This window comes from Maylandia zebra, linkage group LG9 (genome assembly GCF_041146795.1).
Source record: "Maylandia zebra isolate NMK-2024a linkage group LG9, Mzebra_GT3a, whole genome shotgun sequence".
Lineage (NCBI taxonomy): Eukaryota > Metazoa > Chordata > Actinopteri > Cichliformes > Cichlidae > Maylandia > Maylandia zebra.
In genome coordinates this window covers 14,866,264-14,937,678 of record NC_135175.1, presented here as the reverse complement: position 1 = coordinate 14,937,678, position 71,415 = coordinate 14,866,264, and the positions used below count along the sequence as shown (strand labels likewise).

The following is a 71,415-nucleotide window of genomic DNA, read 5'->3' as shown; positions in this document are numbered from 1 at the left end:
GAGACACAATGGATTTTTGGGACTTTCAGGTGTATGGACCAATGTTTTATTTTCTGATCAAACTAGAAATCTTTAATGAGCAGCTAGATTTGTCTTGCATTAACTGGCTGAGTTAATGCCAGTTAATGCAACATCGAAGCAGCTGGAATCCATAGCTGTGCGTGTTCATGGAGCTGCATTTTCACCTGCTGGACATCACTACCTGACAAGTTTGACTGTCTTCAGAACATTGCAGAGGCCTTATTGACAGGATTTGGCTCTGCATGTCTGTGTGAGCAGATTTTCCCTCACATGAGTCCTCAGGTAGCCGTCTGAATGCTGGACACTCGGAGACCTGTGTCTCTGAGTGGGAGACCAGAGATCATATTAACATGTGTGTCTCTGTATTAACAGACATGCCATATTGGCTTAGTTTATTTTTCATATCATTCTTGTGAGGAGACCATAAATAGCATTTGTATTTTCTGTTGTACAGTTCATTTGCTGTTATGGAGTTCTTGTTATGGATAAAAAGTGTCTTTTTTGTCACGGACCCGGTTCCGGGGACTTGGGGTCCGTGAGCAGTGTGGACCTTTAGTATTACTATTGCTGTTGTTGTTGTTATTATTATTAGTATTATTAGTATTATTGTTATTATTGTTATTATTGTATTGGATGTATATTTGCTGCACTGTGCTCTTGTGTTCCATGCTGGTGTGTGTACGTGTGGGTGTCTGCGGGTGTGGCTGAAGGATGAAGGACAGCCACCTGCAGGCCTTATGGGCGTGGCCCTGCCGGCTGCCAGTCACGCCTAGGTTCTCACACACCTGCTTCTGATCAGGCTCGTCGGAGGAGCTACTTAACAGTGCGATGGAGCTTCCTCTGGCGCAGGATCGTTGAGTTAGACTCCATGTCAGTGTTTAAAGTGCTGTTCAGTGTATGCCTGCTGGAGTTGGCGCCATAACGGCTGTGTCTGTTGTTTTTCCTCAGGAAGACAACGGAACACAGGGCTGCAAGACACACGGGGTGTGCGAAGGCACAGGGGCAGAGAGCACGAAATACCAGCACTTAGGAGAAGACACGTCACGGGAGTCGAGGGAGCACTTTGGAGATTTATTGTGTGGTGTACATTTACCTCACTGTAAATAAACCCACTGCTCATTCCATTAAGTCCAGCGTTTGGGTCCTTTCTCCAACATCCCCCACGGTCTGCCAGCCAGACCGTGACATGTTTTGTTTCAAAATAGCTGATAACTATTCGCTGATAGCTGCCAACATCTGCGAACAAATATAATTCTATAAAGTGGTTCTATATAGTGTGTAACTGTTAATATAGAGCGTTATTAAATTTATTGCTAATGCAATCATATGGCACACTGACTTCTGAGGAAATTTTAAAGGGCACTCGTCATCAGAAAGGTTGCCTACCCCTGAGTTAGACAGACACAGGCTTGCTGCCTGGCTTTTTCTACACCGCTGTTTGTGCTGATAGCTTTCCATGTACGTGCACTTGTACAAAGGCCATTCAGCCTCACTATTTACAACTTGCCAAGCATGAATATATGAAGAATAGATTATTAGAACCAGCACTGATCCCTGTTATATTTTTACAAAGTGTTAGAGCGATGGCTGCAACCTACAGCTTTTAAAATCAGAATTAAAAGAGCTATATGTAAACACATCAGTTCAGATGTTACCACATTGCCTTCTGATACTTAGAATGAAAAGAACTGATATAGCGTGGCTAAAATAATAGCGTTCAGTTCTCTCAGTCCTTATATTCCTGCCTCCAGGCAAAGCTGGAGATTCATGCCATATTCATGAAGGATGTTATGACTTTGTGGCATCAGACAGGCACAAAGGAAAACCAGCACCTGGACTTCCCTTAGTGATGACTGACTTTCCATCCTGTATTTTACATCCTATTCTCTATCTCCTTTAACATACAATTATTACAAAAAAAAGTTGTGTAAATTTATTAAGTACGCATTTGTACTTTTACTTGTTTTATGAGTTATGCAAATGTAAAACAGTGTTATTGTTTATTTTCTAGTCAGTTCAGGTTATTTTCACTCAAAATTTAAATTCATGCATTTCATATGTTTCTCAACACTGGAGGTAACGTAAATAACTAAATTCATTGCAACTTTCTTTGCACCTCATCTACCACCCCTTGGCTGCCAAAATGTATTTTATTCAATCCACAAGACATGTGCATGTGTTAGTGATTCTTTAATCTCACTGCTCCAGCGATACTTATTTGGCTCAATCAGAGTGTGTGTTGGAAGGTTATTTGTGCTTTCTGGTCAACAGTTTAAATTGTTCATCCATGTTTATGTCTTCTTCATAATCGACTTTAGGAGGCGCAAACAGGTCCACTCCCCTGTCATTATAAATGAAGAATGGGTGGAATCTGTCTCCACCTTTAGGTTTCTGGGCACCCACATTTGCACTGACCTCACCTGACCCACAACACGCCCTGGTAAGAGGCCCACCAGCAGCAGCTGCACTTCCTCCATGTCCTATATATATATATATATATATTAGGGGTGCAACGATACACAAAATTCACGGTTCGGTTTGATGATTTGGTGTCACGGTTCGATATTTTTTCGATACAAAAAAATGTTCATGCATTTTTAATTTGTCATTTATTAAAATTATAAATATATATTTTAACTCAAAAGTACAGTTTTTAAATTTAACCCTAACCCTTGTGCGTGTTTTTTATTTTGACAGCGAATGCGCACCTGCGGACCACTTATGTGCAGCCCTGGTTATTTAGCTCATCATATTGCAGCCACAGAAATTCTTTTGTTCATGAAACCATAAAGCTGCATTTTCTTTTTGCCTTATAGTCTGATTTGTCATAACTTCTCCGTTTTGTGGTAAGCTTTTCTTTGGCTGTCACTTCTTCACCCCGACCTGTCTTATTTGGCTCAGCAGAACTGAAATGCTTTTACACACGCACTCACATAAGCTCAGCGATTCTCTGCGCGATCAACCTCTCACATGTTTAAGCTTGCTGCGGGAGATTTCACTTGTCATGTTTGCATAGTAAGCTAACGATTAATAAGACGATGTCAGAGGAATTGGTGCACAAATTATCATCACTCACAGATCAGTGCTGTCGCTCTCTATACACAGTTCGCACGATTGCAAAGTGAAAGCAAAAAACAAGCGCAAATTCAAACGCGACTTCAATATGTCACATATTGACAGTGGCTCACCGATGCCAATGACATAATTACCCAGCTACATTTCTGAAAGAATGCAAAAGCATTGACATATATTTTTCCTACAATAGCCCGACGGGCAGGGCAGAGATAGATTTTGGTAGCCCGACTGAAAAAAATCGCTAGCTCCGGGACGTCGGGCTAGCGATATTGCAAGCCCTGTATCTGATTGAGGAATCACTCATCTTTGGAAAAGAGAGTTTATTACAGAGAAATGGCTCTTTCCAAAATAAAAGCTATACTATCCGCTTCTTCTGGGCTATATTCTCAGCAGCATAAGGAGAATCATGTGCTAACAGCTGTCTAAATGACTCGGCTAAAGTTAGTAGCATGCTTGCTTTTTTTTGTCTGCTTCCACTTGTCTTTGCACTAGGATGATGTCGGCGTAAATGTGCAGTCATATTCGTTGTGTTCCCACTAGTGCTTTCAGGTTAATCTCGTTGAAACGACCTTAACGCCACAACACGGCAAATCTCCGTTAACGAGCTACCGCCGATCGCTCCATGCATGGGGCTAGACGGCCAACACGTTAACGAGCTAACTGCGCTAACACACTAGTTCACACCAATGTAATTGAGCATTGCATGGCACATCCAACATACTGTTTTACTTTAGTCCATGACTCGCTTACCTTCAGGGTCATATGTCACATGAAAACCAAAATAATTCCAAACGCCAGATCTGAATGAGGTTCAATTTGCCTGTTGCAAGGAGAGCTTAACTTCTGTCTCGCTAGCTTGCCCTGCGCTCTTCCTTCTGACTATGCTGTCTGTGTTGAGCGCTCAGTGGATCTGCGCTGGACAGTGCAGCCTAGGCGGAGTAGTCGAACACAGATTCACTGAGCGCTCAACACAGACAGCATCGTCAGAAGGAAAATTGATAAAATAAATTACAAATGTTGTATTGTTCGATACATATGCGTACCGAACCGAAAGCACTGTATCGAACGGTTCAATATCGATACGAATATCGTTGCACCCCTAATATATATATATTGTGTCCCGCTCATGTATTGACCCATGTGCCTGTTCATCTTAGCCGATATGATGCCTGACAGGAGCTTCCATGTGGTACTGAGGCCGGTTATTGGTCGGTAGTTGGAGGGGACCGGTCCCTTCTTGGGGTCCTTGGGGATCAGGACCGTCCGACCTTCGGTTAGCCATTCCGGGTGTCTCTCGTTAACTAGCAGCTGGTTCATTTGTGCTGCCAGACGCTCGTGGAGTGCAGTCAGCTTCTTCAGCCAGTAGGCGTGAACCATGTCGGGCCCTGGTGCTGTCCAACTCTTCATACTGGAGACCCTTTCTTGGATATCTGCCACTGTGATGGTTACTGGACCCTGTTCAGGGAGGCCGCTATGGTCTGCCCTCTGATCCACTAGCCACTGAGCATTGCCGTTATGGGTTGCGTCCTTCTCCCATATGCTCTTCCAGTATTGCTCCGTCTCCAGCCTTGGTGGTGCTGTTCTTTTATTATTATTGTTCCCTTGCCACTGAGAGTACACCTTTGCTGGTTCTGTGGAGAACAGCTGGTTTATTCTCCTGCCTTCTATCTCTCTGGTGTACCTCCTCAAGCGGCTGGCCAAGGCTGTGAGTCTTTGCTTGGCAGTTTCCAAGTCCTCAGGTATGGACAGCTTGCTGTATTTCTTATGCACCTTCTTTGAGTACCAGAGTACCAGAGGCGCAAAACACCAGCTACTGGTAGACAGAACAGTCAGCCGAGACTGCAAGACCAGACTGACCAACCTGTGCACTGCCTGGATTGATTACAAGAAGGCCTATGACTCAATGCCCCACAGCTGGATACTGGAATGCCTAGAATTGTACAAGATCAATGGGACCCTAAGAGCCTTCATCAGGAACTCAATGATGCAGAACCTCACTGCTGTTCTGCATAGGCCTGAACCCCCTCAGTGAGATCATTAACAAGACTGGCTACGGATACCGACTACGGAACGGAGCAGTTGTCAGCCACCTCCTGTACATGGATGACATCAAGCTGTATGCCAAGAGTGAACGAGACATCGATTCACTGATCCACACTACCAGGCTATACAGCAATGACACTGGAATGTCGTTCGGACCGGAGAAGTGTAGTCGGATGGTAACAAAGAGAGGGAAGGTAGTCAGAACTGAGGGGATTGAACTACCAGAAGGCAACATTGCAGACATAGAGGACAGTTACAAGTACCTGGGGATCCCGCAGGCGAATGGGAACCATGAAGAAGCCGCTAGAAAAGCTGCAACCACCAAGTACCTGCAGAGGGTCAGGCAAGTCCTGAGGAGTCAGCTGAACGGTAAGAACAAGATCCTGGCCATCAACACCTACGCCCTGCCCGTGATCAGGTACCCTGCTGGGGTAATAGGCTGGCCAAAGGAGGAGATAGAAGCCACTGACATAAAGACAAGAAAGCTCCTTACCATGCATGGAGGGTTTCACCCCAAGTCCAGCACCCTGAGGCTGTACGCTAAGCGGAAGGAAGGGGGGCCGGGGACTGGTGAGTGTCAGCACCACAGTCCAGGATGAGACAAGGAACATCCAAGAATACATTTGGAAGACGGCCCCAACTGACCGAGTGCTCAGTGAATACCTCAGGCAGCAGAAACCCAAGAAAGAGGAGGGAGACGAGGAACCATCATGGAAGGACAGGCCCCTGCACGGTATGTACCACCGGCAGATAGAGGAGGTGGCTGATATCCAGAAATCCTACCAGTGGCTGGACAAAGCTGGACTGAAAGACAGCACAGAGGCACTAATCATGGCAGCACAAGAACAAGCTCTGAGCACAAGATCCATAGAGGCTGGGGTCTATCACACCAGCCCAGGTGCAGGCTGTGTAAAGATGCCCCAGAGACAATCCAGCACATAACAGCAGGGTGCAAGATGCTAGCAGGCAAGGCATACATGGAACGCCATAACCAAGTGGCCGGCATAGTGTACAGGAACATCTGTGCCGAGTATAACCTGGAAGTCCCGAGGTCAAAATGGGAGATGCCCCCAAGGGTAGTGGAGAATAACCGAGCTAAGACCCTGTGGGACTTCCAGATACAGACGGACAAAATGGTGGTGGCTAACCAACCATAGTGGTGGTAGACAAACAGAAGAAGACGGCCGTAGTGATCGATGTAGCGGTTCCGAATGACAGCAATATCAGGAAGAAGGAACACGAGAAGCTGGAGAAATACCAAGGGCTCAGAGAAGAGCTCGAGAGGATGTGGAGGGTGAAGGTAACGGTGGTCCCCGTGGTAATCGGAGCGCTAGGTGCGGTGACTCCCAAGCTAGGCGACGGGGTCCAGCAGATCCCGGGAATAACATCGGAGATCTCTGTCCAGAAGAGCGCAGTCCTGGGAACAGCTAAGATACTGCGCAGGACCCTCAAGCTCCCAGGCCTCTGGTAGAGGACCCGAGCTTGAAGGATAAACCGCCCGCAGGGGCGTGCTGGGTGTTATATATATATGTACCTTTTGTAGTACTTTCATACAAATATATATATATATATATATATATATATATATATATATATATATATATATATATATATGTGTGTGTGTGTGTGTGTGTGTGTGTGTGTGTGTGTGTAGTATATGTAGTATGACAGAAATGGCAAAATAAAACGGAGAAATCAAAACATTTCAGTACCAAACAAGCTGATTTGGTACTGATTTGTCACCTTTAGCACAGTTACAATAAACCATGCTGACTACTTGTTTTTATGATAGGTAGAGTGACCTTTACATATCAACTGACTATCACGCTGCATGAAGAGGTTAGTTTTGTCCTTTATTGTTATATGTGTTAAATGAGGAAGTCAGCGATTCTTGTTTCTTAAAAGTCTAAAATGATGTGCACAGCCTCAAAAAAAGAAAAAGAAGAAAGCCTCCAAGTTTAATCTTACAAAATAAGTTTAATTTCTCCCAGTCTGAATACCACATTGTACTGTAATAGCAGCTGTCATTGATGAGCTCTACTAACACATGATGAGAGAATTAATGATAAAAAATGCTTTTCTTAGACTTCCTCTTTTGCACGATATAAGCAGGAAAGAGAAAACTGACTTCATTATGCAGTGTGATAGTCAGTTGATGCATGTGACACTCTTTCTATCATGAAACTTGTTAGTATGGTTTATTGTAACTGTGTTAAAGAAATTCATTTTGCTCTGAAATCATAGAACTTAATATTCAGTTTCTTTGGTACTGAAATGTTTTGATTTCTCAGCTGTATTTTGTCATTTCTCTCATATTCCACTGACAGATATGTTCAGGAATTTCATTGACAGGCGTTTGAATTTTGCTCTCAAAAACTCGAACACTGTGTTATTATAGTTTTTATTTTTCAGCCACCTTGTACTCACAGAAGTGAATAATCACCTTTACTAGACATGATTAAACTCTGGTTGCAGAGGGGAAGTTTTTTATTGTGAATTAAAGACAATCAAAACTGTGTAGTAATCAACAAACAATGAAGTAGCTAGTATTTTGTATATTTGCCAATCCAGGGAGTCAGTTTCTGTCTGACAGTAGGCACATTACTGATCGTTCTCTTTGTTTGAGGTGAGCTGACCTGCTCCAGAGCTTGTTAAAATAGTCTGTATCTTTACAATCTCAATTTCTTTTAGAAACAAAGCTAAAAGAATCTGAGGACAGAGCCAACTCTTCATGTCCTGGTTGTAAATTAAAACGCTTAACAGATTAGTGAATGTGTACAGTTTTGCATATGTGTGTGCATATTTGCATGTACATTATATGCTATATACTTTTACATGTCTTACAATTCTTTTTTAAAATGTTTTCTTTCTATTTCAATTCTTTTATTATATTATCCCTCTGTTCAGCACTTTGGCCGACACTTGATGTCTTTTAAATGTGCTATATAAATAAAGATGACTTGACTATTGAATAACCTTTCAACAGCTTCTGCTGCCCCCTTTGTGGACTACACAAAAGAACATTTGTAATGCCCTGAAGTGTTCAGGCTGCGTTGGGGGAATAGCAGTGATTTACAAGTGCAACTTCAGTTATGATACATTTACTCTGAGCTCATTTCATTCCTTCAAAGTTAACCATGAAAGTCCAGTTTGCTGTAGTATTATCCACCTGTGATGACTTTCTGAATGAATTCTTTGATCTGTTTTAATACATTGTTGCAAAATTAAACCAAATCCCTTTGGTAGGTGATTTTAATTACACTGATGATCTAACTGTACAACCTCAGAATCTGTTAACAGTGCAAAGTCACTTGTATGTGAATGGTCTCCTTGTGATCCTGCAGTCGTCCCATGCTGACTTAACCATTTTCTCTTTATCTCTCCTGTCTGGACTTTTCTGTCAACACTTCAGAGTGAGTTACTGAGAGAGAGACTTCCTGTGGTCCTGTCTGAACTGGAGCCCTGGAATCATTAATTGGAAATCCTTCTGTTGTCACATTCTGTTGTTGCTTCACTGTGAATAAACACACTGAACTTAATCCTCTGAGTCTGCGTTCTTAGTCTAACCAGTCCATTACTTGTGACAGTGGCAGCAGCACCTCCTTTGGTCTGTTCAGCTAATCTATAAACTCCCTGCAAATGTCATACGTAGCTATAACACCAGTCATAGTCATTTCTTTTAAGTAATTGAATCTTTGTATCAACAAATATTTGTATTCCTGGTCTGGTCATGTCAAGGCCCGTCATCTAGTGGTTGAATGGCAGAAACACCGAGTAATGGCTGGAGTGGAGCTTTTACTCCAAGCAATGATTTTACAAGAATGAAAGTACTACAAAAGGTACATTAGTAAAAGCTCTGAAGACTGCAACAGTCCCCTGAGTGCTCAATGAAGCCATAAATGTTTAGCTTGATGCAAAGGATGAATAGTAGCCCAGAGCTGAGGGCAGAGAAGTCCAACAAGATCTGTGATCACTCATCTGCCCTCTTTCATGGGTGTTAGGCTGCTTTTCTCTTTACATCACTACCTGTTTCTTATACTGACACAGTTATACTCTAGTCCAAGCATATTCTTATTTGAGCCAATCAGCCACCACTTTGTGTGCTCTACATTTGTGCTCTCTGTCATTCTCCGTTTGTGCAACCCACCACCTCCCCATCTCCACTTCACAGACACCTCAGAGCTCCATCCAAGCTTCAGCCTTCAAGTTCATCACCGCCAGCTTCTAGCATTCAGGCAGGGCCGGCCCGTGGCATAGGCCGTATAGGCAAATGCTAAGGGCGCTGTCCATGAGGGGGCGCCACGCCAGTGCCACAAATGTTTAAAAAAAAGAAAAAAAAAGTTGGTACTATTATTTCTAAATACAAAAAATAATCCCACGTTAATTAAAATGCAAAGTAAAGCTTATTTAATAGAAATATTATTTGTTACAACATTACACTACACTGCTGATGTAGGGGGGCGCCACCTAAAATCTTGCCTAGGGCGCCAGATTGGTTAGGGCCGTTTCTGCATTCAGGGGGTCGTGTCCAGTGTTGGGGAGTAACGGAATACATGTACCGCCGTTACGTATTTAAAATACAAAATATGAGTAACTGTATTCCGTTACAGTTACCGTTTAAAAAGGTGGTATTAAGAATACAGTTACTTTGTTGAAATAAATGGATTACACTGCGGTACTTTCCTGTTTCATTTTGTCGCGGGTCAGGACTGTTTGGGTTTTGTTTGACAGCTACGTTCTGTTTGGAGCAAGATGGCGCCGGTGTGCATGGCTGACCGTCTCCGACCACGTCTTTGCCTCGGCGTTGTACTTCTCGTTGTTTTATCTTTGGTTTTATGTTCTCTAGGTGATTGTACACTAATAACTTATGACAGAGACACGCTCCTGAATCTTCGGTTTTCCTGCTCTCAACGACCTGACTGCCTTGGGACCGCCGGTGCCGCTATCCCCCTGATGCCTGTCTCCCCTACCTATGTGACCTATCCTCCTCTTCCCATGCTCCGTAGGAAACGCTTCAGGAAACGGGGTAGGAGGAGCGGCGTCCGTGTCCGCGTTAAGGCTTATATCAGAGCCATGGCTATGGACTTCCCTTCTACAAGCCGTGAGCTATCCTGTTTCTTCCACTATCTCAGCAGCCACTCTGCGGCTAGATTGCTAACCCACCGTTGGATTTGCTCCGTCGGCCTTCAAACCTACCCTGCTCGCCCAGTGGCTTACCACTCTGCCCGATTTTGGATAACACCGCCTGGCCGCGGTGTTCAACATAACAACCTTTGCTCCTTGCGACGGGCTACTACAAAGGTCCTGGCCCCCCGGATTCGGATGGCCTTATTTAATGTCAGGTCTCTTTCAAATAAGGCCTTCCTCCTAAATGACTTTTTTCTCACCTCGGGACTGGATGTCCTATTTCTAACGGAGACCTGGACTTCTCCGGGTGAGTTCATCCCCTTCTCTGAGCTTCTACCTCCTGACTGTGCCTTCTTTAGCTCACCTAGGCTAACTGGTAGAGGTGGTGGCTTAGCCTCGGTTTTCAATAATAAACATGATGCACGGCTGCTATCCTCTCCAACCTATTCCAGTTTTGAAGTTCAGCTATTGGAACTGATGGGCTCTCGGACCACTTTGTGTGTCGTGGTCTATCGTCCGCCTAAATATCATAAGATGTTTATCTCTGAATTTGCTGATTTTTTGGGATCCGTTCTTTTTAAATATGATTCTGTTATTGTTTCTGGAGATTTTAACATTCATGTCTGCTGTATGAATGACCAATTGGCTAAAGACTTTCTTGTGCTGACTGATTCTTTTAATCTTATTCAGTGGGTGAATGAGCCTACCCATGTTCAAGGCCACACCCTTGATTTGGTTTTTTCATTCAATGTGGACATTTGCATTAAGGAAATCAGGAATACTGGTCTCTCTGATCATTCCCCGGTCATCTTCGATGTAGACCTGGGTGATACTGGACAATACCTAAACTCTCCTCTTTATCCTACGCGCACTATTAATGCTAATACTGTGGTCAACTTTATTACGTCTTTTGTTAACTCCCCATTTAGTATGCTGGATTGTTCTTCCCCACACACACTTGAGAACTCTACTAATACTCTTTTTACCACCTGTTCCTCGATTCTTAACATTGTTGCACCCATCAAAATGAAACGCCCTAGAACTTTCTCACAATGCTGGTTAAATGATTCTGTTCGTGCCCTACGACGTATATGTCGGCGTGATGAGAGGAAGTGGAGGAGTGATAGACTTCAGTCTTCTTATGATATTTTACGTATTAGCCGCTCGAAGTTCCAAACTGCTGCCAGAACGGCTAAAGCGGCTTTTCTCTCTAAAATTATTACCACTAATGGTGATAATCCACGAATTCTATTTAAAATTTTTAACTCTGTGGTGAACCCCCGTCCCTCTATGCCACTGCTGTCTTCCCCGGGTCTTTGTGAAAAATTCTCAAACTATTTTTTAGATAAAGTTTTATCCCTTAGATCTACTCTTCCTCTGGTGACTGATTGTATGTCTACTCCTGATTGTTCGGCCACCTTTTATCAATTTGAACCCGTTTCTCTCTCCACTCTGAAGCGTCTAATTGATAAATTGAACAATACTAACTGTGTACATGATGCTCTCCCATCCCGTATTGTTAAGGATTGTTTCAGTGTAATTGGACCTTGTTTATTGTCCATATTGAACTTCTCCTTGCTTTCTGGCTATGTACCTTCAGCTCTCAAGCATGCCATAATCCAACCTGTTCTAAAAAAAAGGAACCTTGAGCTTAGTGATTTTGCCAATTTTAGGCCAATTTCTAAGCTTCCCTTTCTGGCTAAAATACTTGAGAAGGTGGTTCTGCTCCAACTGCAGACCTACCTTGATGAGAATAATATAAATGATAAATTTCAATCAGCCTTCAAACAACATCACAGCACAGAATCAGCATTGCTTCGTGTTTTCAATGATCTCCTACTAATGGCTGACAACGGACGCCCCTCAGTCTTAGTGCCTTTGGATCTATCATCGGCATTTGACATGGTTGACCATAATATCTTATTAGCGAGACTTGAGCACACTGTAGGCATCAAGGGCGCTGCCCTGGATTGGTTTAAATCCTATCTCTCCAATCGGCTCTCTACGGTACATCTGGCTACATCCTCTTCCTCGGCTGTACCTGTTCGCTGTGGTGTCCCCCAGGGATCTGTGCTGGGCCCTACCCTTTTCTCATTATACTTGCTTCCTTTAAGTGCCATCTTTGAGAAATACCATATTGCTTATCACTATTATGCAGATGATATCCAGCTCTATTTTGAGCTAAACGACGATCTTGCTCTGTCTCTGAATAGCCTCCGAGAATGCATGTCTGAGGCCAAGAAGTGGTTGTTGTCGAATTCTCTTATCCTTAATGAGGAGAAAACCGAGATTATGATTTTTGGTAGTAATGCCCTTCGTGCCAAACTCCGGGATGCCTTTGGTTTTCTTAGTTGTTCTCTCTCTGATACTGTCAGGAATCTGGGTGTCTTATTTGACAGCTCCTTTTCATTTGACAAACAAGTGTCTGCTGTTGTCAGATCTAGTTTTTACCAGCTTCGTCTTATCTCTAAGGCTAGGCGCTATATCCCGCATAAAGATCTCGAAAAGCTCATCCACGCCTTTGTAACGTCGAGGCTAGACTATTGTAATTCACTTTATTGTGGTCTCCACTCTTCCCTTTTACAGAGATTACAGACAGTTCAGAATGCTGCAGCTCGCATTCTAACTAAAACCAGCAAGTTTGCCCACATTACTCCTGTCCTTGCCGATCTGCACTGGTTGCCTGTCAAATATCGTATTCAATTTAAAATTTTGTTGTTTACTTTTAAAATTACTAACAACACTGCACCCAGCTACCTTAAGGACCTTTTAAACCCTTATGCTCCTGCCAGGGCTTTAAGGTCATCGTCACAGTTACTGCTGGCTCAGCCCAGATCTCGACTTAAGACTAGAGGTGATCGATCGTTTGCTCTTGTTGCACCTGTGCTTTGGAACAATCTCCCGATTGGCATCCGGGCATCTGATTCTATTCATTCTTTTAAATCACAGCTTAAAACATATCTTTTTAAACTTGCCTTCTCCACCTTTTAATTGCTGGTTTGTTTGTTTGTTTGTTTGGTTGGTTGCTGTGACCTATTGACCTCTTGTATTAATTCCCTCCTATCTTTCTATTGGTGTTTTTTTATTATGGTGGTACAGCTTTTATCTTGCTATTACCCATGTGCTGTAGTCATTCTTATTGGTAGCTTTTATCTATGAACATAACTCCTTATTTTTATTTATCCGTTATCAATGTTTGAACCTTTTATTGTTTTATGTAAAGCACTTTGGTATGCCCAAGGCTTTTAAATGTGCTCTATAAATAAAGATTGTTGTTGTTGTTGTTCCAGGTGGCAGCGTTACGGTTGCCATGGTTACAGGGCGAAGCCCTCTCTCTCTCTGCGACTGCGTGTTTCCTGGGTGAGAGAGCGCCTTTTCGTTGTTGTTGTTGTGCTAAGCTAACAGGCAGAATGCTACAAGCATAGCTCTAAAGAATGTAGCATCATGGGCAGTGTAGTCCGTGTTGCAGGGAGAATGGACTGCCATACACGTTATGGGTCTGTGAGCGCGAGGAGGGAGAAAAAGGGGAGTGGAAAGGTACGAGTTGTCATCGAGGAAAAACGGGAGCTGGAAGCATGTAAATATAATAATAACCACTTCAGCCAAGAAGAGTGCCTGACGAGCCCAGTTGTAAGTAAGCTATTAAGACTCGACTGTACACCGTGTTCGTGTTTTCCTCCGGAAACAATAAGTTCCGTTGGAGCAGCCTTTCAACGCCTCTCTCTGTCAATAAAAGTTGACCCACACAACAAAGTAAAGCTATTTTTCGGCTACGAGCTGACAGGGACCCCGCCGTATTAGTCAGAGGTCCCTTTACTACAGTTCGGAGTCGCGGACCTTCAGTAATAGTAATAAATCACACAGCAATAGTACATTCACGTTGTTGTAAAAAGCATGATAATATATTAAGTAATCCAAAGTATTCAGAATACGTTACTGTCATTGAGTAACGTAACGGAATACGTTACAGAATACATTTTGGGGCATGTATTCTGTATTCTGTAATGGAATACATTTTAAAAGTAACCTTCCCAACACTGGTCGTGTCCAAAATCTCTGGGATTCCATTCTAACATGATGGGTCATCAGAGTCTAAATCCCAAATAAATTAATCATTTTATATAAATCATTTTCAATTCTTTTAACTAGTTTTTCTGTAGGGATGTTGCTGGCGACTAATGTCTTTGTCGACTAACTGACGAGTTTAAAACTAAGAAATACTCAAGTTATATTTTGGAACCTTTAATGTCAAAAACTAAATATGACAAATAAAAACACCTGAAAAATGATAGACTGAAATATGTCTTTCCCTAATGAAACATATTTTTTCGTACAAATGTCTTAAACTCTCCTATAACAGCTTTGCAACTAAAGCAAGATTGCATCTTCTTAAGTAGCACGTTCTGGGGTCCTTAGGGACTAGAAAAGCGCTATACAAATACAGGCAATTTACCGCATCGCTCCTGTGGTGATGCTGTGACTGTTCATAGCTTAACAATACCTGCATATTTGATGTCTACAGATATAATGTGACATTCATACTGAGAGTTATATGTATTCTGTAAGCTGCAATGCAGGTTTGGAATTAACTTAAGTTAGTAAAAAGGTTGTTTGACTGTGATAAGTAATTATCTAGTGTTGTCTATTACAGGATATTTGCAGAAAGGACAAAACTGTTGTTGCAGTGTTGTATTTGGTATCATCACGTCAGGCCTATAACAGCTTTGCAACTAAAGTAAGATTGCACCTTCTTAAGTAGCGGGTTCTCTGTCTGTACTTCCTTTTTTGTTTGCAACCGCAGGGAGCTAGTTTCTGTGTTTGACCACCTTACTGATATATGCCGACTGCCACACATTGTAGTGGTTATTCAGATGGTATCAACTCGTTGCATAATTATTAACTGATGAAGAAACAAACAAAATAAGGTGGAATACAGTTTTCCTCCAGCTCCTCATTGTCTATTGTGGTAATCACTGTCAGCCTGAACTCTGGCTGCAGCACAGGGCTTGTTTGATGTGTTTGGTCCGTTTGATTTCACAGATTTTGTCTTTTTTAAGAAGCAGTCAGAACAGCAGAAAATGAAGATGTTCATTATGATGAAACCAAAGCAGAGACCTTCTTTAGTCTCAGTGCAGGACAGCACACAGAAGCAGGATTTAGTGTATTCACAGATCAACATGTGCAACAGCGTAACGCCGAGACGTGAAGGCCCAGAGAGTATGAACTCTCATTGTATCTACTGTGTGTGCAAGTTGAACAAATGTTGTTACAGAGAAATGTTCCCTCTGAATATGTCCCAATTAAAAGGTCCATTGGAAAGGTTCAACAAGGAGCTGGAGACAGAGCGGCACGCGTAGGTTGGAGGAGTTCAGCATCAGCATGCTGTTACTGATCTCACCAACATTTCTTACCCTCCCTGATATAAATGACCTAAAACATACATTTTATGACATCAACGAGCCAGAAGTTGGAACATCAGGGAACCTCTGTGCTACACGATTGATGATTCACCACAAGGATCCTCTGTAGCAAAATACCTCACAGAACAATTACATTGAATTCAATTTTGAGTTTCCGTTGCTTGAAGGAGAAAATGTAATTCAAAACCTTTACCAAGCTTCTACTAATAAATGAATCACATAAACAGGTCCCACAGCTTTGCCACTTCTATCTTCCAGTATCACCACTCCAGCAGCACACGCATGGCCTCTCAGGGCCCAGCAGTCAAAGGCAAGCAACACTTGATACTGGACGTCCAGATAACGTGTGTGTGTAGAGCGAGAGAGATACAGTCTGTCATAGTCCATCATCATGATTTGTGTTAGCACAGGTTGTACATTCATACTAAGAATGATTCAATCACTTGTGTAAGGTTAAGGTCAGAGGCTTCGACAGACCAAAAGTTAAAAATGTCTTTAAGGGCAACATCTGACTTCTTTCACAGGAAATAAGCAGGCGGCACAAAACAGACTTCATTATGCAGCGCTACAGTCAGTGGGTGTCTCTACATGTACTTCCTCAGATGATCATTTGTATTTTACAGTTTATAGTAGTTCTGCTGAAGGCTGCTTTGTGTCACTCATAAGACAATCATCAGATGTAATGTGGGGTAAAGAAACATTTTACTGCTTTTATTTCTTAACGGGGGCGATTGTGGCTCAAGAGTTAGGAGTTCGCCTTGTAATCGGAAGGTTGCCGGTTCGAACCCCGGCTTGGACAGTCTCGGTCGTTGTGTCCTTGGGCAAGGCACTTCACCCGTTGCCTACTGGTGGTTGTCAGAGGGCCCGGTGGCGCCAGTGTCCGGCAGCCTCGCCTGTCAGTGCACCCCAGGGTGGCTGTGGCTATAATGTAGCTGCCATCACGTGTGTGTGAATGGGTGGGTGACTGGATATGTAAAGCGCTTTGGGGTCCTTAGAGACTAGTGAAGTGCTATATAAATACAGGCCATTTACCATTTAACTTTCTAAACTCAAACACATTTATTATTTTGAACTTGTCTTTCTTAAAGAGCATGTCGTCTTTATAAACTTCCTTACAAACTGCCTAATGCTGCAGTAAAACATTTTACTCATTGTATTCATTAACCTTTTTTCTTATTTTTCCTTCAGTCAACTGACTGACACATCATGTGATTTTACCTTGTTTTAATATTTCAGCTATTTTCAAAGCACACAGCACCACAGATATAAATAATAATAACTAAATGATTCTCATTCACTTTTTTGTTGATTTTATTGTTTGTTTGTATTTTGTGATTCCAGATGAAGATGGTAACAGTCAGCATTTTACTGACTGTTCTCTTTGTTTCAGGTGAGCTGATTGTTCAGTTATTCAAAGACATTATTGGATTCATTTGTAATTTAACTTTCACCCACTTTAAAACAACCTGAAAGACAGAGCCAGCGCTTTGTGTTGTGATTGAAAATGTAAACAGTTTACAGTTTACAGTTTACAAACAATGAACAGCAGAGGAAAGAACAGCAGCTTGTTAATAATGAAACTGTATTTACAGGTGCTTTGGCTGATTATCCTCACTGGATAGCACTCTACATGACTGCACCAAAGACGATGGAAGCACTGAGTGGATCTTGTTTGCAAATCCCATGTAACTTCAGCACCAAAGACGAACAGAAATTTATAAGCAAAAGAAAAATCTTTGGAGTGTGGATTAAAATTAATGGTGACAAAAAGCCAAACAATGTGATCTTCAGAAGTAATGGAGCAGTTAACATCTATCCAATGAGTATTACTGGGAACCTGAGTCAGAGAAACTGCACCACTCTGTTTTCTATTTTAACCACAAACTACACAAACACATACTTCTTCAGAGTAGAGAGTGAACCATTCAAGGCAACAGCTCAACATGATCCTCTTCAAATAACAGTCACAGGTAAAGACTGAAGTTTTTAATCCATTTATATCATAAAATAATACAAACCTTTGTTCTGATACTCGCTCTCTTTAATGAATGCAGACATTTACAAATCATTTATAAAAGAACATAATATGACATAAAGAAGAGAAAATTTATTGTAATTTTTTTTAAGAAGATGTTTTTTCAGATTTAATTCATTTCTACGTCAGTTTTAGTTTACTTCAGCAAACTGAGAATGCACAGCAGTTCAAACTACATGTATGTAATATACTGTTCTTTAGTGTTAATATGTTTGTGATATGAAACCACAGATTCTTCTTGGAGGCCCAATAATACATACCCAGATTTCCTCCAATTTAATGGATTTAGAACATACCTGTCACTCCATCCGTCCTTTTCCTCCTTTCCTTATCAGATATCCAAGGGGGCAGGGATTTATTTCAGCTGTCATCGGGCGAGAGGTGGAGCACATCCTGCACAGGTCACCAGTCTGTTGCAAGGAGACAGATAACCATTTCTACTCACACTCACACCTATGGGCAATTTAGAATCATTTACTTAAAGCCAACAAGGTTTGATACAGAATTTTCTTTACGTCTTTGTCCTCGACAGGTCTATGACAGGCCGCTCAGACTGGCTGCTCTGCCAGTTATTGAGCTTTAAGCCACAATATGGGTGGCTGTAGTTCAGGAGGTAGAGCAGGTCGTCTGCTGATTGGAAGGTTGCTGGTTTAACCTTTGGCTCCACCAGTTTGCATGCCAAAAATCCTTGGGCAAAATACTAAATTGCTGTCCGATGCATCCATCGTAGTAGGAATAGGTGTGAATGTTAGTTTGAAAGCACTTAAAAGCATTGAGAAAGTGCTTGTGTGGCATGTTGTATAAAGCGCTTTATGGTCTGGGAGAGTAGAAAAATGCTACACAAGAATCAGTCCATTTACCAATAGCAACAGCAGACATGTGGAGTGTGTACGCTTTTCTGCCTCTCATAACCCCAGTGATTTTCCTGTGGTTGGAAATCTCACGTGATATTGTAACATCACAAGTTCAGGCAACTAACCACTCCTATTCAATTGTATCATGTCATCTCAACAAGAATACAATTAACTAGTTTTAAGTTGTTGAATTTCATGCAGATCGTCGATGATTTAATTCAGTTCACCGTGGAAACATAAAAGTATTTTGTTCAAATTTCACTTTAGACTCTTGTAAATGTAACAACAACCCAAATTTCATTTTTTTGCAAACATGCCCAGAGAAAGCAGCTGTGTGTGTGGTTCCTCTTGTAGATATGTTTTTTCTTTTCATTATAGACGAACAATTTGAAATTCTTGGTGCAGAAATGGTCTTCAAAATGTGTCGATATTAAGAAAAAACATCAAATGTCTCACTTTTAACCAGTGATGTTTCAGGTTTAATCGATTTGACTGTCAGTTGTTGTTTATATTGACAAAACTGAGAATCCATAGTAGTTCAAACTGCATGTATGCTTTAGTGTTAATACGTTTGTGATGTGAAACCACAGATTCTCCTTGGAGGCCCAATATTACAATCTCAGGTGATCTGAAGGAGAAGGAGTCTGTCACTATAACCTGCTCAGCTCTCACTCCCTGTCCACACTCCCCTCCTCAACTCACCTGGAATCTCCAACAAGACTCTCACAACAAAACAGAGGAAAACACAGATGGAAGCTTTACAACTAAAATCCAGCAGAACATCACTCTGTCAGACACACATGATGGAAAGAAGATCAGCTGCTCTGCCAGATATCCTGTGAACCAAGGAAAAGACACCAAGACAGCAGAGACAGAAGAGACTCTCAGTGTTTCATGTAAGACAATCAGAGTGTTTTTATGGATCCTGTGAGTAAACTATGAGTAATGGAATATTAAATGTTTATAATGGATAATAGGAATCCGTATTAGAGCTATTTCCCCCCTCTTTTTTCCAGTGCTCCCCAAAGAAACCACAGCATTTATCAACCCATCAGGTTCAGTGCCAGCAGGCAGTCAGGTGAACCTAGCTTGTTATAGTAAAGCCAAACCTCCAGTCCGCAGCTTCACCTGGTTCAAGAAGAGCAGAGATGGAGCTGTGAAAGTATCTGAAGGAGTGATTTACAGCTTCAGTGTAACAGATGGAGGAGTTTATTACTGTGTGGCCACTAATGATCTGGGTAATCAGACATCAGCAGAGATTAACTTGACTGTTGGAGGTAAAGTTACTCAGCATTTAGCTGTTTTTTATTTTTTAAATCATTTTTTGAGGTATTTCTTAAAAGTGAGTTGAAAAAGAAGCAAATTTAGCTTCATGAAGTTCAAATCTTGTAATTTATCCTACAACGTGGCTGTTCATCTGTTAGACTTGAAAACTATTTTTTCACCTAAAACAATCTTATTTACTGTTTTCTGCATTACAGGTGGAAACCTGGTTGGTGTCTACACTATAGTGAAGACTGTTGGAATCATAATGCTCATGAGCACACTGATCTTATTTGAGTGGTGAGACAAATGTTTCTGTGACACACGCATTTGAAACCAACTAACTCATCGTAAAACAACATAATTCAGTCTTTCTGGTTTCTTTGATTTGATTCTGTTTTTTCCCTTCAGCTGGTTCAGATCAAGATTCTCCAACAAACCAGATACTGAAAGCTGTCAGATGAACAGAGTCACATCACAACACATCAACTAAAGTTTCCACAGGAGGAAAAACTCCACCTTCAATCATCACTTAATTCCCTTCAGTGACTTTCAACAGTTGTACATGACCATTTTACTTTGAATGTAGAGATGCTGTTGCAGAAATCGAAACATTTACTTTGTGGATAATTTCATATCATTCCTTCGCTGCCCTGAGTCTGTTAAACAGGGGCTGCTTCAGCCTGACCATCTTATTTTTTTATAGTGTATCCATGAATATTGATCTAACACCACACTTCTGTAAGACTGATCCAGCATAATGTGTGGAGATGCACGCAATTTTACACTTTATTACAGGTACAGCTGTGTTCTTGCTATTACTATAGAATCGATTTTAAGGTTTTACTATTTGTTTTTAAAGCTCTCCATGGTTTGGCTCCAGGTTACATTTCAGATCTTCTTAGCCTGCACTTACCCACTCGATCTCTGCTCTCCTCCAGTCAGATGGTTTTATCAGTTCCACGCTCCCAGCTCAAATCTAGAGGGGACAGGGCTTTCTCCATTGCCGCCCCGAGACTCTGGAATAGTCTTCCCCCCTTCATAAAATTCTCTTCATCCTTGGAAGTCTTTAAATCGATTCTCAAGACCTACTTATTTTCCAAGGCTTTCAGATCTCTTTGATATCTTTTTTTATTCTGTCTATTTGGTCTCTTATATTATGGATGGTGTTGTATGTGTATATACGTTATATTCACATATGTGTGCTTGTGTGTGAATGTGTACAGTTTTGTATATGTATGTGCATATTTGCATGTACATTATATGCTATATACTCTTACATGTCTTACAATTCTTTTTTAAAATGTTTTCTTTCTATTTCAATTCTTTTATTATATTATCCCTCTGTTCAGCACTTTGGCCGACACTTGATGTCTTTTAAATGTGCTATATAAATAAAGATGACTTGACTTGACTTGACTTGACTATTGAATAACAGCTTCTGCTGCCCCCTTTGTGGACTACACAAAAGAACATTTGTAATGCCCTGAAGTGTTCAGGCTGCATTGGGGGAATAGCAGTGATTTACAAGTACAACTTCAGTTATGATACATTTACTCTGAGCTCATTTCATTCCTTCAAAGTTAACCATGAAAGTCCAGTTTGCTGTAGTATTATCCACCTGTGATGACTTTCTGAATGAATTCTTTGATCTGTTTTAATACATTGTTGCAAAATTAAACCAAATCCCTTTGGTAGGTGATTTTAATTACACTGATGATCTAGCTCTACAACCTCAGAATCTGTTAACAGTGCAAAGTCACTTGTATGTGAATGGTCTCCTTGTGATCCTGCAGTCGTCCCATGCTGACTTAACCATTTTCTCTTTATCTCTCCTGTCTGGACTTTTCTGTCAACACTTCAGAGTGAGTTACTGAGAGAGAGACTTTCTGTGGTCCTGTCTGAACTGGAGCCCTGGAATCATTAATTGGAAATCCTTCTGTTGTCACATTCTGTTGTTGCTTCACTGTGAATAAACACACTGAACTTAATCCTCTGAGTCTGCGTTCTTAGTCTAACCAGTCCATTACTTGTGACAGTGGCAGCAGCACCCCCTTTGGTCTGTTCAGCTAATCTATAAACTCCCTGCAAATGCCATACGTAGCTATAACACCAGTCATAGTCATTTCTTTTAAGTAATTGAATCTTTGTATCAACAAATATTTGTATTCCTGGTCTGGTCATGTCAAGGCCCGTCATCTAGTGGAATAGCAGAAAAACCATGTAATGGCTGGAGTGGAGCTTTTACTCCAAGCAATCATTTCACAAGAATGAAAGTACTACAAAAGGTACATTAGTAAAAGCTCTGAAGAATGCAACAGTTCCCTGAGTGCTCAATGAAGCCATAAATGTTTAGCTTGATGCATAGGATAAATAGAAGCCCACAGCTGAGGGCAGAGAAGTCCAACAAGATCTGTGATCACTCATCTGCCCTCTTTCATGGGTGTTAGGCTGCTTTTCTCTTTACATCACTACCTGTTTCTTATACTGACACAGTTATACTCTAGTCCAAGCATATTCTTATTTGAGCCAATCAGCCACCACTTTGTGTGCTCTACATTTGTGCTCTCTGTCATTCTCTCTTTGTGCAACACACCACCTCCCCATCTCCACTTCACAGACACCTCAGAGCTCCATCCAAGCTTCAGCCTTCAAATTCATCCCCGCCAGCTTCTAGCCTTCAGGGGGTCGTGTTCAAAATCTCTGGTATTCCATTCTAACATGATGGGTCATCAGGGTCTAAATCCCAAATAAATTAATCATTTTATATAAATCATTATCAATTCTTTTAACTAGTTTTTCTGTAGGGATGTTGCTGGCGACTAATGTCTTTGTCGACTAACTGACGAGTTTAAAACTAAGAAATACTCAAGTTATACTTTGGAAACTTTAATGTCAAAAACTAAATATGACAAATAAAAACACCTGAAAAATGATAGACTGAAATATGTCTTTCCCTAACGAAACATATTTTTCGTACAATGTCTTAAACTCTCCTAGAATGAAGATGAAGCACATTTATTATTTTTTTCAGATATTTATTTATTTACTGCTCTTGACATGCAACTAAAATATAAAATGCCTTTTTGTATTTATTCACCTCAAATGTTGTGTGTTGGGCTGTGCAGTAACACTGGATTCCTTTGTAACATCTCTGAGTGTCACCGAGGCGATCGTGGCTCAAGAGTTGGGAGTTCGCCTTGTAATCGGAAGGTTGCCGGTTCAAGCACCGGCTTGACAGTCTCAGTCGTTGGTTCCTTGGGCAAGACACTTCACCCATTGCGCCTACTGGTGGTGGTCAGAGGGCCCGTTGGCGCCAGTGTCCGGCAGCCTCGCCTCTGTCAGTCTGTCCCAGGGTGGCTGTGGCTACAATGTAGCTTACCATCACCAGTGTGTGAATGTGTGTGTGAACGGGTGGATGACTGACTGTAGTGTAAAGCGCTTTGGGGTCCTTAGGGACTAGAAAAGCGCTATACAAATACAGGCCATTTACCGCATCGCTCCTGTGGTGGTGCTGTGACTGCTCATAGCTTAACAATACCTGCATATTTGATGTCTACAGATATAATGTGACATTCATACTGAGAGATATATGTATTCTGTAAGCTGCAATGCAGGTTTGGAATTAACTTAAGTTAGTAAAAAGGTTGTTTGACTGTGATAAGTAATTATCTAGTGTTGTCTATTACAGGATATTTGCAGAAAGGACAAAACTGTTGTTGCAGTGTTGTATTTGGTATCATCACGTCAGGCCTATAACAGCTTTGCAACTAAAGTAAGATTGCACCTTCTTAAGTAGCGGGTTCTCTGTCTGTACTTCCTTTTTTGTTTGCAACCGCAGGGAGCTAGTTTCTGTGTTTGACCACGTTACTGATATATGCCGACTGCCACACATTGTAGTGGTTATTCAGATGGTATCAACTCGTTGCATAATTATTAACTGATGAAGAAACAAACAAAATAATGTGGAATACAGTTTTCCTCCAGCTCCTCATTGTCTATTGTGGTAATCACTGTCAGCCTGATCTCTGGCTGCAGCACAGGGCTTGTTTGATGTGTTTGGTCTGTATGATTTCACAGAGTGTGTCTTTTTTAAGAAGCAGTCAGAACAGCAGAAAATGAAGATGTTCATTATGATGAAACCAAAGCAGAGACCTTCTTTAGTCTCAGTGCAGGACAGCACACAGAAGCAGGATTTAGTGCATTCACAGATCAACGTGTGCAACAGCGTAACGCCGAGACGTGAAGGCCCAGAGAGTATGAACTCTCATTGTATCTACTGTGTGTGCAAGTAAGTGTGCAAGACTGAGAGCAGAAGAGAAGTGCAGAGTAAATGAGTGTGCAGTTGAACAAATGTTGTTACAGAGAAATGTTCCCTCTGAATACGTCCCAATTAAAAGGTCCATTGGAAAGGTTCAACCAGGAGCTGGAGACACAGCGGCACGCGTAGGTTGGAGGAGTTCAGCCTCAGCATGCTGTTACTGATCTCACCAACATTTCTTACCCTCCCTGATATAAATGACCTAAAACATACATTTTATGACATCAGCGAGCCAGAAGTTGGAACATCAGGGAACCTCTGTGCTACACGATTGATGATTCACCACAAGGATCCTCTGTAGCCAAATACCTCACAGAACAATTACATTGAATTCAATTTGGAGTTTCCATTGCTTGAAGGAGAAAATTTAATTCAAAACCTTTACCAAGCTTCTAGTAATAAATGAATCACATAAACAGGTCCCACAGCTTTGCCACTTCTATCTTCCAGTATCACCACTCCAGCAGCACACGCATGGCCTCTCAGGGCCCAGCAGTCAAAGGCAAGCAACACTTGATACTGGACGTCCAGATAACGTGTGTGTGTAGAGCGAGAGAGATACAGTCTGTCATAGTCCATCATCATGATTTGTGTTAGCACAGGTTGTACATTCATACTAAGAATGATTCAATCACTTGTGTAAGGTTAAGGTCAGAGGCTTCGACAGACCAAAAGTTAAAAATGTCTTTAAGGGCAACATCTGACTTCTTTCACAGGAAATAAGCAGGCGGCACAAAACAGACTTCATTATGCAGCGCTACAGTCAGTGGGTGTCTCTACATGTACTTCCTCAGATGATCATTTGTATTTTACAGTTTATAGTAGTTCTGCTGAAGGCTGCTTTGTGTCACTCATAAGACAATCATCAGATGTAATGTGGGGTAAAGAAACATTTTACTGCTTTTATTTCTTAACGGGGGCGATTGTGGCTCAAGAGTTAGGAGTTCGCCTTGTAATCGGAAGGTTGCCGGTTCGAACCCCGGCTTGGACAGTCTCGGTCGTTGTGTCCTTGGGCAAGGCACTTCACCCGTTGCCTACTGGTGGTTGTCAGAGGGCCCGGTGGCGCCAGTGTCCGGCAGCCTCGCCTGTCAGTGCACCCCAGGGTGGCTGTGGCTATAATGTAGCTGCCATCACCAGTGTGTGAATGTGTGTGTGAATGGGTGGGTGACTGGATATGTAAAGCGCTTTGGGGTCCTTAGAGACTAGTGAAGTGCTATATAAATACAGGCCATTTACCATTTAACTTTCTAAACTCAAACACATTTATTATTTTGAACTTGTCTTTCTTAAAGAGCATGTCGTCTTTATAAACTTCCTTATAAACTGCCTAATGTTGCAGTAAAACACATTTTACTCATTGTATTCATTAACTTTATAAATTAACCTTTTTCTTATTTTTCCTTCAGTCAACTGACTGACACATCATGTGATTTTACCTTGTTTTAATATTTCAGCTATTTTCAAAAGCACACAGCACCACAGATATAAATAATAATAACTAAATCATTCTCATTCACTTTTTTGTTGATTTTATTGTTTGTTTGTATTTTGTGAATCCAGATGAAGATGGTGACAGTCAGCATTTTACTGACTGTTCTCTTTGTTTCAGGTGAGCTGATTGTTCTGTTATTCAAAGACATTATTGGATTCATTTGTAATTTAACTTTCACCCATTTTAAAACAACCTGAAAGACAGCCAGCGCTTTGTGTTGTGATTGAAAATGTTTACAGTTTACAAACAATGAACAGCAGCTTGTTAATAATGAAACTGTATTTACAGGTGCTTTGGCTGATTATCCTCAGTGGATAGCACTCTACATGACTGCCCCAAAGCAGATGGAAGCACTGAGTGGATCTTGTTTGCAAATCCCATGTAACTTCAGACCCAAAGACGAACAGAAATTTAACAGCAAAAGAAAAATCTTTGGAGTGTGGATTAAAAATAATGGTGACTTTGGCAAAAATCCAAACAATGTGATCTTCAACAGTAGTGGAGCAGTTAGCATCTATCCAATGAGTATTACTGGGAACCTGAGTCAGAGAGACTGCACCACTCTGTTTTCTAATTTAACCACAAACTACACAAACACATACTTCTTCAGAGTAGAGAGTGAACCATTCAAGGCAACAGCTCAACATGATCCTCTTCAAATAACAGTCAGAGGTAAAGACTGAAGTCCATTTATATCAAAAAAATAATATAAACCTTTGTTCTGATACTCACTCTCTTTAATGAATGCAGACATTTACAAATCATTTATAAAAGAACATAATATGAGATAAAGAAGAGAAAATTTATTGTAATTTTTTTAAGAAGATGTTTTTTCAGATTTAATTCATTTCTACGTCAGTTTTAGTTTACTTCAGCAAACTGAGAATGCACAGCAGTTCAAACTGCATGTATGTAATATACTGTTCTTTAGTGTTAACATGTTTGTGATATGAAACCACAGATTCTTCTTGGAGGCCCAATAATACATACCCAGATTTCCTCCAATTTAATGGATTTAGAACATACCTGTCACTCCATCCGTCCTTTTCCTCCTTTCCTCATCAGATATCCAAGGGGGCAGGGATTTATTTCAGCTGTCATCGGGCGAGAGGTGGAGCACATCCTGCACAGGTCACCAGTCTGTTGCAAGGAGACAGATAACCATTCCTACTCACACTCACACCTATGGGCAATTTAGAATCATTTACTTAAAGCCAACAAGGTTGATACAGAATTTTCTTTACGTCTTTGTCCTCGACAGGTCTATGACAGGCCGCTCAGACTGGCTGCTCTGCCAGTTATTGAGCTTTAAGCCACAATATGGGTGGCTGTAGTTCAGGAGGTAGAGCAGGTCGTCTGCTGATTGGAAGGTTGCTGGTTCAACCTTTGGCTCCACCAGTCTGCATGCCAAAAGTCCTTGGGCAAAATTGCTGTCCGATGCATCCATCGTAGTATGAATAGGTGTGAATGTTAGTTTGAAAGCACTTAAAAGCATTGAGAAAGTGCTTGTGTGGCATGTTGTATAAAGCGCTTTATGGTCTGGGAGAGTAGAAAAATGCTACATAAGAATCAGTCCATTTACCAATAGCAACAGCAGACATGTGGAGCGTATACGCTTTTCTGCCTCTCATAACCCCAGTGATTTTCCTGTGGTTGGAAATCTCACGTGATCTTGTAACATCACAAGTTCAGGCAACTAACCACTCCTATTCAATTGTATCATGTCATCTCAACAAGAATACAATTAACTAGTTTTAAGTTGCCGAATTTCATGCAGATCGTCGATGATTTAATTCAGTTCACCGTGGAAACATAAAAGTATTTTGTTCAAATTTCACTTTAGACTCTTGTAAATGTAACAACAACCCAAATTTCATTTTTTTGCAAACATGCCCAGAGAAAGCAGCTGTGTGTGTGGTTCCTCTTGTAGATATGTTTTTTCTTTTCATTATAGACAAACAATTTGAAATTCTTGGTGCAGAAATGTGTCGATATTAACAAAAAACATCAAATGTCTCACTTTTAACCAGTGATGTTTCAGGTTTAATCGATTTGACTGTCAGTTGTTGTTTATATTGACAAAACTGAGAATCCATAGTAGTTCAAACTGCATGTATGCTTTAGTGTTAATACGTTTGTGATGTGAAACCACAGCTTCTCCTTGGAGGCCCAATATTACAATCCCAGGTGATCTGAAGGAGAAGGAGTCTGTCACTATAACCTGCTCAGCTCTCACTCCCTGTCCACACTCCCCTCCTCAACTCACCTGGAATCTCCAACAAGACTCTCACAACAAAATGGAGCAAAACACAGATGGAAGCTTTACAACTAAAATCCAGCAGAACATCACTCTGTCAGACACACATGATGGAAAGAAGATCAGCTGCTCTGCCAGATATCCTGTGAACCAAGAAAACGGCACCAAGACAGCAAAGACAGACGAGACTCTCAGTGTTTCATGTAAGACAATCAGAGTTTGTTGTTGAACTGAATCCTTCAGGACACCATGGTATATGGGATATCACTTTCTCTCTTTTATTTCTCCAGATGCTCCTAAAGACACCTCAGCATCCATCAGTCCATCAGGTTTGGTGTCAGCAGGCAGCTGGGTGAACCTGACCTGCTCCAGCAGAGCCAAACCTCCAGTCAGCAACTTCACCTGGTTCAAGAAGAGCAGAGATGGAGCTGTGAAAGTATCTGAAGGAGAGATTTACAGCTTCAATGTAACAGATGGAGGAGTTTATTACTGTGTGGCCACTAATGATCTGGGTAATCAGACATCAGCAGAGATTGACGTAACTGTTGGAGGTAAATTTAGGTCGAAACCACTAATGTGTTGCATGTTCTTATCCAATTTTTCTTCATCTTATTTACTGTTGTCTTCTCTTTGTTTATTTCTTTTTTTCTAAACAGAGCTATACAAAATATAAAATGAATCCGTATATTGCTTCTGTTTAACTCTTTAACTGAAATGTTTTTTCTTATTGATCTTGTTTTTCAGGAGAGCAGAATGGTAGCTCCTTCCCAACATGGCTAATTCTTGGAGGAATCCTTGGGTTCATCTTACTCGTCTGCCTGATTATCTTTGTTTGGTAAATATTACATTACAGCAGAAAATATGATCTCTCACCCTCTCCCTTCCTTATCTTTCCTGCTTGGCTTCTATATCCTTGTCTAATCTCGTCTAACTGTAACCCTCAGTGTTTCTCAGTCTTGTTCTCTAAAACCCAAAGAATTGTGGATCTGATCAACTGGTTCCTCAATGGATATTGGCACTCTACTCTAGACGAAAAGCCTGGGCTCAGGAGTAGGGATGGGTACCGGTGTCCGGTGCCATGACATAAACGGTAGTAACCAGACCGAAAAGCTGCGCACATTTCGGTGCTTTATTTCTGTGCTTTTTTTCCCCTGAGATGTCATACACTTTGGATTCTAGCCAATCATTTTACCTTTCCGAGGATAGTAGGCTGGCCCAGGTACGTACGTTCTTTTAGAGCAGAGCTACAGATTAAAAACGCCCAAGGCGAAGCGGTCAGAAGTCTGGCTGTACTTCACAGCAAAAGATGCAAACTCAGCAGCCTGCAACAAGTGCTTTAAGGTGATACTGTGATACTGTGCAAAGGAGGTAACACCTCGAATCTGATGAAACACCTGGTGACGCATAGTGTTTTTTTAAAAGCAGAGAAATGCATCGTATTTGATAGCTTGCTGCAAGACCGAGCACCGTACACATCTACTGCGGGTGTGGTGCCTGTTATCGGACCCGGAGTTAGCAACATCCCCCAAAAACCCGAAGAGTATAGTCCTGGCCCCTAGCCCTGCCAGTGTAGCAGAAATGATGAGGATGATGATGGCAGCAGCAGCCGTTCTTCTCTGGGTCAGTAGCTTAATGTTATTCGTGTGTAATTTACGTTGAGTACGCTGACCACGTTATTACATTAATGCATGTAAGGTGAACTAGCAAACACCGTTGTAGTTACATGCGGCTGACTTCTTGTTTGATGGCAGATACTCCCTTCACCCTCGCCAAAAAGACTAAAATGACCAAAGAAAAAGTGGAAAACAGTTAAACATGAGAGGTTTTTGGACAAAGTTGGTGTTTTTCCAATGTTTAAGCACTGCTTCCAGCCAAGAGTGATACCATATATGCCCTATAGCTGCAGAGAAGACTAACATTGTTATCTTTTTACAAAATAAACTGCTAAACACGAGAGGTTTTAGGACAAAGTTTGTGTTTTCCATTGTTTAAGCACAGGTTCGAGCACCGTTTAAGCACCGGCACCGTTTCAAAAGTACCAGTTTTGCACCGGTATCGGATAAAACCTAAAGGATACCCATCCCTACTCAGGAGAGCCCGATTGTTCTTCAGAGTCGTTTGCTGCCGGATACCCGATTGTGTCGCGTGCCTGGTGACACCCGTGATAGAGGACACTGAATGACATCTACCATTCGGAAAGATGATAACAGAGTTCTGGCTGATCAGAGCTGGCTCAGACGTGGCTTATCGAAGAACAAAGAAAGCAGTTACAGATAGGGATGGGTACCGGTGTCCGGTGCCATGATGGCACCGGTTCTGACATAAACGGTAGTAACCAGACCGAAAAGCAGCGCACATTTCGGTGCTTTATTTCGGTGCTTTTTTTTTCCTGAGCTGTGATACACTTTCGATTCTAGCCAATCATTTTACGTTTCCGAGGATAGTAGGCGGGTCCAGGTACGTACGTTCTTTTAGAGCAGAGCTACAGATTAAAAATGCCCAAGGCAAGCGGTCAAAAGTCTGGCTGTACTTCACAGCAAAATATGCAAACTCAGCAGCAACAAGTGCTTTAAGCTGATACTGTGATACTGTCAAAGGAGGTAACACCTCGAATCCGATGAAACACCTGGCGACGCATAGCGGTTTTTTTTAAAAGCCAAGAAATGCGCTGTATTTGATAGCTTGCTGCGAGACCTCACACCGAGCACATCTACTACGGGTGTGGTGCCTGTTATCAGACCCGGAGTTAGCAACATCCCCAAAAACACGAAGAGGAGAGTCCTGGCCCCTAGCCCTGCCAGTGTAGCAGAAATGATGAGGATGATGATGCAGCAGCAGCCGTTCTTCTCTGCGTGAGTATCTTAATGTTGTTCATGTGTAATTTACGTTGAGTAGGCTAACCACGTTATTATATTAATGCATGTAAGGTGAACTAGCAAACACCGTCGTAGCTACATGCAGCTGTCTTCTTGTTTGATGGCAGATACTCCCTTCACCCTGGCCAAAAAGGCTAAAATGACCAAAGAAAAAGTGGAAAACAGTTAAACATGAGAGGTTTTTGGACAAAGTTTGTGTTTTTTCCATTGTTTAAGCACTGCTTCCAGCCAAGAGTGATACCATATATGCCCCATAGCTGCAGAAAAGGCTAACATTGTTATCTTTTTACAAAAAAACAGCTGAACATGAGAGGTTTTTGGACCAATTTTGTGTTCTCCATTCTTTAAGCACCGGTTTGAGCACCGTTTAAGCACCGGCACCGTTTCAAAAGTACCGGTTTGGCACCGGTATCGGATAAAACCTAAACGATACCCATCCCTAGTTACAGCTATTCAAAACCTGCATTAGGCTGGCCGACATGATTGACGATGTGCAAGCTGTGAGTACTCAGACTGTGTTTATTGAACACCATATGGGAAGATCTTCAAGAAGTTCACGGCTTTGCAATATGGATAAGATCTTGGAGAAGAACAACAGGATCTGAGAGACCTGGTGACCAGTGAAAGACATTAGACCAACTGTAAAATTGGAAGCAGTTTCTTCGCACTAACCAAAACAACTACCATCTCCATCTCATGCGGCCCCCCTGGTGCCAGCTGGATGCTCAAGGCAAAAGCTGACGGGAATAACAAAGTTCTTCCTTAGATAACAAGACTATGTTGTGACTCTCTCCCTCCTCCTTCAAGGCTACCTGCGTCGACCGAAGATTGTTGACTTTTTCCCAACCAAGTGAAGGGACACTTTCTCTCGGCTGAACACGGAACAGACACACACACGCACACATATGCATGTACTCTGACACAGACCTACACTTACCCCCCCACCCCCTCCAAATGCCTTCGAAGCTTATGTCTTCTATGTTGTGAGATGTGATGATTTATGTGCTATGTGCTGAGGTGGGCTTTTTTTCTGTTCTCAAACTGATCTCCTCGTTGGAGCTCAGTCTGGGCGGAGTTCTTTTTTCTCCTCGTCTTTCCTCATGTTGTGCATTTTCCATTGTTTTGGTTCCAGGTCGCTGCTCATGTGGCCAGTGCTACCTAGCCTGACCTGTCTTGCCAGTGTGATGTTTGTGTATTGTATGTACGGTCGGCAAGGTATCATCTATCTTAACTGCCCCTTGGGGATAAATAAAGTGTCTCTGACTCTGACTCTGATACTTAAACAGCTCATGAACAAGGTTTACAAGGTTTAGCTATATTTTGATACCAAGATTGTTTACACAGCGTTTGTAATAGCAGAAAGATACTCTATTCATTTTGGCTATTTGATTTTCAAGCAGGAACCCCAGAAACGTGAGTGAAGAGCCAGCAAGTAAATCAGAAGGAGAAGAAGAAAACATCCATTATGGAGAGATCAACTTCTCTGTGCTGAGATATGAAGCATCCACTGACTCAGTGCAGTACAGAGGACAGCAGCAGGATACGGTGTACACACAGGTGAAAGTCAAAAAGCACGAAAACACAGAGTGCGCTCACGGCCAAGAGGAACTCTACACTCAGGTGAAGAAAAAAGTAACATTACATTAACACAGTGTATTAAAGAAACACACACAGAACCTGCACATACAAATGTCATTTTTCCGGTTTAGTGTTGTTCTTAAGTAGTTACTTAAACAAAATCCTGCAGCTTTTTATGTTCAGCTTTAATCTCACACGGCTGTTTTCAGTCGACTTTTTTGTTTAGATTTTTCTTAAATACGTGTAAATAGATGTTGCAGCACTCCAATAAGGAACTACTTTACATGACAGTTGAGACATTTCTGCAGATGACTAGAAACCTCCACTTACAAACTTATTTTAGCTTTCATCGTGCTCATACAGTATTTGCATGTTGTGTGTGCTCTTGAATGATTTATTATTTACATTGTAGACATGTTGAAATGAAAAAGTTTGTCACAGGTAATTTAAATGGCTGCAGGCAAGCTGGCAGCAAAACATGTAAATTTGTGTTCAATAAAATATGTTTACTTAATTTAAAGTGTTTTTGTGTGATATTTAATATAATTTGTGCTGAAGGTTTACTCCGTATTTTGTGATGTGAAGTGCTGGATGTCTTTTTCTTATCTAAATAAGTGGGTAAGAAATTTATTTTGTCTTCAAACTCTCCATGTTTCAAATGTTGGACACTGCTAGGTAATTACTTATAACAGTCAAAGAGACCCTGCCTCACCCTATCATGTGACCTATTGAGAACAACTGACGCAAGACTGTCCAGTGCTGGGAGTGAAAACGAGGAGGTTTGGTTGCAGACACACGTAAAGTAATTGGTTGCTGCATATACCTTGGTACACTGAAAGATGAAGGACAAAGATGGAATTTTTGTGGAATGATTTGGTGTGTGTTGTAAAGGAGTGGTGTACCTGCCTTTTGACTAGCAGAGCAATGATTTATGGAAGCTGGGTGTGGTGCCAGTTTTCTGGGTAAAGGATCTGTGGGTTTTATGAATACAACTTACTATAATAACAGTTTATTTACTGATTGAGGGTGGTGATGGTGCTTTTTTGTCTTTGGACATTTCAATGTGGTCACATAGTTTATGCACGAATGTGTTGAGATTTAAACCAACAGCATGGAAAACTTTGATCTGGTTGTAGGTACAGCCTTTTAAGATTTATGACTGTGTCAGAGGTTGTGTGTGGAGGCGAGGAAGAGATGACCCAAACACTGGATTCACGGTGTAGAATGATGATGTTTTACTGGAGCGAGTGAAAGAACAGAGCAGGAACGACAGGACTGACTGACTGAAAGACTGAATGGCTGGCTGAACAACTGACAACATGTGGGAACGACAACATAATATCTACAATGACACGACAAGGAACTGGTGGAAACTGAGGGTTTAAATACACTGGCTACACTGATTTTTGTAATATTGACATTCATATTGTGAGTGGAAATTTTTTTAATGGACATTTTTTGTGTTCAGCAGTGACTCTTTGTTGTCCTTCAGCTTAGCCATGTAGGGCAATCACATCAAAACATCTGGGTGCTGCTCTTGTAAGAGCAGAGTAACTTCTACTATTTTCATCACTTCCTTCAAAATCTGCTTCATGTGATATACATTTCTAATTTTACATTTCTAATTTTACTCGAGTACTGATGCCTAACTTGTTTGCAGAGTATGTACATGTGAACTGAATGTAGTTCCTTCAAAGCTTTGGTGTGATCATTTGCATTGCAATGAAACACATATTGTTTGCTGATCTTAAGTTACAGCTTAGACATTTACTGATGATTAACCCTTTTATGGCCTGGTGCTGTTTGAAATATAATTTCAGTATGTAAAAATTGAGCACTTTGTTAATAAATGTATCTGTCAGGGCTCTGTGTGCGGGCAGGCAGAGATGAGGATCCAAATGCAGGACTCGGAAAACGGAATGTAACTCAAAAACCTCAGCTTTATTGCTGGCAGGAAAACAAACATGAAGTGAGGATGGAACACTGAGACCAAGGACACACAGGCATAATCTGTGGGTACGACGCGACACTGGGCATGGGAAAACACAGGGCTTAAATACACAGGGTAGTAATGAGGAAATGGGCCACAGAAGGGAGACACAGCTGGGAGAGATCAGGGCTAACGAGACATGGGGAACAAAGCTGCACACACTAACATAAGACAAAGACTTTCACAATAAAACAGGAAACATGAATCACAACTCAGAGACATGGACTCAACACAGAGACCCGAAAATGAAACATGGAACTGAACTATACATGAAACCACCATTCCTAAAACATGGATAATAGAAACATGAAACTAATAATAATAATAATAATAATAATAATAATAATAATAATAATAATAATCACAACAAGAGAATGAGAAACAATCCAAAACACCAAGATAACTGAAACACAAGGTACCAGAGAAACAAAGAATAATCCATGATGCAAAAGTGAACCAAAACATAAAAAACTGAAAATACTGGGTCCAACGGACCCAGAACCGTGACAGTATCAGACTCTCTCAAATGTGTTTGCTCATAGGGGGTTAAATTATTATTTTGGTTTTTCTCTGTATGTATTAATTTAGGATCTACCTTACAATGTAAAGTATCTTGAGGCGACTGTTTTTTGTGATTTGACACTGTATAAATAAAATTGTAATGACTTAATATAGAAGCTAAAAGCATATCATTAAGCAAAACACTGCAGGATGGAAAACATAGATATGGTAGATCAAACCAACCACATAATACCACAGTAAATGCTTTGCTGTGACACTGGTTAGTACTGAAGCTGATGTACACACAAAGATTGAAATTTTTCTCTTCAGCTTTAACACTGGAAGTTTGATTTTATAAATGCAGCCAGCTGGGCAGTGCAGCCTATCAAAGCTAGAATAGGGAGAGATAGCGTGAGACAGAGGCTGTGAATCTGTCACAGAGCAACTGAATTTCTTGTTCGTATGTTCTTAATTTATAAGAACATATTTTACTTTGCATGCAAGAAAACTGCACTTTCCTAAACAGCGTGTACTCTGTCTGTACCTGCTGTTTAGTTGTCCTTAAATTTCTAAGGTTAAACTTACAAGCTTTGAGTGAGTGACAGAAAAAACAAATATTTAAGCGTGAAGATTTAGACTGTCACAGTGACTTCCTCTTTTGCTGAACATAATCAGGAAGGACAAGACTGACTCTACTTTTACATTGTTTTAGTCTTCTGGGTGTTTCATTACTACTTTTTTCTGACATTGGGAGCATTTAGTTCATATGTTTTATTGTAATTCTCTTTCATTTTATTCTGCAATCTCAAGAAAACACTACGCAATAGAGGAACCAAAGTATTTCTTTCTCAAATGGCTATGTGTAGAGCTACAATTTCATAATAAATTAGATGCAGGTCTTCCATTGTTCGTGCAATTTTTGAAAGATCTGCCGTAATTCTTTAGTCATAAACCAGTGCATGCGTGGGTTCTTGGCTTCCTGGCCGATCAATCAAATTGAATAAGTAAGAAGTAGGCTTCACCAGAGCTGCACTGTGAGTGTCACAAATGTTCTTTGTAGTGTTTATGAAAAGAGTATTTTAGGCTTTAATTGTCACTAAATCTATAAAATACTCCAATAACCTGTTTTTGTTTTTTCTTTGTGAAGAACTTTGGGTCTTTTATGGATACGTGTGAATTGAAACTTTATAAAATTTACAACTGTACTGTACACATAGATCACACTGAAGAATACATGTTCTTAGTTTCAGACTGAGTTGTTCTTTGATGTCACTAGAAGAGATGTTATTAAGTTCAAAGACCAGCCAAGGCCCAGCTAAGGGCCCATCACAGATCTGCTGTCCATTTTAAGTCACTGTATCTGTACTATAATAGCAGAACCAATGACATGCGTGACGTGTAACACATGTGAGACGTGTGATTGAGCAGAAGACCAGTTTCCACCCTGACTGTAAAGCACCTGTTAGCTCAACGATCTTCCATTAACAACTACTATTAAAGCTGGATATCAACAGGCCACAAGACAAGCAGAACAGCACTGAATGAGCAAATCCTGGTAAACGTCAAAGGTCATCACTCCAGTGAACACGTCTCCATTGCACTGAGTCCAGTGCTGGTGTGCTTTATGCCACTGTAGTCTATGCTTTGCATTGTGCTTGGTGATGAACCCATGAAGCTCCTTGAACATGGAAACCAATTCCATGAAGAACTCTACATCAGGTGTGTCAAATTCATTTTACCTCACAGGCCACATATGGCCCACTTTGATCTTAAGTAGACTGGACCACTTAAACGATCATTACGACAGCAAGCCAGTACGTGTATTCACTGAGATCTGATTTTGGGAATAAACTAATTCAGATGAACAATTTGTAATATTTGTACCATAATGTTTTATTAAATAATCTACTAGATGGACTGATTAGGGTTTTGCATTTTGACCAGTAAAATTAGAAAGTATTTGTCATTTAGTGTATCTATACATGTATCTATATCTATAGATACATGTTAGTTCATTAGATGGGGGGATTTAATAGTTTATATTTATCATGTATCATAATAATTAATATTTCCCAAATCCAAATTTACATTTGTGGCCTCATTACAACATGGCTAAATTAAAAATGGCTTAACATTTATTGAGCTCAGATATAAAATAAGATTTTTCCACAACTAAACTTATGTGCCAGAAATCAAATGCCTGGTGTTGCTGCTCAACAACCAAATTGTAGTGTTACTGTGCTCTTTCCCACACTTTGTGATTAATTTTAGTGCTGATGCAGTCACTGCAGATTTGCTAAAAGATACATGTAAATGTAAGTAGCCTACTTGTAGAAAAGCAGAACTGAAGAGTTTTTGTCAGAGGCATCGAGTGACGCCTCCAGCAGCTTTGTGATAAACTGACTTTATTACACTTTCTTAAACAAGTTCTCTTTCTGTACTTCCTTCTTTCCAACATCAGCTGGGCGACACGGTCCACTGTAATTCTTCTAAAACTGCAAAACAATAATTCTACACTTGGGATTGTTTGGTAAGGAAACATTTTATTGCTTTTATTCAATAACTTTTTACTTTTCTTTCATTGCACTGACAGGCACATGTAAAGTAATCTTACTTACTGATGTTCAAGTTTTATATGAACTGCTTTGTGTTACATTTTTTATATTTCACCATGTTTCAAAGCAAAATCCTACAAGAAAATAAAAACAAGATCTGTATAAATGAAGAAGGAACATTTTTATGATAAAACAGCTTTAAAAATATTAAGTACAGTGTTAGAGCTCCGTACATGAAATTGTCTTTTTTTAATCCAGGCAGTAGAGTAGTCTGTGTGTGAACATGGAGACAGTCAGCATGTTACTGATTGTCCTGTTTGTTTCAGGTGAGTATTTCAGTATTTCAAAGTCATTATTGGAGTTATTTTACAACGTAAACTTCATTTACTAACAGAGTGAACATAGACCTACTTTTTGTACTGACTTTAAATTAAAATGTTTTTGTACAAAATGTTAACACCTAAGGAACAAAAAACTTTGGTGGCACTTTCAAGCATTACACTAGACAGTTTTTGAAACTCTGATTATGAAGATTTCCATCTTACATCCAAACAGCAGATGGTGGTGGAAATGTTCCTACCATCTCTGGAATATCAGCTAAATGTTTAATTTAAAATGGAAATATGCAAAAAAAAAATTCACGCTAACTAAAGTGTAGCAAATAGTTTAATCAGAGATGAGAGTTTTGTTTGGGAGTAGAAAAACATGTAGTTATTTTGTTTAATACTGATATGTGAATGGATTAATCATTAAATTGTATTTACAGGTGCTTTGGCTGGTTATTCCTATAAAGCAGACCTTTTCATAACTGCACCAAAGCAGCTGGAAGCACTGAGTGGATCTTGTTTGCAAATCCCATGTAACTTCAGACCCAAAGACGAACAGAAATTTAACAGCAAAAGTGAAATTTTTGGAGTGTGGATTAAAAATAATGGTGACTTTGGCAAAAATCCAAACAATGTGATCTTCAACGGTAGTGGAGCAGTTAGCATCTATCCAATGAGTATTACTGGGAACCTGAGTCAGAGAGACTGCACCACTCTGTTTTCTAATTTAACCACAAACTACACAAACACATACTTCTTCAGAGTAGAGAGTGAACCATTCAAGGCAACAGCTCAGTGTGATCCTCTTCAAATAACAGTCACAGGTAAAGACTGAAGTTTTTAATCCATTTATATCAAAAAAATAATATAAACCTTTGTTCTGATACTCACTCTCTTTAATGAATGCAGACATTTACAAATCATTTATAAAAGAACATAATATGACATAAAGAAGAGAAAATTTATTGTAATTTTTTTAAGAAGAAGTTTTTTCAGATTTAATTCATTTCTACGTCAGTTTTAGTTTACTTCAGCAAACTGAGAATGCACAGCAGTTCAAACTGCATGTATGTAATATACTGTTCTTTAGTGTTAACATGTTTGTGATATGAAACCACAGATTCTTCTTGGAGGCCCAATAATACATACCCAGATTTCCTCCAATTTAATGGATTTAGAACATACCTGTCACTCCATCCGTCCTTTTCCTCCTTTCCTCATCAGATATCCAAGGGGGCAGGGATTTATTTCAGCTGTCATCGGGCGAGAGGTGGAGCACATCCTGCACAGGTCACCAGTCTGTTGCAAGGAGACAGATAACCATTCCTACTCACACTCACACCTATGGGCAATTTAGAATCATTTACTTAAAGCCAACAAGGTTGAAACAGAATTTTCTTTACGTCTTTGTCCTCGACAGGTCTATGACAGGCCGCTCAGACTGGCTGCTCTGCCAGTTATTGAGCTTTAAGCCACAATATGGGTGGCTGTAGTTCAGGAGGTAGAGCAGGTCGTCTGCTGATTGGAAGGTTGCTGGTTTAACCTTTGGCTCCACCAGTTTGCATGCCAAAAATCCTTGGGCAAAATACTAAATTGCTGTCCGATGCATCCATCATAGTATGAATAGGTGTGAATGTTAGTTTGAAAGCACTTAAAAGCATTGAGAAAGTGCTTGTGTGGCATGTTGTATAAAGCGCTTTATGGTCTGGGAGAGTAGAAAAATGCTACATAAGAATCAGTCCATTTACCAATAGCAACAGCAGACATGTGGAGTGTGTACGCTTTTCTGCCTCTCATAACCCCAGTGATTTTCCTGTGGTTGGAAATCTCACGTGATCTTGTAACATCACAAGTTCAGGCAACTAACCACTCCTACTCAATTGTATCATGTCATCTCAACAAGAATACAATTAACTAGTTTTAAGTTGTTGAATTTCATGCAGATCGTCGATGATTTAATTCAGTTCACCGTGGAAACATAAAAGTATTTTGTTCAAATTTCACTTTGGACTCTTGTAAATGTAACAACAACCCAAATTTCATTTTTTTGCAAACATGCCCAGAGAAAGCAGCTGTGTGTGTGGTTCCTCTTGTAGATATGTTTTTTCTTTTCATTATAGACGAACAATTTGAAATTCTTGGTGCAGAAATGGTCTTCAAAATGTGTCGATATTAAGAAAAAACATCAAATGTCTCACTTTTAACCAGTGATGTTTCAGGTTTAATCGATTTGACTGTCAGTTGTTGTTTATATTGACAAAACTGAGAATCCATAGTTGTTCAAACTGCATGTATGCTTTAGTGTTAATACGTTTGTGATGTGAAACCACAGATTCTCCTTGGAGGCCCGATATTACAATCCCAGGTGATCTGAAGGAGAAGGAGTCTGTCACTATAACCTGCTCAGCTCTCACTCCCTGTCCACACTCCCCTCCTCAACTCACCTGGAATCTCCAACAAGACTCTCACAACAAAATAGAGGAAAACACAGATGGAAGCTTTACAACTAAAATCCAGCAGAACATCACTCTGTCAGACACACATGATGGAAAGAAGATCAGCTGCTCTGCCAGATATCCTGTGAACCAAGGAAAAGACACCAAGACAGCAGAGACAGAAGAGACTCTCAATGTTTCATGTAAGACAATCAGAGTTTGTTGTTGAACTGAATCCTTCAGGACACCATGGTATATGGGATATCACTTTCTCTCTTTTATTTCTCCAGATGCTCCTAAAGACACCTCAGCATCCATCAGTCCATCAGGTTTGGTGTCAGCAGGCAGCTGGGTGAACCTGACCTGCTCCAGCAGAGCCAAACCTCCAGTCAGCAACTTCACCTGGTTCAAGAAGAGCAGAGATGGAGCTGTGAAAGTATCTGAAGGAGAGATTTACAGCTTCAATGTAACAGATGGAGGAGTTTATTACTGTGTGGCCACTAATCATCTGGGTAATCAGACATCAGCAGAGATTGACTTGACTGTTGGAGGTAAAGTTACTCAGCATTTAGCTGTTTTTTTAATTTATTTTTTAATCATTTTTTGAGGTATTTCTTAAAAGTGAGTTGAAAAGGAAGCAAATTTAGCTTCATGAAGTTCAAATCTTGTAATGTATCCTGCAACATGTGGTTGTTCATGTGTTAGACTTGAAAACTATTTTTTCACCTAAAACAATCTTATTTACTGTTTTCTGCATTACAGGTGGAAACCTGGTTGGTGTCTACACTATAGTGAAGACTGTGGGAATCATAATGCTCGTGAGCACACTGATCGTATTTGAGTGGTGAGACAAATGTTTCTGTGACACACGCATTTGAAACCAACTAACTCATCGTAAAACAACATAATTCAGTCTTTCTGGTTTCTTTGATTTGATTCTGTTTTTTCCCTTCAGCTGGTTCAGATCAAGACGCTCCAACAAACCAGATACTGAAAGCTGTCAGATGAACAGAGTCACATCACAACACATCAACTAAAGTTTCCACAGGAGGAAAAACTCCACCTTCAATTATCACTTAATTCCATTCAGTGACTTTCAACAGTTGTGCATGACCATTTTACTTTGAATGTAGAGATGCTGTTGCAGAAATCGAAACATTTACTTTGTGGATAATTTCATATCATTCCTTCGCTGCCCTGAGTCTGTTAAACAGGGGCTGCTTCAGCCTGACCATCTTATTTTTTTATAGTGTATCCATGAATATTGATCTAACACCACACTTCTGTAAGACTGATCCAGCATAATGTGTGGAGATGCACGCAATTTTACACTTTATTACAGGTACAGCTGTGTTCTTGCTATTACTATAGAATCGATTTTAAGGTTTTACTGATTGTTTTTAAAGCTCTCCATGGTTTGGCTCCAGGTTACATTTCAGATCTTCTTAGCCTGCACTTACCCACTCGATCTCTGCTCTCCTCCAGTCAGATGGTTTTATCAGTTCCACGCTCCCAGCTCAAATCTAGAGAGGACAGGGCTTTCTCCATTGCCGCCCCGAGACTCTGGAATAGTCTTCCCCCCTTCATAAAATTCTCTTCATCCTTGGAAGTCTTTAAATCGATTCTCAAGACCTACTTATTTTCCAAGGCTTTCAGATCTCTTTGATATCTTTTTTTATTCTGTCTATTTGGTCTCTTATATTATGGATGGTGTTGTATGTGTATATACGTTATATTCACATATGTGTGCTTGTGTGTGAATGTGTACAGTTTTGTATATGTATGTGCATATTTGCATGTACATTATATGCTATATACTCTTACATGTCTTACAATTCTTTTTTAAAATGTTTTCTTTCTATTTCAATTCTTTTATTATATTATCCCTCTGTTCAGCACTTTGGCCGACACTTGATGTCTTTTAAATGTGCTATATAAATAAAGATGACTTGACTTGACTTGACTTGACTATTGAATAACAGCTTCTGCTGCCCCCTTTGTGGACTACACAAAAGAACATTTGTAATGCCCTGAAGTGTTCAGGCTGCGTTGGGGGAATAGCAGTGATTTACAAGTACAACTTCAGTTATGATACATTTACTCTGAGCTCATTTCATTCCTTCAAAGTTAACCATGAAAGTCCAGTTTGCTGTAGTATTATCCACCTGTGATGACTTTCTGAATGAATTCTTTGATCTGTTTTAATACATTGTTGCAAAATTAAACCAAATCCCTTTGGTAGGTGATTTTAATTACACTGATGATCTAGCTCTACAACCTCAGAATCTGTTAACAGTGCAAAGTCACTTGTATGTGAATGGTCTCCTTGTGATCCTGCAGTCGTCCCATGCTGACTTAACCATTTTCTCTTTATCTCTCCTGTCTGGACTTTTCTGTCAACACTTCAGAGTGAGTTACTGAGAGAGAGACTTCCTGTGGTCCTGTCTGAACTGGAGCCCTGGAATCATTAATTGGAAATCCTTCTGTTGTCACATTCTGTTGTTGCTTCACTGTGAATAAACACACTGAACTTAATCCTCTGAGTCTGCGTTCTTAGTCTAACCAGTCCATTACTTGTGACAGTGGCAGCAGCACCCCCTTTGGTCTGTTCAGCTAATCTATAAACTCCCTGCAAATGCCATACGTAGCTATAACACCAGTCATAGTCATTTCTTTTAAGTAATTGAATCTTTGTATCAACAAATATTTGTATTCCTGGTCTGGTCATGTCAAGGCCCGTCATCTAATGGAATAGCAGAAAAACCATGTAATGGCTGGAGTGGAGCTTTTACTCCAAGCAATCATTTCACAAGAATGAAAGTACTACAAAAGGTACATTAGTAAAAGCTCTGAAGAATGCAACAGTTCCCTGAGTGCTCAATGAAGCCATAAATGTTTAGCTTGATGCATAGGATAAATAGAAGCCCACAGCTGAGGGCAGAGAAGTCCAACAAGATCTGTGATCACTCATCTGCCCTCTTTCATGGGTGTTAGGCTGCTTTTCTCTTTACATCACTACCTGTTTCTTATACTGACACAGTTATACTCTAGTCCAAGCATATTCTTATTTGAGCCAATCAGCCACCACTTTGTGTGCTCTACATTTGTGCTCTCTGTCATTCTCTCTTTGTGCAACACACCACCTCCCCATCTCCACTTCACAGACACCTCAGAGCTCCATCCAAGCTTCAGCCTTCAAATTCATCCCCGCCAGCTTCTAGCCTTCAGTGGGTCGTGTTCAAAATCTCTGGTATTCCATTCTAACATGATGGGTCATCAGGGTCTAAATCCCAAATAAATTAATCATTTTATATAAATCATTATCAATTCTTTTAACTAGTTTTTCTGTAGGGATGTTGCTGGCGACTAATGTCTTTGTCGACTAACTGACGAGTTTAAAACTAAGAAATACTCAAGTTATACTTTGGAAACTTTAATGTCAAAAACTAAATATGACAAATAAAAACACCTGAAAAATGATAGACTGAAATATGTCTTTCCCTAACGAAACATATTTTTCGTACAATGTCTTAAACTCTCCTAGAATGAAGATGAAGCACATTTATTATTTTTTTCAGATATTTATTTATTTACTGCTCTTGACATGCAACTAAAATATAAAATGCCTTTTTGTATTTATTCACCTCAAATGTTGTGTGTTGGGCTGTGCAGTAACACTGGATTCCTTTGTAACATCTCTGAGTGTCACCGAGGCGATCGTGGCTCAAGAGTTGGGAGTTCGCCTTGTAATCGGAAGGTTGCCGGTTCAAGCACCGGCTTGACAGTCTCAGTCGTTGGTTCCTTGGGCAAGACACTTCACCCATTGCGCCTACTGGTGGTGGTCAGAGGGCCCGTTGGCGCCAGTGTCCGGCAGCCTCGCCTCTGTCAGTCTGTCCCAAGGTGGCTGTGGCTACAATGTAGCTTACCATCACCAGTGTGTGAATGTGTGTGTGAACGGGTGGATGACTGACTGTAGTGTAAAGCGCTTTGGGGTCCTTAGGGACTAGAAAAGCGCTATACAAATACAGGCCATTTACTGCATCGCTCCTGTGGTGGTGCTGTGACTGCTCATAGCTTAACAATACCTGCATATTTGATGTCTACAGATATAATGTGACATTCATACTGAGAGTTATATGTATTCTGTAAGCTGTTATGCAGGTTTGGAATTAACTTAAGTTAGTAAAAAGGTTGTTTGACTGTGATAAGTAATTATCTAGTGTTGTCTATTACAGGATATTTGCAGAAAGGACAAAACTGTTGTTGCAGTGTTGTATTTGGTATCATCACGTCAGGCCTATAACAGCTTTGCAACTAAAGTAAGATTGCATCTTCTTAAGTAGCGGGTTCTCTGTCTGTACTTCCTTTTTTGTTTGCAACCGCACGGAGCTAGTTTCTGTGTTTGACCACGTTACTGATATATGCCGACTGCCACACATTGTAGTGGTTATTCAGATGGTATCAACTCGTTGCATAATTATTAACTGATGAAGAAACAAACAAAATAATGTGGAATACAGTTTTCCTCCAGCTCCTCATTGTCTATTGTGGTAATCACTGTCAGCCTGATCTCTGGCTGCAGCACAGGGCTTGTTTGATGTGTTTGGTCTGTATGATTTCACAGAGTGTGTCTTTTTTAAGAAGCAGTCAGAACAGCAGAAAATGAAGATGTTCATTATGATGAAACCAAAGCAGAGACCTTCTTTAGTCTCAGTGCAGGACAGCACACAGAAGCAGGATTTAGTGCATTCACAGATCAACGTGTGCAACAGCGTAACGCCGAGACGTGAAGGCCCAGAGAGTATGAACTCTCATTGTATCTACTGTGTGTGCAAGTAAGTGTGCAAGACTGAGAGCAGAAGAGAAGTGCAGAGTAAATGAGTGTGCAGTTGAACAAATGTTGTTACAGAGAAATGTTCCCTCTGAATACGTCCCAATTAAAAGATTGGAAAGGTTCAACCAGGAGCTGGAGACACAGCGGCACGCGTAGGTTGGAGGAGTTCAGCCTCAGCATGCTGTTACTGATCTCACCAACATTTCTTACCCTCCCTGATATAAATGACCTAAAACATACATTTTATGACATCAGCGAGCCAGAAGTTGGAACATCAGGGAACCTCTGTGCTACACGATTGATGATTCACCACAAGGATCCTCTGTAGCCAAATACCTCACAGAACAATTACATTGAATTCAATTTGGAGTTTCCGTTGCTTGAAGGAGAAAATTTAATTCAAAACCTTTACCAAGCTTCTACTAATAAATGAATCACATAAACAGGTCCCACAGCTTTGCCACTTCTATCTTCCAGTATCACCACTCCAGCAGCACACGCATGGCCTCTCAGGGCCCAGCAGTCAAAGGCAAGCAACACTTGATACTGGACGTCCAGATAACGTGTGTGTGTGTAGAGCAAGAGAGATACAGTCTTTCATAGTCCATCATCATGATTTGTGTTAGCACAGGTTGTACATTCATACTAAAAATGATTCAATCACTTGTGTAAGGTTAAGGTCAGAGGCTTCGACAGACCAAAAGTTAAAAATGTCTTTAAGGGCAACATCTGACTTCTTTCACAGGAAATAAGCAGGCGGCACAAAACAGACTTCATTATGCAGCGCTACAGTCAGTGGGTGTCTCTACATGTACTTCCTCAGATGGTCATTTGTATTTTACAGTTTATAGTAGTTCTGCTGAAGGCTGCTTTGTTTCACTCATAAGACAATCATCAGATGTAATGTGGGGTAAAGAAACATTTTACTGCTTTTATTTCTTAACTTTCTAAACTGAAAGACATTTATTATTTTGAACTTGTCTTTCTTAAAGAGCATGTCGTCTTTATAAACTTCCTTATAAACTGCCTAATGTTGCAGTAAAACACATTTTACTCATTGTATTCATTAACTTTATAAATTAACCTTTTTCTTATTTTTCCTTCAGTCAACTGACTGACACATCATGTGATTTTACCTTGTTTTAATATTTCAGCTATTTTCAAAAGCACACAGCACCACAGATATAAATAATAATAACTAAATCATTCTCATTCACTTTTTTGTTGATTTTATTGTTTGTTTGTATTTTGTGAATCCAGATGAAGATGGTGACAGTCAGCATTTTACTGACTGTTCTCTTTGTTTCAGGTGAGCTGATTGTTCTGTTATTCAAAGACATTATTGGATTCATTTGTAATTTAACTTTCACCCATTTTAAAACAACCTGAAAGACAGCCAGCGCTTTGTGTTGTGATTGAAAATGTTTACAGTTTACAAACAATGAACAGCAGCTTGTTAATAATGAAACTGTATTTACAGGTGCTTTGGCTGATTATCCTCAGTGGATAGCACTCTACATGACTGCCCCAAAGCAGATGGAAGCACTGAGTGGATCTTGTTTGCAAATCCCATGTAACTTCAGACCCAAAGACGAACAGAAATTTAACAGCAAAAGAAAAATCTTTGGAGTGTGGATTAAAAATAATGGTGACTTTGGCAAAAATCCAAACAATGTGATCTTCAACAGTAGTGGAGCAGTTAGCATCTATCCAATGAGTATTACTGGGAACCTGAGTCAGAGAGACTGCACCACTCTGTTTTCTAATTTAACCACAAACTACACAAACACATACTTCTTCAGAGTAGAGAGTGAACCATTCAAGGCAACAGCTCAACATGATCCTCTTCAAATAACAGTCAGAGGTAAAGACTGAAGTCCATTTATATCAAAAAAATAATATAAACCTTTGTTCTGATACTCACTCTCTTTAATGAATGCAGACATTTACAAATCATTTATAAAAGAACATAATATGAGATAAAGAAGAGAAAATTTATTGTAATTTTTTTAAGAAGATGTTTTTTCAGATTTAATTCATTTCTACGTCAGTTTTAGTTTACTTCAGCAAACTGAGAATGCACAGCAGTTCAAACTGCATGTATGTAATATACTGTTCTTTAGTGTTAATATGTTTGTGATATGAAACCACAGATTCTTCTTGGAGGCCCAATAATACATACCCAGATTTCCTCCAATTTAATGGATTTAGAACATACCTGTCACTCCATCCGTCCTTTTCCTCCTTTCCTCATCAGATATCCAAGGGGGCAGGGATTTATTTCAGCTGTCATCGGGCGAGAGGTGGAGCACATCCTGCACAGGTCACCAGTCTGTTGCAAGGAGACAGATAACCATTTCTACTCACACTCACACCTATGGGAAATTTAGAATCATTTACTTAAAGCCAACAAGGTTGATACAGAATTTTCTTTACGTCTTTGTCCTCGACAGGTCTATGACAGGCCGCTCAGACTGGCTGCTCTGCCAGTTATTGAGCTTTAAGCCACAATATGGGTGGCTGTAGTTCAGGAGGTAGAGCAGGTCGTCTGCTGATTGGAAGGTTGCTGGTTCAACCTTTGGCTCCACCAGTCTGCATGCCAAAAGTCCTTGGGCAAAATTGCTGTCCGATGCATCCATCGTAGTATGAATAGGTGTGAATGTTAGTTTGAAAGCACTTAAAAGCATTGAGAAAGTGCTTGTGTGGCATGTTGTATAAAGCGCTTTATGGTCTGGGAGAGTAGAAAAATGCTACATAAGAATCAGTCCATTTACCAATAGCAACAGCAGACATGTGGAGTGTATACGCTTTTCTGCCTCTCATAACCCCAGTGATTTTCCTGTGGTTGGAAATCTCACGTGATCTTGTAACATCACAAGTTCAGGCAACTAACCACTCCTATTCAATTGTATCATGTCATCTCAACAAGAATACAATTAACTAGTTTTAAGTTGCCGAATTTCATGCAGATCGTCGATGATTTAATTCAGTTCACCGTGGAAACATAAAAGTATTTTGTTCAAATTTCACTTTAGACTCTTGTAAATGTAACAACAACCCAAATTTCATTTTTTTGCAAACATGCCCAGAGAAAGCAGCTGTGTGTGTGGTTCCTCTTGTAGATATGTTTTTTCTTTTCATTATAGACAAACAATTTGAAATTCTTGGTGCAGAAATGTGTCGATATTAACAAAAAACATCAAATGTCTCACTTTTAACCAGTGATGTTTCAGGTTTAATCGATTTGACTGTCAGTTGTTGTTTATATTGACAAAACTGAGAATCCATAGTAGTTCAAACTGCATGTATGCTTTAGTGTTAATACGTTTGTGATGTGAAACCACAGATTCTCCTTGGAGGCCCAATATTACAATCCCAGGTGATCTGAAGGAGAAGGAGTCTGTCACTATAACCTGCTCAGCTCTCACTCCCTGTCCACACTCCCCTCCTCAACTCACCTGGAATCTCCAACAAGACTCTCACAACAAAATGGAGCAAAACACAGATGGAAGCTTTACAACTAAAATCCAGCAGAACATCACTCTGTCAGACACACATGATGGAAAGAAGATCAGCTGCTCTGCCAGATATCCTGTGAACCAAGGAAAAGACACCAAGACAGCAAAGACAGACGAGACTCTCAGTGTTTCATGTAAGACAATCAGAGTTTGTTGTTGAACTGAATCCTTCAGGACACCATGGTATATGGGATATCACTTTCTCTCTTTTATTTCTCCAGATGCTCCTAAAGACACCTCAGCATCCATCAGTCCATCAGGTTTGGTGTCAGCAGGCAGCTGGGTGAACCTGACCTGCTCCAGCAGAGCCAAACCTCCAGTCAGCAACTTCACCTGGTTCAAGAAGAGCAGAGATGGAGCTGTGAAAGTATCTGAAGGAGAGATTTACAGCTTCAATGTAACAGATGGAGGAGTTTATTACTGTGTGGCCACTAATGATCTGGGTAATCAGACATCAGCAGAGATTGACGTAACTGTTGGAGGTAAATTTAGGTCGAAACCACTAATGTGTTGCATGTTCTTATCCAATTTTTCTTCATCTTATTTACTGTTGTCTTCTCTTTGTTTATTTCTTTTTTTCTAAACAGAGCTATACAAAATATAAAATGAATCCGTATATTGCTTCTGTTTAACTCTTTAACTGAAATGTTTTTTCTTATTGATCTTGTTTTTCAGGAGAGCAGAATGGTAGCTCCTTCCCAACATGGCTAATTCTTGGAGGAATCCTTGGGTTCATCTTACTCGTCTGCCTGATTATCTTTGTTTGGTAAATATTACATTACAGCAGAAAATATGATCTCTCACCCTCTCCCTTCCTTATCTTTCCTGCTTGGCTTCTATATCCTTGTCTAATCTCGTCTAACTGTAACCCTCAGTGTTTCTCAGTCTTGTTCTCTAAAACCCAAAGAATTGTGGATCTGATCAACTGGTTCCTCAATGGATATTGGCACTCTACTCTAGACGAAAAGCCTGGGCTCAGGAGTAGGGATGGGTACCGGTGTCCGGTGCCATGACATAAACGGTAGTAACCAGACCGAAAAGCTGCGCACATTTCGGTGCTTTATTTCTGTGCTTTTTTTCCCCTGAGATGTCATACACTTTGGATTCTAGCCAATCATTTTACCTTTCCGAGGATAGTAGGCTGGCCCAGGTACGTACGTTCTTTTAGAGCAGAGCTACAGATTAAAAACGCCCAAGGCGAAGCGGTCAGAAGTCTGGCTGTACTTCACAGCAAAAGATGCAAACTCAGCAGCCTGCAACAAGTGCTTTAAGGTGATACTGTGATACTGTGCAAAGGAGGTAACACCTCGAATCTGATGAAACACCTGGTGACGCATAGTGTTTTTTTAAAAGCAGAGAAATGCATCGTATTTGATAGCTTGCTGCAAGACCGAGCACCGTACACATCTACTGCGGGTGTGGTGCCTGTTATCGGACCCGGAGTTAGCAACATCCCCCAAAAACCCGAAGAGTATAGTCCTGGCCCCTAGCCCTGCCAGTGTAGCAGAAATGATGAGGATGATGATGGCAGCAGCAGCCGTTCTTCTCTGGGTCAGTAGCTTAATGTTATTCGTGTGTAATTTACGTTGAGTACGCTGACCACGTTATTACATTAATGCATGTAAGGTGAACTAGCAAACACCGTTGTAGTTACATGCGGCTGACTTCTTGTTTGATGGCAGATACTCCCTTCACCCTCGCCAAAAAGACTAAAATGACCAAAGAAAAAGTGGAAAACAGTTAAACATGAGAGGTTTTTGGACAAAGTTGGTGTTTTTCCAATGTTTAAGCACTGCTTCCAGCCAAGAGTGATACCATATATGCCCTATAGCTGCAGAGAAGACTAACATTGTTATCTTTTTACAAAAAAAACTGCTAAACACGAGAGGTTTTAGGACAAAGTTTGTGTTTTCCATTGTTTAAGCACAGGTTCGAGCACCGTTTAAGCACCGGCACCGTTTCAAAAGTACCAGTTTTGCACCGGTATCGGATAAAACCTAAAGGATACCCATCCCTACTCAGGAGAGCCCGATTGTTCTTCAGAGTCGTTTGCTGCCGGATACCCGATTGTGTCGCGTGCCTGGTGACACCCGTGATAGAGGACACTGAATGACATCTACCATTCGGAAAGATGATAACAGAGTTCTGGCTGATCAGAGCTGGCTCAGACGTGGCTTATCGAAGAACAAAGAAAGCAGTTACAGCTAGGGATGGGTACCGGTGTCCGGTGCCATGATGGCACCGGTTCTGACATAAACGGTAGTAACCAGACCGAAAAGCAGCGCACATTTCGGTGCTTTATTTCGGTGCTTTTTTTTTCCTGAGCTGTGATACACTTTCGATTCTAGCCAATCATTTTACGTTTCCGAGGATAGTAGGCGGGTCCAGGTACGTACGTTCTTTTAGAGCAGAGCTACAGATTAAAAATGCCCAAGGCAAGCGGTCAAAAGTCTGGCTGTACTTCACAGCAAAATATGCAAACTCAGCAGCAACAAGTGCTTTAAGCTGATACTGTGATACTGTCAAAGGAGGTAACACCTCGAATCCGATGAAACACCTGGCGACGCATAGCGTTTTTTTTTAAAAGCCAAGAAATGCGCTGTATTTGATAGCTTGCCGCGAGACCTCACACCGAGCACATCTACTACGGGTGTGGTGCCTGTTATCAGACCCGGAGTTAGCAACATCCCCAAAAACACGAAGAGGAGAGTCCTGGCCCCTAGCCCTGCCAGTGTAGCAGAAATGATGAGGATGATGATGCAGCAGCAGCCGTTCTTCTCTGCGTGAGTATCTTAATGTTGTTCATGTGTAATTTACGTTGAGTAGGCTAACCACGTTATTATATTAATGCGTGATACCATATATGCCCCATAGCTGCAGAAAAGGCTAACATTGTTATCTTTTTACAAAAAAACAGCTGAACATGAGAGGTTTTTGGACCAATTTTGTGTTCTCCATTCTTTAAGCACCGGTTTGAGCACCGTTTAAGCACCGGCACCGTTTCAAAAGTACCGGTTTGGCACCGGTATCGGATAAAACCTAAACGATACCCATCCCTAGTTACAGCTATTCAAAACCTGCATTAGGCTGGCCGACATGATTGACGATGTGCAAGCTGTGAGTACTCAGACTGTGTTTATTGAACACCATATGGGAAGATCTTCAAGAAGTTCACGGCTTTGCAATATGGATAAGATCTTGGAGAAGAACAACAGGATCTGAGAGACCTGGTGACCAGTGAAAGACATTAGACCAACTGTAAAATTGGAAGCAGTTTCTTCGCACTAACCAAAACAACTACCATCTCCATCTCATGCGGCCCCCCTGGTGCCAGCTGGATGCTCAAGGCAAAAGCTGACGGGAATAACAAAGTTCTTCCTTAGATAACAAGACTATGTTGTGACTCTCTCCCTCCTCCTTCAAGGCTACCTGCGTCGACCGAAGATTGTTGACTTTTTCCCAACCAAGTGAAGGGACACTTTCTCTCGGCTGAACACGGAACAGACACACACACGCACACATATGCATGTACTCTGACACAGACCTACACTTAACCCCCCACCCCCTCCAAATGACTTCGAAGCTTATGTCTTCTATGTTGTGAGATGTGATGATTTATGTGCTATGTGCTGAGGTGGGCTTTTTTTCTGTTCTCAAACTGATCTCCTCGTTGGAGCTCAGTCTGGGCGGAGTTCTTTTTTCTCCTCGTCTTTCCTCATGTTGTGCATTTTCCATTGTTTTAGTTCCAGGTCGCTGCTCATGTGGCCAGTGCTACCTAGCCTGACCTGTCTTGCCAGTGTGATGTTTGTGTATTGTATGTACGGTCGGCAAGGTATCATCTATCTTAACTGCCCCTTGGGGATATATAAAGTGTCTCTGACTCTGACTCTGATACTTAAACAGCTCATGAACAAGGTTTACAAGGTTTAGCTATATTTTGATACCAAGATTGTTTACACAGAGTTTGTAATAGCAGAAAGATACTCTATTCATTTTGGCTATTTGATTTTCAAGCAGGAACCCCAGAAACGTGAGTGAAGAGCCAGCAAGTAAATCAGAAGGAGAAGAAGAAAACATCCATTATGGAGAGATCAACTTCTCTGTGCTGAGATATGAAGCATCCACTGACTCAGTGCAGTACAGAGGACAGCAGCAGGATACGGTGTACACACAGGTGAAAGTCAAAAAGCACGAAAACACAGAGTGCGCTCACGGCCAAGAGGAACTCTACACTCAGGTGAAGAAAAAAGTAACATTACATTAACACAGTGTATTAAAGAAACACACACAGAACCTGCACATACAAATGTCATTTTTCCGGTTTAGTGTTGTTCTTAAGTAGTTACTTAAACAAAATCCTGCAGCTTTTTATGTTCAGCTTTAATCTCACACGGCTGTTTTCAGTCGACTTTTTTGTTTAGATTTTTCTTAAATACGTGTAAATAGATGTTGCAGCACTCCAATAAGGAACTACTTTACATGACAGTTGAGACATTTCTGCAGATGACTAGAAACCTCCACTTACAAACTTATTTTAGCTTTCATCGTGCTCATACAGTATTTGCATGTTGTGTGTGCTCTTGAATGATTTATTATTTACATTGTAGACATGTTGAAATGAAAAAGTTTGTCACAGGTAATTTAAATGGCTGCAGGCAAGCTGGCATCAAAACATGTAAATTTGTGTTCAATAAAATATGTTTACTTAATTTAAAGTGTTTTTGTGTGATATTTAATATAATTTGTGCTGAAGGTTTACTCCGTATTTTGTGATGTGAAGTGCTGGATGTCTTTTTCTTATCTAAATAAGTGGGTAAGAAATTTATTTTGTCTTCAAACTCTCCATGTTTCAAATGTTGGACACTGCTAGGTAATTACTTATAACAGTCAAAGAGACCCTGCCTCACCCTATCATGTGACCTATTGAGAACAACTGACGCAAGACTGTCCAGTGCTGGGAGTGAAAACGAGGAGGTTTGGTTGCAGACACACGTAAAGTAATTGGTTGCTGCATATACCTTGGTACACTGAAAGATGAAGGACAAAGATGGAATTTTTGTGGAATGATTTGGTGTGTGTTGTAAAGGAGTGGTGTATCTGCCTTTTGACTAGCAGAGCAATGATTTATGGAAGCTGGGTGTGGTGCCAGTTTTCTGGGTAAAGGATCTGTGGGTTTTATGAATATAACTTACTATAATAACAGTTTATTTACTGATTGAGGGTGGTGATGGTGCTTTTTTGTCTTTGGACATTTCAATGTGGTCACATAGTTTATGCACGAATGTGTTGAGATTTAAACCAACAGCATGGAAAACTTTGATCTGGTTGTAGGTACAGCCTTTTAAGATTTATGACTGTGTCAGAGGTTGTGTGTGGAGGCGAGGAAGAGATGACCCAAACACTGGATTCACGGTGTAGAATGATGATGTTTTACTGGAGCGAGTGAAAGAACAGAGCAGGAACGACAGGACTGACTGACTGAAAGACTGAATGGCTGGCTGAACAACTGACAACATGTGGGAACGACAACATAATATCTACAATGATACGACAAGGAACTGGTGGAAACTGAGGGTTTAAATACACTGGCTACACTGATTTTTGTAATATTGACATTCATATTGTGAGTGGAAATTTTTTTAATGGACATTTTTTGTGTTCAGCAGTGACTCTTTGTTGTCCTTCAGCTTAGCCATGTAGGGCAATCACATCAAAACATCTGGGTGCTGCTCTTGTAAGAGCAGAGTAACTTCTACTATTTTCATCACTTCCTTCAAAATCTGCTTCATGTGATATACATTTCTTTTTTTTTTTTTCTTTTTTTTTTTTTCTAAATGACATCAGAAACAGCAGTATGCGACATTACGTGATGGCAGAGCTTCAGTTCATCCTTTGTCATTTTTTTTTTTTTTTTTTTAATAAATAGGACAGGGGGAATGAATGAGAGAGAGAGGGGGAGAGAAAGAAAGAAAACCAAAGGGGAGAAGAGACGGTGAGAAGGGGGGGGAAGAGAGACAAAAAAAAAAAAAAAAAAAAAACTCCTGGGTCACCTGTATGGAGAAAAAAAAAAAAACCAAACAAACAAACAAAAACAAACAGAGGAGACAGCAAACAACAAAGAGCAACATAATAATAGAGAAAACAAAGCACCATCACAATAAACTAGCTAGTCATAGATATCAGTATTTACTAAGTAATAAACGATATTGTGCAGCACGCAAGATAGACAGCGCACAGTGTGCTTTGAGGCAGCAGCCAAGAAAGCTTTAGTCCGCGTCTGTGAATACCCATGTGTGCATACCTGTGTGGATCAGCATGCTTGCATTCCAAAGGTTTCTCCATGTAATGATCTGCTAGGGAGTGTGGGGGGGCCATAGCCCCGTCCTCCAGGGTGTGAAGCGGGTATGGAGGAGATCAAAACTCCAGACATCCAGAGGCCCCCAGAACACAAGAGACCATGGAAGACCAACAGAGGGGCAGCCGCGCCACTGTCCCAGTAAGAGCTGAGGAGAGTCCCAGATGAGGGCTCGCCCAGCAGCCGCGGAGCAGAAGTCAGGGGGAGTTGCAGTGACGCGCCCGTGAGCTCCGCCGGCCCCCAGCTGCGCCTGAGTGACCGAGCCCTAGGCCGAGAGGCCGGGGGCACCCCACCTCCAAAGGGGCCCGAGCGAGCCCCAGGCCCCGACAAGCGGCCGCCAAGGAGTGAGCCGGTGTGTACCCGGACGCCCACCCCCAGACACAAAGAACCACCAACACACCGACACCTGAGGGAGTCCGCCACCGGCAGGGGAAGTGGTGGTAGGGTGGAGATAGGCCTCCAAACCTTGGAGGGCCTGAGGTGTCCCCAGAGAGGTGGCGTCTGATACCCAACCTGACATATAGACACAGACATACAGGCACACACAGACACAAACATCCATTCCCACCCTCATGCTCTCATATGCACTCACTCCACACTCAACCAACGTGGAGACAGACATAAAGAGACGCTGTACACACAATCACACTCCCCAAGCGTACTCTACAAACCGGGTCTAGGTACCCTTGCCCCTGGAGGGGGGAATTGCACCCAGACCCAGGTGGTGTTACCCTTTTCCCTGCGGTGGGGAGAGGCAGACCACCCCGACTCTGCAGCAGCAGGGAGGCCCCACACCCCAGACCGCAGTCGGACGGCCAACTCCTCCTACTAGCCCTCCCGCTCCAGCAGGCCGCAGAGAATGGGGGTGGGAGAAGACTCCAAACCTCCCTCCACCCGCTCATTGTAGTGTTGATGCATATGTGTTCTAAGGTGCAATTAAAACCCAGGAGGGCATGGAGCTACCTGCCAAGGAGCAGCAGGTAAGCGCATAGTCCCTCCTGCTAACCCTCAATGACTAAGTGTATTTAAAATTGAGAGGTGGGCAACGACGTCAGGGGTGAGGTATACACCCTGATGGTGATTTGGACTCCGTGATTGTGCCCACCCCCAAGATCCTATATGTATGTGTAATGAGAGTGTGAATAATGTGAATGTCTAAGTTGTGGGATAAAATTGAGGCAGAGGCAGCCAGAAGGGGACGGGGGGGGGGGGGGGGGGGGGGGGGGGGGTAGCCTCCTCTGCACCCTGGTGACATACCCCCACTCCAAGGCCCTGCATGTGTGGGTGGTTGTGGAGGAGCGGGAAGAGGGAGGCAGCTGGAGATGGGGAGGGAAGGAAGGGAGGGGCAGGTAACCCCTCCCTGGGGCCAGCTCCCCCGCTGACCCCAGTAGGCACTCCCACCCTCCGCGACCCGCCAGGGAAGGGGGGCCCAGGCCCATCAGACCGGGGCCCAGTGCAGTAGCGCCCCCCGGCTCCACAGAGCCCTGGACAGTCCACCCAACCCCACCACAGAGAAAACTGCACCCACCCCACCATCCACTCATCTTCCAGACTACATAAGACAATAAACACCCAGGCTGAGATCTTCCTCCACCTCTCCTGTATCTCCCCCTCCTGCAGAGAGTTCCTGAGAGAAGAAAGCTCCTGCAAGATGTGACCATCCCCCCCACCAGTTGAAGAGCCCCCCAGGCGGCTCGATGCACCGGCGGCACCCTGCTCCAGGGCCGGGCCCCCATGCACCCACCCGCCCACAACCCCGGCAACACACCAACCAGGACCCGAGCCCCCGAGGCCCGGCCCGGGCCCCAGCCCAGAGACGGAGCGCCCCCAGAACCTCACGCCCATCCCGGACCCACCCAGGGGCAGCCAGGTTGCCAGGTCAGTAACCCGCGTCCGTCAGCACAGACCCTCCCCTAGCCCCGCTGCACGCAGCCGCGAGGAAACAGTCACCTGAGAGCCAACAGAGCCCTCAACCGGACGTGACCGCTACCCCGGGTTGAGCCCCCCAAGGAAGATGCCTCCGGGGAACCCCCCGACGCCCTAAGCCTGTCCCTACCCCCTCACCAATCACAACAGTGAAGGCGGGACCAAACTATGACCCCCCACCCCCACTAGGTGATGGAGCTGATAAAAGGGGCCCAGAGCAATTGATCTAATGTGGTGGCAGAGGCTGTGTCAAGACTAATGTAATCTAATAGATAATTTCTATATTGGTTAGAATTAAGATTATTTTTATTTTTCCAGTTCATGAGGACTGTTTTCTTGGCTATGCATAGGGCAGTGAAGATCATATGGGCTATATTCTTTTCATGTGATATACATTTCTAATTTTACATTTCTAATTTTACTCGAGTACTGATGCCTAACTTGTTTGCAGAGTATGTACATGTGAACTGAATGTAGTTCCTTCAAAGCTTTGGTGTGATCATTTGCATTGCAATGAAACACATATTGTTTGCTGATCTTAAGTTACAGCTTAGACATTTACTGATGATTAACCCTTTTATGGCCTGGTGCTGTTTGAAATATAATTTCAGTATGTAAAAATTGAGCACTTCGTTAATAAATGTATCTGTCAGGGCTCTGTGTGCGGGCAGGCAGAGATGAGGATCCAAATGCAGGACTCAGAAAACGGAATGTAACTCAAAAACCTCAGCTTTATTGCTGGCAGGAAAACAAACATGAAGTGAGGATGGACCACTGAGACCAAGGACACACAGGCATAATCTGTGGGTACGACGCGACACTGGGCATGGGAAAACACAGGGCTTAAATACACAGGGTAGTAATGAGGAAATGGGCCACAGAAGGGAGACACAGCTGGGAGAGATCAGGGCTAACGAGACATGGGGAACAAAGCTGCACACACTAACATAAGACAAAGACTTTCACAATAAAACAGGAAACATGAATCACAACTCAGAGACATGGACTCAACACAGAGACAGAAAATGAAACATGGAACTGAACTATACATGAAACCACCATTCCTAAAACATGGATAATAGAAACATGAAACTAATAATAATAATAATAATAATAATAATAATAATAATAATAATAATAATCACAACAAGAGAATGAGAAACAATCCAAAACACCAAGATAACTGAAACACAAGGTACCAGAGAAACAAAGAATAATCCATGATGCAAAAGTGAACCAAAACATAAAAAACTGAAAATACTGGGTCCAACGGACCCAGAACCGTGACAGTATCAGACTCTCTCAAATGTGTTTGCTCATAGGGGGTTAAATTATTATTTTGGTTTTTCTCTGTATGTATTAATTTAGGATCTACCTTACAATGTAAAGTATCTTGAGGCGACTGTTTTTTGTGATTTGACACTGTATAAATAAAATTGTAATGACTTAATATAGAAGCTAAAAGCATATCATTAAGCAAAACACTGCAGGATGGAAAACATAGATATGGTAGATCAAACCAACCACATAATACCACAGTAAATGCTTTGCTGTGACACTGGTTAGTACTGAAGCTGATGTACACACAAAGATTGAAATTTTTCTCTTCAGCTTTAACACTGGAAGTTTGATTTTATAAATGCAGCCAGCTGGGCAGTGCAGCCTATCAAAGCTAGAATAGGGAGAGATAGCGTGAGACAGAGGCTGTGAATCTGTCACAGAGCAACTGAATTTCTTGTTCGTATGTTCTTAATTTATAAGAACATATTTTACTTTGCATGCAAGAAAACTGCACTTTCCTAAACAGCGTGTACTCTGTCTGTACCTGCTGTTTAGTTGTCCTTAAATTTCTAAGGTTAAACTTACAAGCTTTGAGTGAGTGACAGAAAAAACAAATATTTAAGCGTGAAGATTTAGACTGTCACAGTGACTTCCTCTTTTGCTGAACATAATCAGGAAGGACAAGACTGACTCTACTTTTACATTGTTTTAGTCTTCTGGGTGTTTCATTACTACTTTTTTCTGACATTGGGAGCATTTAGTTCATATGTTTTATTGTAATTCTCTTTCATTTTATTCTGCAATCTCAAGAAAACACTACGCAATAGAGGAACCAAAGTATTTCTTTCTCAAATGGCTATGTGTAGAGCTACAATTTCATAATAAATTAGATGCAGGTCTTCCATTGTTCGTGCAATTTTTGAAAGATCTGCCGTAATTCTTTAGTCATAAACCAGTGCATGCGTGGGTTCTTGGCTTCCTGGCCGATCAATCAAATTGAATAAGTAAGAAGTAGGCTTCACCAGAGCTGCACTGTGAGTGTCACAAATGTTCTTTGTAGTGTTTATGAAAAGAGTATTTTAGGCTTTAATTGTCACTAAATCTATAAAATACTCCAATAACCTGTTTTTGTTTTTTCTTTGTGAAGAACTTTGGGTCTTTTATGGATACGTGTGAATTGAAACTTTATAAAATTTACAACTGTACTGTACACATAGATCACACTGAAGAATACATGTTCTTAGTTTCAGACTGAGTTGTTCTTTGATGTCACTAGAAGAGATGTTATTAAGTTCAAAGACCAGCCAAGGCCCAGCTAAGGGCCCATCACAGATCTGCTGTCCATTTTAAGTCACTGTATCTGTACTATAATAGCAGAACCAATGACATGCGTGACGTGTAACACATGTGAGACGTGTGATTGAGCAGAAGACCAGTTTCCACCCTGACTGTAAAGCACCTGTTAGCTCAACGATCTTCCATTAACAACTACTATTAAAGCTGGATATCAACAGGCCACAAGACAAGCAGAACAGCACTGAATGAGCAAATCCTGGTAAACGTCAAAGGTCATCACTCCAGTGAACACGTCTCCATTGCACTGAGTCCAGTGCTGGTGTGCTTCATGCCACTGTAGTCTATGCTTTGCATTGTGCTTGGTGATGAACCCATGAAGCTCCTTGAACATGGAAACCAATTCCATGAAGAACTCTACATCAGGTGTGTCAAATTCATTTTACCTCACAGGCCACATATGGCCCACTTTGATCTTAAGTAGACTGGACCACTTAAACGATCATTACGACAGCAAGCCAGTACGTGTATTCACTGAGATCTGATTTTGGGAATAAACTAATTCAGATGAACAATTTGTAATATTTGTACCATAATGTTTTATTAAATAATCTACTAGATGGACTGATTAGGGTTTTGCATTTTGACCAGTAAAATTAGAAAGTATTTGTCATTTAGTGTATCTATACATGTATCTATATCTATAGATACATGTTAGTTCATTAGATGGGGGGATTTAATAGTTTATATTTATCATGTATCATAATAATTAATATTTCCCAAATCCAAATTTACATTTGTGGCCTCATTACAACATGGCTAAATTAAAAATGGCTTAACATTTATTGAGCTCAGATATAAAATAAGATTTTTCCACAACTAAACTTATGTGCCAGAAATCAAATGCCTGGTGTTGCTGCTCAACAACCAAATTGTAGTGTTACTGTGCTCTTTCCCACACTTTGTGATTAATTTTAGTGCTGATGCAGTCACTGCAGATTTGCTAAAAGATACATGTAAATGTAAGTAGCCTACTTGTAGAAAAGCAGAACTGAAGAGTTTTTGTCAGAGGCATCGAGTGACGCCTCCAGCAGCTTTGTGATAAACTGACTTTATTGCACTTTCTTAAACAAGTTCTCTTTCTGTACTTCCTTCTTTCCAACATCAGCTGGGCGACACGGTCCACTGTAATTCTTCTAAAACTGCAAAACAATAATTCTACACTTGGGATTGTTTGGTAAGGAAACATTTTATTGCTTTTATTCAATAACTTTTTACTTTTCTTTCATTGCACTGACAGGCACATGTAAAGTAATCTTACTTACTGATGTTCAAGTTTTATATGAACTGCTTTGTGTTACATTTTTTATATTTCACCATGTTTCAAAGCAAAATCCTACAAGAAAATAAAAACAAGATCTGTATAAATGAAGAAGGAACATTTTTATGATAAAACAGCTTTAAAAATATTAAGTACAGTGTTAGAGCTCCGTACATGAAATTGTCTTTTTTTAATCCAGGCAGTAGAGTAGTCTGTGTGTGAACATGGAGACAGTCAGCATGTTACTGATTGTCCTGTTTGTTTCAGGTGAGTATTTCAGTATTTCAAAGTCATTATTGGAGTTATTTTACAACGTAAACTTCATTTACTAACAGAGTGAACATAGACCTACTTTTTGTACTGACTTTAAATTAAAATGTTTTTGTACAAAATGTTAACACCTAAGGAACAAAAAACTTTGGTGGCACTTTCAAGCATTACACTAGACAGTTTTTGAAACTCTGATTATGAAGATTTCCATCTTACATCCAAACAGCAGATGGTGGTGGAAATGTTCCTACCATCTCTGGAATATCAGCTAAATGTTTAATTTAAAATGGAAATATGCAAAAAAAAATTTCACGCTAACTAAAGTGTAGCAAATAGTTTAATCAGAGATGAGAGTTTTGTTTGGGAGTAGAAAAACATGTAGTTATTTTGTTTAATACTGATATGTGAATGGATTAATCATTAAATTGTATTTACAGGTGCTTTGGCTGGTTATTCCTATAAAGCAGACCTTTTCATAACTGCACCAAAGCAGCTGGAAGCACTGAGTGGATCTTGTTTGCAAATCCCATGTAGGTTCAGACCCAAAGAAGAACAGAAATTTAACAGCAAAAGTGAAATTTTTGGAGTGTGGATTAAAAATAATCCCGAATTTGCCAACGAGGCAAACAATGTGCTCTTCAACAGTAGTGGAGCAGTTAGCATCTATCCAATGAGTATTACTGGGAACCTGAGTCAGGGAGACTGCACCACTCTGTTTACTAATTTAACCACCACATACACAAACAAATACTTCTTCAGAGTAGAGAGTGAAACATTCAAGGCAACAGCAGCTTGTGATCCTCTTCAAATAACAGTCACAGGTAATAGTATGTTTGTTTGTTTATTTTTTGTTTATGTATCACATTAACATTAAACTAACATTTAGTACTGACTATCTAGTCTTTGATCTATTTTTTGAATATAATCAATATCACTTGAGCAAATCTTGTATTAAAGTTGTAATGATTGTCCCAGCATGACACTCAGAAAATTGTTTCTTATTATAACGTCTGCTCCACTTTTATGTTCAAGACTTGATTACATTTATAAATCAAAGTATGAATTTAGAACAGGTTTTGAAAGCATTAGGTTTGCAGATTTTAATCAGTGGTGCAAAGAGCAGTGTGATTTTATGTGAAACCACAGATTCTCCTTGGAGGCCCAGTATTACAATCTCAGGTGATCTGAAGGAGAAGGAGTCTGTCACTATAACCTGCTCAGCTCTCACTCCCTGTCCACACTCCCCTCCTCAACTCACCTGGAATCTCCAACAAGACTCTCACAACAAAATAGAGGAAAACACAGATGGAAGCTTTACAACTAAAATCCAGCAGAACATCACTCTGTCAGACACACATGATGGAAAGAAGATCAGCTGCTCTGCCAGATATCCTGTGAACCAAGGAAAAGACACCAAGACAGCAGAGACAGAAGAGACTCTCAGTGTTTCATGTAAGACAATCAGAGTTTGTTGTTGAAGACACACGTGTCAAACTGCAGTCCCGGAGGGCTGGTGTCCTGAAACCTTTCCACGTATCCCTGATGCAACACACCTGAATCAAATTAGTAGGTCATTTGCAAGACTATGTGGAACTTGACTGCATGCTGAGGTGGCGATTCAGCCATTTGTTTCATGTTACAGCAGCACATGAGTGAATGAACATGGTGCAATAAAATTACTTTTAGAAGTACATTTTTCCAAGCACTGACATTTACTTAAATTTACTTGAGTTGGGTTGGGATTGCCACCTCAGCATTCAGTCAAGTCTTGCTAATGACCTACTAATTTTATTCAGGTGTCTAGCAGCAGGGACACGTGTGAAAGTTTGAGGAGACCAACATGATTTATGGGATAATTCTTTCCATTTTTGTTTCTCCAGATGCTCCTCAAGACACCTCAGCATCCATCAGTCCATCAGGTTTGATGTCAGCAGGCAGCTGGGTGAAGCTGACCTGCTCCAGCAGAGCCAAACCTCCAGTCAGCAACTTCACCTGGTTCAAGAAGAGCAGAGATGGAGCTGTGAAAGTATCTGAAGGAGAGATTTACAGCTTCAATGTAACAGATGGAGGAGTTTATTACTGTGTGGCCACTAATGATCTGGGTAATCAGACATCAGCAGAGATTAACATGACTGTTGGAGGTAAAATTACTCAGCACTAAGTTTCATAAGCTGTTTTTTTAATAATTTTTTGAGGTATTCATTAAAATTGAGTTGAGAAGGAAGTACATTTAGCTTGATGAAGTTCAAATCTTGTACTTTATCCTATAATGTGTGGTTGTTCATGCGTTAGACTTGAAAATATTTATTCACCTTAAATTGTCTTACTTATTATTATTATTATTATTATTATTATTATTATTATTATTGTTATTATTATTATTGTTATTATTTCTTTAGGTAATGTTGTCTTCTCTTTGTTTATTTATTTTTGTTTTCCCTTATTTTGTTTTTGTTTTTCTTTCTTAACAGAGCTGTTAAGAACCGATGACTTGCTTTTCTCCTCTTTTGTCATGGCTCTGAGTCATTTTGATTTTATTGTGATTTGTGATTTCTTTGTGTTGTCATGTTTTAGTTTTCTATTTTTTAGCTTTGAGGTTATTGGGGTTTTGTGACTTTTGCATTTTTAAGACAGGTTACGATTTAGTGTTACAGTCATCCTAAAGTTTAGTTGACTCTGTGTCTGAAATTTTCGTGTTTGCCTGTGTTATGCTTTCTTGTGTTAGGCTCCTTTTGCGTTTCCATCATCCCTGCATCCTGTGAAAATTTGTCTTCCCGTTCATGTATGTTTCTCTCTCTTGTAGGTGTTCCCCTTTGGGTCTCTCTTTCCTGTTCCCACATACTCCTCATATTTCATGTCTCCCCTGTCTCCTGCATCATATTTCTTCTCCCCAGCCCATCTTGTCTCTCTCTCCCTCAGTGTCACTCACTCCCTTCCTCTCTCTCTCTCTCTCTCTCTCAGACACACACACTCCTTGTGTCTTGTCTTTCTTAATTGTTTCCATGTTTCCCTCTTTCCCCAGTCTGTCTCGTTCCCCTGTGTGTTCCTTCCTCCTGGCCCGGTGTCTGGCCACGTGTTTTAAGTCTGCACCTTAGTGTTTCCTGTTTTACTTTGACAGGGTCGTGTTCCCTGTTTGTTTCCTTTTCCCTCATCACCCTCTTTTGTTTTTATGTTGTAAGTTGTCACTCATTCTTGTCTTTCCTTGTCTCTCCAGGTTTCATAGTTTTCTAGGTTCCTTGTAGTTTTCCAGTTTAGGTTACTTTTGTGTTCTAGTTTTCTCTTTAGTTTGTGTTCTTGTGTTAAGCCTAAACAAACGTCTCACCCTTGGTTAAATTTAAGTTTGTTTCCACACCTCGTTTTGTCTATATTTGGGTTCCCATCAAAAGCAACACAGTCTATAGGCACAGACCTTGGCGCCCTTTTCTTCTTGACTGGATGCTTTTACTTATTTCTCAGTTACATTGCTACACTGAAATTTAAAGAGGATGTGAAAAAACTTTAGCAATGGCTGTCTTTCTGTGTCTAGATTATTATACAATGTTTGACTCACATGGTGTTTCATATTTATCTTGTACCAGGAGAGCAGAATGATCACTTCACACTGGGACTAGTTCTTGGAGGAATCACTGGGACCATCTTACTAATTTTCTTGACAATATTTCTTTGGCAAGTATCACACATGACAGTAGGAAACATGATATTTTGTCACTCATATTTTAGCTGCACAATAAAATGTGTTTTTTCCCCCACCAAGCTTAGATTTACTCATACATATATTTAGTATAAAAATATTTTATTTTATTGCCTCTTATGTCCAGGTGCTTAAAGTCAATGCGTCAAACTATACAACACACTCAGGTAAGAAGATACTAAATTTGTTCAATCACTTTACCTGCCTGTTTCCATGAATATTTACTTCTGTATTTCTATAACAGCCACAGTCACATGATTTCAAATTTCTAAAAACATGATTAAGAATGGACTCAACAGGTCTACATCACAGATTTTCTTATTTGTTTTTTTTAATAGATTCAACCTCATGAAGAGCAGGTTGTTGAAGGGCCAGCAAATAACACAGAAAAAGAGGAAGAAAACATCCATTATGGAGAGGTCAGCTTCTCTAAGCTGGGATATGAAGCATCCTCTGACTCAATGCAGGACAGAGGGCAGCAGCAGGGTACGGTGTACGCACAGGTGAAAGTCAACAAGCCAGAAAACAGCTTAACACAGAGAGTTAATGGCCAAGAGGAACTCTACGCTGAGGTGAAGAAAAAATGAGAAGTATCTGTTTACAGTCTATGAAGAATAAAATATAAATGTGGAGCATTTACATGAAAATATGTCGTTGTGACTGCCAACAGTTCCTTTTCCAACTTACCAAGAATTTCTTTAATAGGTCATCTGGCTTTTCCTTTAAGTAGACACAGACAGCTTTTAGAATGCAAACATCAATGCTAGTATTCTGGTGGAGAAAAGAACTCAATGTGATTTTTAACTCTCTCCTTCACTTGCTCCAACTTTCTGAATGAAGTGGGATGGCAGCTCCATGAGCATGTTGAATATCTGTCTTTAGTTTTGATGTCACTATCTTGTGGCAGCAAGTTGCATTTAAAAAAAAACCAAAACGTAATATAATTAGTAAGTTGTAATTATTCTGCAGAAACATGCTGTCGATGAGTGTTAAACAGACTATGCAACTATTGAAGGTGAACAGATTTTAAACACTGTATAATCTCTTAAATGTCCACCATCATATTCTACAAATCCTATTTGTGTGGTGGCTTTTTTGTAAGTAATACATATCTCTTAATAAATACAACAATAAAAAGGTGACTTCTATGGGTTTTTTAAACAATCTTTTGAATGAATAAAACAAATTAAAGTGTTCTGTCCTGAAGTTTTGAATTGTCCAGCCTGAATTCTCCTTCAAAGTTTGTCATAACCCAAACAGGTGTACTGTAGGGTAATTGTCAGTGTGCAGACCCTTTTACCTACCTACTATCCAGGTAGAGCTCTCCACTGTAGTATGGTGGAGATTTGCGTCTGGTAATCTGGTGAGTAGTCATGAAAGAGCGATAAAAGGTGAGACAAGGTAGTTTGCTATTAAAGTGTACAAAACACAGTGGTGGCCTGCACTAACTGTAGTTAGCTGAGAATCTGGCAAAGAGTGGTTGAGTGTGGTGGCCCTTAAAGTCCACAGCTTAATTACCCACAGGTGAGAGCAATGAGCAGGAACACAGTGGCTCCTCCGAGAGGTTGAACTGCCGGCTCAAGAGATACACACTGGCACTCACCCAGACCATGACAGAAAGAATATCAGCTGCTCTATCAGATATTCTGTGAACCAAGGAAAAGTCAGCAAGACAGCAGAAACAGAAGAGACTCTCAGTCTTTAAAGCAGTTGTTTTTTGATGTGAGGCACAGAGCGACGTCGTAAGCCCTACAATAAATTGGGGTTTTCACCCTCAGGATGCCAACATCCTGGCACCTCCAGCAATATCTCCTCAGATCTGTTGCATTGCTGCCAAAATAACATGGCATGCAGGTGAGGTTAGACAATGGTGTTGGTGGTGGTAATGCTGAGGCAGGAGCAAAGTCCAGCATCTCCTTGGCAAGCTGCTCCCGAAACATTTTTTGTGTCATTGGCTCCTTACCTTGCCTCTTGCATAACTCCATATGCAAAAGAAAACTATTAACAACAGCAATGTCTAAGAAATGATAAAACAAAGTTTTATACCATTTCATAGTTATATGAAGGACAGTGTAATAACCAATCAGAGCATCGGACAAATCAACACCACCCATGTTCTTGTTGTAGTCTACAACACAATCTGGAACAGGTACAGCCTTTGTTGTCCAACCTGCAGCCTCCTTCACTTTTTGCTTCACAGTCTTCCCGCTGAAGGCCTTGTGCACTGTGGAGCACATTGTGACCTCTCGAGTGTCAGTCCACTTCACAAACACCAGTTCGCCTTTCCTTATCCAGCGCACATCTCCCCTCTCAGCCTTCTTAGGAAAGTAATTTTTGCGCGTGCGCGGAAAGCCTGTCTGTTTTTTTCTAATAGTGCCAAAACAGCCATTTTTTTCTTTATATAGGTCACTGAAGAGTGTAGGGCTTGTGTAAAAATTGTCCACATACAAAATGTAGCCCTGCCCAAGCAATGACAGATGTAAAAGATCCATAACAGCTGAGTAGCTAAGCCCATATGTTGTGCTGACCTCACTCTTACTGGTGTAGCCAGTGTCTGAATCAGCCAAGACAAACAGTTTATATCCCCACTTTGTGGGTTTGTCCTTCATAAACTGTTTCATTGATATCCTACCCTTATATGCCACCATTCTCTCATCGATGCAAATGTTTTTATATGGCTGGAAAAGGGCTTTAAAGGCAGTCACAATCTGGTTGTAGAGTGGCTTTATTTTGGAAAGCCGGTCGTACTCTGGGGTGTTTCTTTTATTTTAATTGTCCTCGTCATCTTTTGGGCTGCTAAGGTGCAATGACCACAAGATGGCTTCAAAATGGTTTCTTGACATAGTGTCACGAGGGAAGTGAAAGTTATAAGGCCAAGTTATAAGGCCATTTTTTTCTCCAATAGTCAGCTCTGTGGTGTACACTTACAAGGCCTGTGTAAAGAAGAATTGCCAAGAAGATGTAAACTTGCTTCACCGTGAGAGCAGTCCATGGAAACTTGCTGCCAGCCCTCCTTTTCTTTGCAGCATTGGCATTTGTGTTCTCAATAATTGTTCTGACAACGTTCTCACAAAAGAATAGCTGGAACAGCGACAGAGGAGACCATGCTGTTGTGGTGTTAAATGTAGGGCCTGGGTCCCTTGCTGGCTTAAACCTGAAGGGGTTAGGATTTCTGTCTTCCTCATTCCTGTCTTTCCACAGTTCTTCCACCCCAGGAGACCCATTTTCCTTGAACTTTGGTTTAGCCTTTCCAGTTTTCACCTTTTTGGCCTGCTTGGGTGTGAGAGCTGCTGCATGTCGCCATGTAGAGGATGAGGGCCGTCGGGGCTCATAGTCTTCATCCTCAATAAAAAAATAAAATAAAATAAAATCAATGAGAAGAAGGTTTTAAAAAATGTGTGTGCATATAATAAATACAATTATAACATATAATAACTCAAAGCATGCTTAGTCATCCAGGTATGGTTGTGTTTTCAATGGGAGAAAGTTTCATCATTTATCCAAGTGACTTTGTCAGTCTCAGATCACAAACAGCACCACCAACAGTGGGATGTGGTCAGTTTCATTGGCATTGTTGACTCCATACCGTCAATATGCAAAGCTGAGACTGAGGAAGTCATCTAGATGAGTGCTGAAATTTTATAACAAAAAGAACGCAACGACGAGCAGAGAAAGAAACAGACACTAAATATGAGAAGGGAACAGGGCAAAGAGGAAACCCCGGGAAACACAGCGGATGCTAATCACACAGGCGAGACGGTAGTGATGGGATTTCCGGCTCTTTTTAGAGAACCGGCTCTTTCGACTTGGCTCACTAAAAAGAGCCGGCTCTTTCGGCTCCGAACCGGCTCTTCATGTTGTTTTGTTGCTTTAATTAATTTATTATTAACAATAATATAAAATTATGCACAAAAGGAATTACTAATGTAAAAAAAAGTGGTTTTATTTATATATGTTTATATATAAATATATGCGGTGGCCCCTAGAGACAAAACACGTAAAAACTCCAAAGCACATTCCCAGAGTTAACTGAACTTCCAAAACAGAGCTACCTAGATCACTTAAATTACACAATTGAAAGCATATGTGTATTTATACACAAGCACTCGTATATATTCAAATAATAATAAAAAAATGTTCATTTGTCGTTGGTACTTGCAGGCTTGTGTAGCCACTAGGTAACAAAAGCTCAACACTGCGGCTAGCATTCTGGAGCACTTCTGTTGTGTTTCGTACGTGCTTCAGAGTTTGTACGTGTTTTGGAGTTTTTACGTGCTTTGTCTTTAGGGGCCACCGTAAATATACTTTTATTTATTCACTCCACATAAAATGTAATAAATATTCATATAATACAAAAACCAACTAGTCACAGTTCAACTTTTAACTATTTAAATGTTCAGCATTTTCCTTTTAAACCAATTTAAAGTGAAACAACTCAAAACACTGCAAACCGCAGCACAATTAAATATAAATTAGACGTTGTTGTCCCTGGCTCTCTCTCTCCCGCTCTGTTCCTGTGCTACTGCCAGTGTGACTACCGCCCCTCCCCCCTCTGCCCAGCGCAAAGCACAAAGCTCACATGCGGAGTGAAGCGGAAAAAAGTGTGAGAGAGGGTGAGATAAAGGGAAGAAAAAAAACCAAAAACCCACGGCTTGCGATAAGGAGCCGGCTCTAAGAGCCATTTTGTTCGTGACTGACACATCACTACTGTGCAGTATGTGGCGAAGGCATGCGACAGCCAGTGAGCGAAAGGCAGAGGGAGCTGTGCTGCTGCTGGAATAGGGCTTTGGAGTTGACGTCACGCCGCAATGCATTATGGGAGCGCAGCGCCATTTTCGGGGTCTACGAATCAAACCAAACACACTGTGTTGGAACGACGACTACAAGAAAGATGCTTAAAAGCAGCTCAAAAGAGAATGAACTGTATAGAGACCGATTTCATTCAGAGGCGAAGCAGCGGTACTTGCAGAAAATAGCGTGCATTGGAAATGTGGACCCGTATGAAATACGGCCGTGGAGTAGAAACCCTGAAGACCAACCGCTACTGACGTAGCCTGACATATTTTCGTACCTTATCTGTGGAATCAGCGCGTACAAGTCGTCATTCAAGCAAAGGTAAGTCAGCTCGAGTACTGCGAGTGAAATGCGTTTGATTTCCCTGCAAACATTCAAATTAGTGCAGCATAAATTCATTCATGAGGGGAAATTACAGTGACAACATGTGGAGGCTGTTAGGTGGATAACATAGCGAGTTCAGTGCATTGATGTGACATTCTCCTGAAGGATTGTTATTCTTTATGGTTAAAGAAATTGCACTAATTTATTCATATTTATTATAAATAATCCTAATTAAACATCTTGCTTCCATGTTTGTATCTTGTGTCACTAAAAATACATTTTATTTTAGTTTTATATATTGATCAATGACCTGCAGAATCTCCTTATCATATTAAGGGATTCATAATTGTCACTTTATGCTTTCTCCATCTCTAAAGTGATGACATCCTTGCATTACCGGTACATACTTTAGGTTCATTTTCTGCAGGCAGATTTACACTATAACATGCAGCGTTCTATAGATGGACACATAAAGAAATGAAAAATTACATGTATGTGCTAACTTTCTAAACACTTTGTTACATTTATGATAAAGTAGATAAAACACATTTACGTCGGCCTTGGCTCATAGTTCTTGTCTTTAAATGAACTTTGTCTGTGTGTGTTTCAGGTCCTGCACTCTCAAAGACTGAATGAACCAGCATTGCAGCCATGGGTCACTGTGAGCATCACAGGGAAGGTTGAAGCCGCCCACTGCAGCTGTAAGGCCGGAGTCGCAGAGACCTGCAGCCATGTCGCTGCTCTTCTGTTTAATGTAGAAGCAGCAGTGTTGATCTGTGGCACGAGGACTGTTACAGATGAACCTGCATACTGGGTTTTGCTGGGTAATATGACCAAAATACAGCCAGAGGTTGGCCATAAGATAGACTTCTCCTCTTCAGCTGCCCAAAAAAAGGCTCTTGATCAAAACATAAACAGACCATCTGTAGTGACAGGTAAAAGGAGCCGTCCTCAAAACAGAAAAATCCCACTTGCTACTTTGGAGGAGTTGTCACTGCTATTGGATACTTTGCTGGAACACAGTAAAGCTGTGGGTTGTGGGAATGACCCATAATGTTTTATCTAGGGGTCTACATTTATGCCTGTAGTGCACTGCCGTGTAAATAATTTGCATTTACTGAATATATACTGACTGAGTACCACTGTTCAAAAGTTGAATAAAGAAACAAACTAATTTTTGCCTCTTTTTTTTTTTAAATTGAAACCACCTTATAGAACATCACATCAGTTACAATGTAGAATCCATGTCATTTATAGTTTACAAATGACAAAATGTTTACACAAAATCATGAGTGTTTACATGACATCACCCACTACTAACATTACTTTATTTACTGTATCTTTTGAAAAAATACAGCAATTTTAACAGCACAAGACTTAAGAATATTTAACAGGAGCAGGTTTCATTCTTCCCTGGTTTTATTATCACACTGTTCACCAAAACGCAGCAAACCTTCACCATCTTATCCAGAAGGGTCAACTCTTCACCCTCACATGGAAGAAGTAATCTGATTGGCATGGTGGTATGTTTGCAGCAGGTCCCTTGTGTAGTGCTGGAACCCAGTCATGATGTGTTTCATCCATTTCATTGGCTGGTTTGCTGCAATAATGCCAAATAATTAGCATCTCTATAGATAGA

General features: G+C 40.8%; 5 protein-coding genes across 5 annotated transcripts; all 5 read left to right on the top strand.

The window, feature by feature from the left end:
* The first annotated feature begins 17,033 nt into the window (after nucleotides 1-17,033).
* Nucleotides 17,034-20,176, top strand: LOC143420492 (myelin-associated glycoprotein-like). Its single transcript, XM_076888696.1, has 5 exons — nucleotides 17,034-17,076; nucleotides 17,279-17,656; nucleotides 19,166-19,471; nucleotides 19,592-19,852; nucleotides 20,057-20,176. The coding sequence occupies exons 1-5, from the start codon at nucleotides 17,034-17,036 to the stop codon at nucleotides 20,140-20,142; spliced, it is 1,074 nt and encodes a 357-aa protein (XP_076744811.1). The 3' UTR covers nucleotides 20,143-20,176.
* Nucleotides 20,177-25,725: 5,549 nt separating this feature from the next.
* LOC143420561 (B-cell receptor CD22-like) lies at nucleotides 25,726-32,431 on the top strand. The gene is made up of 6 exons (XM_076888762.1): nucleotides 25,726-25,768; nucleotides 25,940-26,323; nucleotides 27,806-28,111; nucleotides 28,199-28,459; nucleotides 28,653-28,743; nucleotides 32,185-32,431. Exons 1-6 carry the CDS (start codon nucleotides 25,726-25,728, stop codon nucleotides 32,429-32,431), a joined length of 1,332 nt encoding a protein of 443 aa, XP_076744877.1.
* Nucleotides 32,432-37,691: 5,260 nt separating this feature from the next.
* On the top strand, nucleotides 37,692-41,206 carry LOC106676633 (B-cell receptor CD22-like). The gene is made up of 6 exons (XM_076888760.1): nucleotides 37,692-37,734; nucleotides 38,175-38,558; nucleotides 40,067-40,372; nucleotides 40,460-40,720; nucleotides 40,932-41,013; nucleotides 41,125-41,206. Exons 1-6 carry the CDS (start codon nucleotides 37,692-37,694, stop codon nucleotides 41,204-41,206), a joined length of 1,158 nt encoding a protein of 385 aa, XP_076744875.1.
* A 5,063-nt stretch (nucleotides 41,207-46,269) lies between these two features.
* Nucleotides 46,270-52,785, top strand: LOC106676473 (B-cell receptor CD22-like). The gene is made up of 6 exons (XM_014413165.3): nucleotides 46,270-46,312; nucleotides 46,484-46,867; nucleotides 48,350-48,655; nucleotides 48,743-49,003; nucleotides 49,197-49,287; nucleotides 52,539-52,785. Exons 1-6 carry the CDS (start codon nucleotides 46,270-46,272, stop codon nucleotides 52,783-52,785), a joined length of 1,332 nt encoding a protein of 443 aa, XP_014268651.3.
* Nucleotides 52,786-62,025: 9,240 nt separating this feature from the next.
* Nucleotides 62,026-65,951, top strand: LOC101476619 (cell adhesion molecule 3). The gene is made up of 5 exons (XM_024799910.2): nucleotides 62,026-62,419; nucleotides 62,848-63,108; nucleotides 64,546-64,633; nucleotides 64,786-64,825; nucleotides 64,997-65,951. The coding sequence occupies exons 1-5, from the start codon at nucleotides 62,026-62,028 to the stop codon at nucleotides 65,243-65,245; spliced, it is 1,032 nt and encodes a 343-aa protein (XP_024655678.2). The 3' UTR covers nucleotides 65,246-65,951.
* The last annotated feature ends 5,464 nt before the right edge of the window (nucleotides 65,952-71,415 follow it).

Coding starts and splice junctions, on each gene's coding strand:
- LOC143420561 (XM_076888762.1), top strand. CDS start 25,726: ATGGTGACAGTCAGCATTTTACTGACTGTTCTCTTTGTTTCAG. Junction 28,112..28,198: donor CGAGACTCTCAGTGTTTCAT/GTAAGACAATCA, acceptor TTATTTCTCCAG/ATGCTCCTAAAGACACCTCA. Junction 28,460..28,652: donor GATTGACGTAACTGTTGGAG/GTAAATTTAGGT, acceptor CTTGTTTTTCAG/GAGAGCAGAATGGTAGCTCC.
- LOC143420492 (XM_076888696.1), top strand. CDS start 17,034: ATGGTAACAGTCAGCATTTTACTGACTGTTCTCTTTGTTTCAG. Junction 19,472..19,591: donor AGAGACTCTCAGTGTTTCAT/GTAAGACAATCA, acceptor TCTTTTTTCCAG/TGCTCCCCAAAGAAACCACA. Junction 19,853..20,056: donor GATTAACTTGACTGTTGGAG/GTAAAGTTACTC, acceptor TCTGCATTACAG/GTGGAAACCTGGTTGGTGTC.
- LOC101476619 (XM_024799910.2), top strand. CDS start 62,026: ATGAATTTAGAACAGGTTTTGAAAGCATTAGGTTTGCAGATTTTAATC. Junction 64,634..64,785: donor TTCTTGACAATATTTCTTTG/GCAAGTATCACA, acceptor TCTTATGTCCAG/GTGCTTAAAGTCAATGCGTC. Junction 64,826..64,996: donor AAACTATACAACACACTCAG/GTAAGAAGATAC, acceptor TTTTTTTAATAG/ATTCAACCTCATGAAGAGCA.
- LOC106676473 (XM_014413165.3), top strand. CDS start 46,270: ATGGTGACAGTCAGCATTTTACTGACTGTTCTCTTTGTTTCAG. Junction 46,313..46,483: donor GACTGTTCTCTTTGTTTCAG/GTGAGCTGATTG, acceptor CTGTATTTACAG/GTGCTTTGGCTGATTATCCT. Junction 48,656..48,742: donor CGAGACTCTCAGTGTTTCAT/GTAAGACAATCA, acceptor TTATTTCTCCAG/ATGCTCCTAAAGACACCTCA.
- LOC106676633 (XM_076888760.1), top strand. CDS start 37,692: ATGGAGACAGTCAGCATGTTACTGATTGTCCTGTTTGTTTCAG. Junction 38,559..40,066: donor TCTTCAAATAACAGTCACAG/GTAAAGACTGAA, acceptor GTGAAACCACAG/ATTCTCCTTGGAGGCCCGAT. Junction 41,014..41,124: donor ACACTGATCGTATTTGAGTG/GTGAGACAAATG, acceptor TTTTCCCTTCAG/CTGGTTCAGATCAAGACGCT.